The 61,918-nt window shown below is 50.2% G+C and overlaps 1 protein-coding gene and 1 long non-coding RNA gene across 3 annotated transcripts in view; one reads left to right on the top strand and one right to left on the bottom strand.

The window, feature by feature from the left end:
- The window catches only part of LOC116957849 (uncharacterized), a 17,799-nt gene extending 14,881 nt beyond the window's left edge, over window positions 1–2,918 (bottom strand). Inside the window, exons 1-2 of one of the 2 annotated variants that reach the window (XR_012930122.1) lie at window positions 1,406–2,918; window positions 1–905 (exon numbers count right to left, since the gene is read on the bottom strand). The exon at window positions 1–905 is cut by the window's left edge and continues 685 nt beyond it. This is a non-coding gene — a long non-coding RNA (uncharacterized LOC116957849). The other variant, XR_004405258.2, reaches the window with a different exon arrangement.
- A 22,574-nt stretch (window positions 2,919–25,492) lies between these two features.
- On the top strand, window positions 25,493–58,323 carry LOC116957847 (hyaluronan synthase 3-like). The gene is made up of 4 exons (XM_032980263.2): window positions 25,493–26,071; window positions 47,993–48,616; window positions 52,788–52,889; window positions 53,719–58,323. Exons 2-4 carry the CDS (start codon window positions 47,993–47,995, stop codon window positions 54,643–54,645), a joined length of 1,653 nt encoding a protein of 550 aa, XP_032836154.1. The 5' UTR covers window positions 25,493–26,071; the 3' UTR covers window positions 54,646–58,323.
- The last annotated feature ends 3,595 nt before the right edge of the window (window positions 58,324–61,918 follow it).

Here is a 61,918-nt window from a genome sequence, read left to right as displayed (position 1 = left end):
GGACACACACCCACACATATAAGAGCACACAACTGGAAAAAACATACTAAAATAGCAATTGGCACCACTGACCGTGCAGTGCAAAATGTCAATTTGTAACGAATTAGAGGTCCTCCAACTACCCGACAGAGCCAATTAAATCAAGTCGTCCTATCACGTGGGCTAATGTGCCCCCAAGTGATTCGGTTTATCAGTAAAAGCAGAGGAACAATGAAACGCCAGTCAATTTATTTTTTATGACCAACTATTATTTGTTTTCCATAATAGAGTTTTTGTTTGGGTTAGATCGCGTAAACATATATAAATGTTGTGTCGTTAAAACCCGCCACCACCCGACACAGCCCACTAGTAAGGGTTGTCACGTCAACAGAACGTGGCCAATTCGTCACTAGTACAGCACTAGTGTATAGTGTAGTGTATAGTAGTGTATAGTGTAGTGTATAGTAGTGTATAGTGTAGTATATAGTAGTAGTGTATAGTGTAGTGTATAGTAGTGTATAGTGTAGTGTATAGTGTAGTATATAGTAGTAGTGTATAGTGTAGTGTATAGTGTATAGTAGTGTATAGTGTAGTGTATAGTAGTGTATAGTAATGTATAGTGTAGTGTATAGTAGTGTATAGTGTATAGTGAAATGTATAGTGTAGTGTATAGTGTAGTGTATAGTAGTGTATAGTGTAGTGTATAGTGTAGTGTATAGTGTAGTGTATAGTGTAGTGTATAGTGTAGTATACTAGTACCGCACACCGGTGTGTTGGAGAGCCAAGCCACAACAGTTACAATCTGAGCACGACGTTTCGCCAGTAACAACAACCAGCTTCATCAGGCGACAGCCAGATTGTGGAGAAGTCCACCTGTTGTGTTCCTTATATAGAGGCGTAGATGTGGTGACCACGCTTCTGCGCTCCTGCGCAAAGTGGGAGGGGGCGGATTACTGAGTCGACGTACATGATGCATGCGCATTATGTGAGCCGTACCAATGGTAATCCCTACTGAAGTATGGTGCTCTTCATAGGCATTCATTTAAACAATGTATTATTTGATTATTCGCTTCCACGCAGCACTAAGGCGGTAGCTATCCGAACGGTTACAATTATTTTTATTTCTTTAAATTTCGATAGATTCTCTAATTAGTCTTGGTCAGTAGTAGAGAGTTTTACACAGAACTTCAACATTATCAAAATCAATGGAGTGTCCTTGTTGGCACGCGTGTTCTTCTACTGCTGACAGTTGCATTTGGGAGAATTTAATATTTATCTGATGTTATTTTAGTCTCGTGCTGATCATTCGTCCTGTTTGCCCAACATAACATTTAGCACACGTGCAGTTAATCCTGTACACAGCTTCTGTTGATAGCTTCGGTAATACATCTTTTGTACCAGACATTAATTTCTGAATTTTACGTACCGTGCCAAATCTGACTCGGATGTTTGTTTTTATTACTTGGGCAGTTTCAATGCTCGTGTTATAGCGACTACAACAACAACAACAACTGCAACCAGCACCATCATTGTCGGCGTGAGGCTCTCCTCTAAAAGAGCTTTTTCCCGATCTTCCGGGTCCTCGTGTGGGCGCTGTGACATCATCAGGACAGCCGTGCACGTCATAGTTCACAGTTCCCTTCATTAGGTACAGCCCTGTGAGCCATTCGGCTCTTGAATCGGGTGCAACCGCAACAAAACAAAAAAACATGAACAAGAAAACATCTTAAAGTGACTTTGTGACTGCAAACAGAAAATCCAGGAAAAAAACATAAAAATATTCCTGAAATAGCACCGTACACCAACGCTGTGTGCAAAAATCCCAGTGGGATGCAAGTCAAATAACAACAACAACCACAAGACAACTAAGATTTAGGCCATCAGTCTAACTCCGTACTACAATAAACACAAACATGGCCAAACCAAAAAAACGTTTTCGAAATCACCAAAATAAAAGCCATAAATGCAATGTAACAGTGATCATAGGGACTGTGACCGAATTTGTAACAATAAACTACATAAATAAATTATAACAACAAACCCTAGAGCCATATTTTAGGCCACTGAATAGCAGTGGCTGCTTTAACGATCGGAGTCCAATGGCCGTTTGATTGAATTGCTTTGCGATTGGCGTGGTGGATGAGCGTCGTAAGGCGATTTTAGTGCTCGGATATCATTGGCCATCCTTAATTATATTTCAGGCGCATCGTGGTAGTACTGAAGCTGCGTAGTTTGAATGCGGCTGCGATAGTAGCCGAGCGAACATCGGTCGATTGGGTTAATTTACGCGAGCATTGTGTGGATTAGAACCACCAGAAAGGAGTGATGCGGGTTGATTGAAGATATTGTTTGGCGTTACGTTATCGGATTATTTAAATAATCCACTAGTCCGACGATTATTGTTCATTGTTTATCGCTCGACTCATCAGAAATTACCAAAACAGGTTGGTGCAGAGCGGCGGGGCGGGGGGCGGTTAAGGTCTCACCTTTGTTGCCCACGTGTGCCGCTGGACGGGAGGTTACAGGCGATGTGCACGGTGAAATCGTCAGCATCGTCAGCCGCATGGCGCTGGGCGTGACTTATCTGGTGGTTTCCCTCCTTCGGCAGGGGGCGGGATTCTTAAACAGGATAGGCGCCACGGTGGCGGGATGTTGACTACCTTGCTTGGTACGCAGGAGGTCGTGGGTTCGATCCGGACCCCGACGCCCGCTGTATATTTAGAGTTTGCGTGTCTCTCTCCCCGTGGTCGTGTGGATTTTTCTCCAGGTGCTCCGGTTTTCCCCGCCACATTTTAGAAAGATCCGTTGGGGGTTTTGATTTAAAGCTTTCGTGACTGCAGTAATTCATATTCTTAGTTTTTTCGGTAAAGTCACGTTGAAGAGAAACAACAAAATAACAAAATATATATAAAACAATAAAAAATTCTCACGACGTTTCGACCATGAGAATTTTTTATTGTTTTATATATATTTTGTTATTTTGTTGTTTCTCTTCAACGTGACTTTACCGAAAAAACTAAGAATATCCGTTGGGGGTGTTTCGGCTGCTGTAAATTTCCACAAGACCATGAGCCACTTCGTCAAGCTATCATTCGCGATAGGCAGAGTCGCCTCTGAGAGAGATCGCTCAGTTGGGGGTCTCCTTACCTGGGTAGGGCAAGGACTCTACCACCAAAAACAAAGTATCCATAACAAAGGTTGCTGGGTTATATCGTCTAAGTATAAATGCGTCGTGAAAACCCGCCACCACCCGACGCAGGTTCGTCACGTAAACAAAACGTGCCGATGCGTTACCTGTACAGCACACCGCTTGCGTGTTGGAGAGTGCAACGCGAGACAACATTAGCGATTCGAGTAGCCGTGAACGTTTCGCCGGTGATCACAACAAACCCGGCATCAACCGCCAGATATTGGTGGAGAAATCCTCCCCCAAATGTGTCGGTCTTAAATCAGAGTGGTCGATTGAAAGTTCCCAGTCGAAGTAATCGGCCCAATGGACTCATCGCCACGCCAGCTTTACGCTGAGCGCGACCGAGCCCCCTACACCAACAGCTGCCGCTCCGCCTGGGACCGCGTCTTCAACACCACATCTGCAACCGCAGCTGCGGCCGAGGAGTGCGGTGGCGACGGTTGCTGTGGTGACGGTTACTCTGTTTTTGCAGCTTGCCGCAACGTTCATTGGGAGTCTTCTCCGAACGTTGAGCCGTGACCCAGCGGCTGCGCATCCAGACGCGGATTTATCACCACCACCGCCCCCACCACCACCGCCACCACCACCACCACCACCGCCGCCCCCACCACCGCCGCCGCCACCACCACCGCCGCCACCACCACCACCACCACCACCGCCACCGCCACCACCGCCACCACCACCACCACCACCGCCCCCGCCACCACCACCACCGCCACCACCGCCGCCACCACCACCACCACCACCGCCACCGCCACCACCGCCACCACCACCACCGCCCCCACCACCGCCCCCACCACCACCGCCACCGAGGACCACTCCCAGTCTCTCTTTCTCTCTGCGTCATGGGCTCTCGTGTCTCCTCCGCGGTGACGTCATCATCATCATTGCCTGCCGCGATCGATCCACTGCTGGATAAGAGAGCATACAGACGGAGGGTGAGAGAGGTGCAATTTGTTTGGCCGTTGGAGAAAGTGAAAGCTGCCACGCGTGATGAGAACAGGACAGGGCAGGGGGCGTCGCTCGAAGGATTTATGACAGCGTGTGGGCGAGACTGCACACTGAGTGGCAGCCAAAGGAGAAAACGAGAGACTGCCTAGGTATAATAATACGACTTCGAGTCGTAGTGTCAACTTAATAATACTAGTAGTCGGAGTGTCAATTTCATAATACTAGCGTAGTGTCAATTTAATAATACTGGTCGTAATGTCAATTTAATAATACTAGTGTAGTGCTGTAAACGGGCTACGTGTAAATTTTGATTTAAAGCTTTCGTGACTGCAGTAATTCATATTCTTAGTTTTTTCGGTAAAGTCACGTTGAAGAGAAACAACAAAATAACAAAATATATATAAAACAATAAAAAATTCTCACGACGTTTCGACCATAACTCAAACGGTCATCATCAGGTGTGTCGTTGCGCGTGACGCAAACGTTATTTTTATATATATAAATAAATATGCCGTTTTCAAAATAAATTTATGCAAACCGACACACCTGATGATGACCGTTTGAGTTATGGTCGAAACGTCGTGAGAATTTTTTTATTGTTTTATATATATTTTGTTATTTTGTTGTTTCTCTTCAACGTGACTTTACCGAAAAAACTAAGAATATGGGCTACGTGTAGTTACCGTGTAGCGCTGTGAATGGGCTGCGTGTACTTACCTGCAGTAGCAAACAGGGCCCACCAGGGGCAGTAACTTGGACCGGCATGAGGGTCGCTACATTCCCCAGCTCCAAAGCAGGGGGGGCTGCGGGGTGTTCTGGGATCCCCCGAGACCCCCCCCCCAATAGGAGGGGGGCTGCGGGGTGTTCTAGGATCCCCCGAGACCCCCCACTGGAACTCTCTGGAAGGGAGGCGTGGCCAGGGGCGGACACACCTGGGGAGGTGGATAAAAGCCGGACCTCTGGATGAGTCCGGCAGTCAGTCCGTAGACCGAAGCCTGAAGACCAGCTAGCCGAGGACCCTGGGAACCTCCAGACCCACTGACTTCTAAGGGCCTGGACCGAGAGGGCCAGTCGTGAGACCCTGGGAGCCCCGGGGTCCCAACGTCCTTGTAAGGGCCTGGACGGAGTGGGCCAGTGGTTGACACCCGTACCCTGGCTGGGTCGGATCAGTGTAGCCTCATCTAGGTAACCCTTAGCCGGAGAGTTGAGAGCCTGTTGTCTCATTGATAGGGCACGTTAGCCTGGAGACCGTACCTCCCCAGGTAAAGGGACCCTTACCCCTTTGTGTTAGGGACCGGTACTATTGCTGTTACCGTTATTGTAAATAAACATGTTGTCTCTACAAGCCGTCTCCAGTCTCATTGAACCCACTACACTAGTAGTCGTTGTGTCAATTTAATAATACTAGTAGTAGTGTCAACTTAATAATACTAGTAGTAGTAGTGTCAACTTAATAATACTCGTCGTAGTGTCAACTTAATAATAATACTAGTAGTAGTGTCAACTTAATAATAGTAGTAGTAGTAGTGTCAACTTAATAATACTCGTCGTAGTGTCCACTTAATAATAATACTAGTAGTAGTGTCAACTTAATAATACTCGTCGTAGTGTCAACTTAATAATAATACTAGTAGTAGTGTCAACTTAATAATACTAGTCGTAGTGTCAACTTAATAATACTAGTCGTATTGTCAACTTAATAATACTAGTAGTAGTAGTGTCAACTTAATAATACTAGTAGTAGTAGTGTCAACTTAATAATACTCGTCGTAGTGTCAACTTAATAATAATACTAGTAGTAGTGTAAACTTAATAATACTCGTAGTGTCAACTTAATAATAATACTAGTAGTAGTCGTAGTGTCAACTTAATAATAATACTAGTAGTAGTGTCAACTTAATAATAATAATACTAGTAGTAGTCGTAGTGTCAACTTAATAATAATACCAGTAGCAGTAGTGTCAACTTAATAATGATACTAGTAGTCGTAGTGTCAATTTAATAATACTAGTAGCAGTCGTAGTGTCAACTTAATAATACTCGTCGTAGTGTCAACTTAATAATAATACTAGTAGTAGTCGTAGTGCCAACTTAATAATAATACTAGTAGTAGTAGTGTCAACTTAATAATAATAATACTAGTAGTAGTAGTGTCAACTTAATAATACTAGTAGTAGTAGTGTCAACTTAATAATAATACTAGTAGTAGTAGTGTCAACTTAATAATAATACTAGTAGTAGTGTCAACTTAATAATAATACTAGTAGTAGTAGTGTCAACTTAATAATAATACTAGTAGTAGTGTCAACTTAATAATACTAGTAGTAGTAGTGTCAACTTAATAATAATACTAGTAGTAGTCGTAGTGTCAACTTAATAATACTCGTCGTAGTGTCAACTTAATAATAATACTAGTAGTAGCAGTAGTGTCAACTTAATAATAATACTAGTAGTAGTGTCAACTTAATAATAATACTACTAGTAGTAGTCGTAGTGTCAACTTAATTATACTAGTAGTAGTGTCAACTTAATAATAATACTAGTAGTAGTAGTGTCAACTTAACAATAATAATACTAGTAGTAGTCGTAGTGTCAACTTAATAATACTAGTAGTAGTAGTGTCAACTTAATAATAATACTAGTAGTAGTCGTAGTGTCAACTTAATAATAATACCAGTAGCAGTAGTGTCAACTTAATAATAATACTAGTAGTAGTGTCAACTTAATAATACTAGTAGTAGTAGTGTCAACTTAATAATAATACTAGTAGTAGTCGTAGTGTCAACTTAATAATACTAGTAGTAGTAGTGTCAACTTAATAATACTAGTAGTAGTAGTGTCAACTTAATAATAATACTAGTAGTAGTCGTAGTGTCAACTTAATAATAATACTAGTAGTAGTAGTGTCAACTTAATAATAATACTAGTAGTAGTAGTGTCAACTTAATAATAATACTAGTAGTAGTAGTGTCAACTTAATAATAATACTAGTAGTAGTAGTGTCAACTTAATAATAATAATACTAGTAGTAGTAGTGTCAACTTAATAATAATACTAGTAGTAGTAGTGTCAACTTAATAATAATACTAGTAGTAGAAGTGTCAACTTAATAATAATACCAGTAGCAGTAGTGTCAACGTAATAATAATACTAGTAGTAGTAGTGTCAACTTAATAATAATACCAGTAGCAGCAGTGTCAACTTAATAATAATACTAGTAGTAGTGTCAACTTAATAATAATACTAGTAGTAGTCATAGTGTCAACTTAATAATAATAATACTAGTAGTAGTGTCAACTTAATAATAATACTAGTAGTAGTGTCAACTTAATAATAATACTAGTAGTAGTAATGTCAACTTAATAATACTACTAGTAGTAGTAGTGTCAACTTAATAATAATACTAGTAGTAGTGTCAACTTAATAATAATACCAGTAGCAGTAGTGTCAACTTTATAATAATACTAGTAGTAGTAGTGTCAACTAAATAATAATACTAGTAGTAGTGTCAACTTAATAATAATACTAGTAGTAGTAGTGTCAACTTAATAATGATACTAGTAGTAGTGTCAACTTAATAATAATACTAGTAGTAGTCGCAGTGTCAACTTAATAATAATACCAGTAGCAGTAGTGTCAACTTAATAATAATACTAGTAGTGTCAACTTAATAATAATACTAGTAGTAGTGTTAACTTAATAATAATACTACTAGTAGTAGTGTCAACTTAATAATAATGCTAGTAGTAGTAGTGTCAACTTAATAATAATACTAGTAGTAGTAGTCGTAGTGTAGTTGTAAACTTGTAACGCTGCGCAGCCACTGCCATACCTTGTGCGCTCCTCGCTCTCTTTTTTTTTACGATCAGAAGAAACAAGAAGATGCTCGGTGTAGTCGGCACTTTGCTCCGTTCATCATTTCGTTTTTTTTATGCTTTGCTTTATGTAACCCCCCCCCCCCCCTTTTAAATGAAAGACCCAACAAAATATATTTTTTATTTTTTTGCTCTCCTTACCCCTTCCCTCTCTCTCTACCCCCCTCTCTGCCCCCCCTCTCTCTCTACCCCCCTCTCTGCCTCTCCTCTCTCTCTACCCCCTCTCCGCCCCCCCCCTATCTCTCTCTGCCCCCTCTATTCCTACTCCATTTGGCTCTCTCTCGCTCTCTCTTTTTTCTTTATATCTACGACAAGTGCTGCATCTGCACGCAGCCCTTCCCACAGTCAAACGGCCTCCGACGGGTAGCTTAGATCTGCATGCAGAGCTCTCCGTCATCTGCCACCGAGCACACGGCCTCCTCCAGCGCCCACTGTTCATTGAAGGCCGGCATGGCGTGGGTCAGCCGCGCGTGGCGGAACTCCAGCCACACCCTGGCTCCGACCAGAGCGCGGAAGATGCCCAGGCTGCTGGCTGGACGTTGCCCCTCCAGGGCCACCTTCCTCGCCCTGTATACGGCGAGCTTGGCGTAGCCGAAGAGCACGTTGACCAGGCCCTGTCGGTGAAGCGCGCCGGGGAGACGTTGGTGGTGATGGTACCGTGGGCGATGCTCCAGCTGAGGTCGCCGATGCGGTTGTACGTCGGGCTGGAGTGGAGTTGCCTCCAGCGAGGCCTCTCCGGAGAGACGCAGGGCAGGGCTTTCCTCCAGGCATGGTCCTTGTGGCTCCTCAGGGTGTCCTGTTGGTGGAACCGGACCATGTAGGAGTAGAGCACCTTCCTCTTTACATTTGCGAAGACCACCTCCGGTAGGTCTTCTAGCCGGCACAGGTTGTGATCCGCCTTCGTTTGTCGGCATTGGCGATGCAGTGGCACGACTCAGAGCTCCGGTGGAGGGGATTGAGAGGGGCCTCGTCATCCCCAACGCCGATGGGGGGCGTTCTCCCCGCTGCCGCTGAGAAGGCCCCCTTGGCTTCGGCCAGGATCCGGGCAGCCACCCGGAGCGACTGCAGCCCTCGCTCTCAGAGAGAGAGAGAGGGGACGACTCAGAGAGAGAGAGAGAGAGCGAGAGAGAGAGAGGACGACTCAGAGAGAGAGGACGACTCAGAGAGAGAAAGAGGGGACGACTCAGACAGAGAGAGAACGACTCAGAGAGAGAGAACGACTCAGAGAGAGAGAGAGGGGGGACGACTCAGAGAGAGAGAGGGGACGACTCAGAGAGAGAGAGGGGACGACTCAGAGAGAGAGAGGACGACTCAGAGAGAGAGAACGACTCAGAGAGAGACAGAGAGAGAGGACGACTCAGAGAGAGGACGACTCAGAGAGAGAGGGGACGACTCAGACAGAGAGAGAACGACTCAGAGAGAGAGAGAACGACTCAGAGAGAGAGAGGGGGGACGACTCAGAGAAAGAGAGAGAGGGGACGACTCAGACAGAGAGAGAACGACTCAGAGAGAGAGGACGACTCAGAGAGAGAGAGAGGGGACGACTCAGACAGAGAGAGAACGACTCAGAGAGAGAGAACGACTCAGAGAGAGAGAGAGAGAGAGGGGGGACGACTCAGAGAGAGGGGACGACTCAGAGAGAGAGAGAGGGGACGACTCAGAGAGAGAGAGGACGACTCAGAGAGAGTGAGGACGACTCAGAGAGAGAAGGGGGACGACTCAGAGAGGGGGGACGACTCAGAGAGAGAGAGGACGACTCAGAGAGAGAGGACGACTCAGAGAGAGAAGGGGAACGACTCAGAGAGGGGGGACGACTCAGAGAGAGAGAACGACTCAGAGAGAGACAGAGAGAGAGGACGACTCAGAGAGAGAGAGGGGACGACTCAGAGAGAGAGGACGACTCAGAGAGAGAAGGGGGACGACTCAGAGAGGGGGGGCGACTCAGAGAGAGAGAGGACGACTCAGAGAGAGAGAGGACGACTCAGAGAGAGAAGGGGGACGACTGAGAGAGGGGGGACGACTCAGAGAGAGAACGACTCAGAGGGAGACAGAGAGAGAGGACGACTCAGAGAGAGAGAGGGGACGACTCAGAGAGAGAGAGAGGACGACTCAGAGAGAGAAGGGAGACGACTCAGAGAGAGAGGGGACGACTCAGAGAGAGAGAGGACGACTCAGAGAGAGAAGGGGGACGACTCAGAGAGGGGGGACGACTCAGAGAGAGAGAACGACTCAGAGAGAGAGAGGACGACTCAGAGAGAGACAGAGAGAGAGGACGACTCAGAGAGAGAGAACGACTCAGAGAGAGAGAGGACCACTCAGACAGAGAGAGAGGACGACTCAGAGAGAGAGAGGACGACTCAGAGAGAGAGAGGACGACTCAGACAGAGAGAGGACGACTCAGAGAGAGAGAGAGAGAGAGAGGACGACTCAGAGAGAGAGAGGACGACTCAGAGGCGCCAGGAGGCGGAGGAATCACAGACGAGTGGCAGCAGCGGCAGCAGCAGCCACGCAGTGAGAAGCCGGCGCTACCAAGAATTCCCCAAGCTCTGCGGTCCTCCATATATGAGAAGTGGGCAAGACCAGTCACCTTGGGTTGTCTTTTTGTTTGTCGTGGGAGAAAACTGAAAAACCCGGAGGACATCCACGTGGAAGTGGGGGAGAGAGAAAGAGAGAGAAAGAGAGAACGCACAAACTTCACACGCAGATAGGCGCCCGAGTTGGGAATCGAACCCAGGCTGTTTTTGCTGCCAGGCGCGAGTGCTACCGACGACGCTGCCCAACCCCCCGAGTCATCGAGGCTCCGGGCGCGGGCGCTGGGTGGATCGGTACATCGCAGGAGCGTGACTGGCGGGGTTGGGAGGCCTTCATCCAGCAGTGGATAGATCGTTACTGATGATGATGATGATGACCATCGTGGTATGTAGTAGTATTGTTATTATTATTAACACGCCTTAGGTTTGGCGCCTTGACAAAATGCAAAATACGCTAGATGAGTCCAAACTATTAATAGTGTTACATTCTGGATAAGGGCCATTGTCTGAAACGTTAGCCGACTATTTTTTTTTGGGAAGGGGTGTTCTCCTCCATGAGACGAATGCGTGGGGCCCTAAATATATTTTAAAAAACACAAATATTAAAACACATTTTTAACTCGCATAGTAAAGTATTTGTCTTTTTTTCATTTGCTATATAGCCGGATAATACGACAAATCGCTAACCTTTAACACCCAGTCGTTCATATAAAGTTGAAGGCGGTGTAGTACTACAGTAATAGAGCAAGTGCAGAATCACTGAACCGGAATTGATAGCTTGAAAGCGTTTAGCGCGGGGGCCCTTGAAAGTGCGGGGCCCGTAGCTGCTACGTTTGTAGCCACTTTTGCTACAAAGATAATCCGGCACTGAAGCTAGCGGGGGGCGGAATTTGGGAGCTTCTCCGCGGCCTTCGACGAAGGCGAACACGGACACGCGGAAAAGTAAATAAATAGTCGTGCCCTTCACCGCAGCCAGCAAGCCGCGTGCAGTGTAGCCGTGGCGTGCACCGCAGCTGAATTGTCTGTGCACAGGGAAACTAAGCGTGTTAGTTTACCTTTCTCTCCCCTTCATCTTCTTGCAGACAATCTTGTGCCCTACACCCTCCCCTCCCCTCCAAGACAAAGATTCCCCGTATAGCTTGAATAAGACTTTTGGGGCAAGTGCTGTTATTATTAACGTCATGCAGTTGCTTGCAGTTCCATCTCTTTGTTTAACACGTGGGAGGATTGCGCGGACAATATCATCCATAATAGAGGTTTTTTTGTTTGGGATTAGATCGCGTGAAAATATAAATGTGTCGTTAAACCCGCCACCACCCGACACAGCCAATTGGTAAGGTTTAATAGAATATGCCAATTCGTTACTAATGTAGTGAGTGACTTCCCATGCACGTCGAGTAGAAGGCTTCTTGTTTATCAAGAGCTGACGGGGCGATGCGTTACGTAACGCAGCTACACATAGGCGGTCCTAACACACAGCCCATCTCCGGCATACGCTACGCCGGCTGTCCGACTAGCGCAGCGATGGCGAGGCTCTTGCAGGAGATCGGCCACATGGTGGGAGACGAAGAGATGACGGCGAGCAGCGACGCAGCCAGGACCCAGGACCATCAACGGCACCGGAACCTCTGGTTCGGGCCCCCTTAAATGCGCCCCGGCGTGGCCAAGCCCCGCCTCTGGCCACGCCTCCTTCCAGAACCTTCAAGCGGGTTCCCGGAGCCTCTGCACTAACTCCGCCTTTCACCTTTACCCCAGACACGCCCCCCTTGTAATAAGGCATTACGCAATACCCCCATAACCACAATTACCCCTTCGGGCCGACAGGTGTCACCCTGTCATTACACTAGCACAGCACTAGCGTTTAATGAAGTGTATAGTAGTGTTTGTGTATAGTGTAGTGTATAGTGTAGTATACTAGTACAGCAACGTCGGTATGTTGGAGAGCAAATCCACAACATTTACAATCTGAGTCCGACGTTTCGCCAGTAATTACAACCGGCATCATCAGGCGGACAGCCAGAAAGAAAATAAAAAAGAAACATGTATCATGGGTCCCATCTCTCTTCACAACACGCAACTACAAGGCAAAGCAGGGGCCCCGCGTGGCCTTAACAGACTGTCGGGGCCATCTCTGTGAGCGAGCAGCACCCGTGAAGGCCGGCACGGCACAATGCTGGAGGTGGGTGGCCGGCCGCCTCTGTATGCCGAGTGGCGATGTTTATTACACACCGCAGCAGCTACTCACTTGAGGCCGAGTCGACCTAGGGGAGGAGGCCCGGGACAGGTTCAGATATAATCGTCGCTGGTGTTGGCCGTGAGCGGAAATCGAACTCTGGACGCTGGGTTCGTTATGCAGTGCGCTAACCGCTACACTACCACTACCTGTACCCCCACACACACAAACACACAGGGAGAGACACACATAATGTCACGTGTACATGCAAAGCACCACATCTCATCTACTAGACCGTCACTGTTCGCGCACCAGTACAGGATTTGTACATGGGTGACGTACCCGTCATTCTAGAAATATTCTCAAATCTTTAGAACTGCGTTGTTGTTGTTTTTGTCGTATTTCGTTTGTTGTCCTTCCCCCGCTCCTCCGATTAGCACGGTTGGCTACGTACGGTGCGAAAGAAGTTCAACATACACACACAGACTCACATTGAGTCCTATAGACTCACACAGAGACCCATAGACTCAGACAGAGACCCATAAACTCACACAGAGACCCATAGACTCACAGACACCCATAGACTCACACAGAGACCCATAGACTCAGACAGAGACCCATAGACTCACACAGAGATCCACAGACTCACACAGAGACCCATAGACTCACCCAGAGACCCATAGACTAACATAGAGACCCATAGACTAACACAGAGACCCATGGACTCACACAGAGACCCATAGACTCACAGACACCCATTGACTCACACAGAGACCCATAGACTAACACAGAGACCCATGGACTCACACAGAGACCCATAGACTCATATAGTAGACACTCATAGACGCACAGAGACACATAGACTCACATAGCAGACTCACAGACGCACAAAGAGACTCATAGATTAACACAGAGACGCATAGACTCGCACAGAGACTCATAGACCCACACAGCGACCCATAGACTCACCCAGAGACCCATAGACTCACAAAGAGATCCACAGACTCACACAGAGACCCATAGACTCACCCAGAGACCCATAGACTAACACAGAGACCCATAGACTCACCCAGAGACCCATAGACTCACACAGAGATCCACAGACTCACACAGAGACCCATAGACTCACCCAGAGACCCATAGACTAACACAGAGACCCATAGACTCACACAGAGACCCATAGACTACCATAGAGATCCATGGACTCACACAGAGACACATAGACTCACAGAGAGACCCATGGACTCACACAGAGACCCAGAGAACCATAGACTAACACAGCGACCCATATACTCACACAGAGAACCATAGACTAACTCAGAGACTCATAGACTAAGACTAACATAGAGACCCATAGACTCACACAGAGACACAGACTCACAGAGAGACCATGGACTTACACAGAGACCCATAGACTCACACAGAGACCCATGGACTCACACAGAGACACATAGACTCACACAGAGACACATAGACTCACAGAGAGACCCATGGACTCACACAGAGGCCCATGGACTCACACAGAGACCCATAGGCTCAAACCGAGACCCATAGACTCAAACAGAAACCCATAGACTCACACAGAGACCCATAGACTAACACAGAGACCGATGGACTCACACAGAGACCCATGGGCTCACACAGATACCCATAGACTAACATAGAGACCCATGGACTCACACAGAGAAACATAGACTCGCACATAGACTCATAGACTCACGCATAGACCCATAGACTCACCCAGAGACCCATAGACTAACACAGAGACCCATGGACTCACACAGAGACACAGTTTGTTGTTATTCGCCTGTACCTACACTTAGCATGGTTGGCTAAGAAGTTCAACGATGTTCGCAAATCCGACCTTTGATTACATGCGGGTCTCGTACAAATATTCGCATACTCAATTTACAAACTCGGTGCTAGTTTTCAGTTTTTATTTGGAACTACCCGGCTTCTTTCGCGACTTGGATCCACCACGCGCGGCCGCCTTTGTCTCCCCAGTAGCGATGTTCACATAGCAGACCAGTTGCTCGTTTGAGGCTGAGTCGACCTAGGGGAGGCCCAGGAGCGGTTGAAATAATCGTCACCGGTGGTGGCCGTGAGCGGGAATCGAACTCGGGTCGCCGGGTTCGTAGCGCAGCGTAGCGCTAACCGCTACACCACCACTCCCTCCACACACACAGACACACACACAGACACACATACACACAGATATATATACACACACAGATACACACACAGACACACACACAGACACACACGGACACACACGGACACACACACAGACACACACACAGACACACACACACAGATACACACAGATACACAGATACACACAGATATACACACAGATACACACACACAGCGCGCTCACCACTACACTACAATGCGTTACGCTTCCACATGCGTGGGTCACGTGACAGATTCGACGTCACAGCTCACTTGCCGTGCAAAAAAAATGTTTTATTGAGCTCCCCCACCCCAAACTAAAGTGTATTTTTATTTTATAATGTTTGCATGGTGTACAGTCTGGTAAGTACCCACATGGCAAATTTCAAGTGTGTTGCATGTCGGCGCTAAACATTTTGAACAGACACACACAATCACAACTTTGCCTTTTATATATATGGAGATAACCCTGTGAGCCATTCGGCCAGCAACACATGACCGTTTTGTTTAGAATCTTAACTCGCATCGAGGGCCCACGGCATAAGGGCGTCTCGTATTCAACTCTTACCATCCAGTCGCTCTCTGCGCCGACCTCTCTCTATGTTTCGCGTCATGGAGGAGGCCCACTTTCCCGAAACGTCGCCCCTCATATATATTTTTTTTCCTTTGTAACGCCGCAAACAACAACAACAACCGCCATTCGCCACTAAGTGGCGGTGACGTCACCACGACGCTTGTGCCAGGCTATGTGCACCTTGAGGCCACGTTAAGTGTCGAACGCCCGCTGGCAGGGAGGTCACGGGGCAGACCCAGGTGCCACGGGTCGACTGACTGAGATGACTGGCTGATGCACCACCTGTGCCCCCTACTGTGTCAACTTGCTGTGCTTTAGCCACCCGGCGCTCCGCTCGTTGTTGTGAGCGTCGCTCCTCCGCCCTCCGTTGTTGTTGGAGGGCGACTGCCTCCAACTGCCCAGTAGCGTCCTTCACGAGCCTCCTCCACAGAGGCCGATCTTGACACCGCTGGTACCGGTCATCGGCAAGTCCACTCAGCTCCACGTCCTCCTGTTCCACATCACTCCATCTCTTCTCTAGCCCGTGCCGCGCCCGCTTAGCCCCAGCAAACAAAAACACACGCAGGGCACGGCGTTATTATTGACGAACGTTCTGCTCTGTTTGTGGTGGTTATTATCCTTTTGTTTTTCTTTCACAACGTGGCTACGTACGGTGCGATGGAAGTCCCAACATGCGTTTGACATGCATGCCGAACAGGGATCGTGCATGCCATTGGCCACTTAATAGGGATGCGGGGGTTTGTTGTTCAACAAATGAAGCACACATCGAGTGGTGGACAAATCGCAACAAATCTAAACAAGTTAACTTATTAAAATCGGAACTAAAGGGTCTATTGATTTGCTGGGAAATCGGCAGTTTTTTTCGGGTTCAACTGGCTTGGAACTTTCTGGCCACTCCACTGCCACCACCACCGTCATGGAAGGTTCTTCTAAATCCGGCCAAATGTTGGGATTGTCTTTCGTGATCTTGGGGGTCGGGGGTACGGACGCCGGACGAATTAATTAAATTAAATTCATCATATCTGCGATGAGCATTTTCTTGTTACGTACATTATTTTGTGTCTCTCTTTCTCGTTCATGATGTGTTAATCTTTTAGTATTTTTGTTTTATTCGCTAAGTGAGTGGGGTGTGGGGCGTTTGGGGTTGGTTTGTTTTTTTTGCGTCGTCTGCGTAAGGGACTGGCGAATTGACGTGGCAGCGTTGTGGGACGCCAATTGCGTGAATGACGCTCTCAAAAATTACATTTCCTCTATAGCATTAGTAGCATTATTATAATAATATCTCAATAGCCCCCCCCCCCCCCACGTGCCCCTATGCTACCGTATTCTCCCGATGTGTGGAGACCCTCCGGGAGAGTGACTGCCACGGCTCGAACGTGGCGCCCGTGGTTCACGACGAAGTGACTCAAATCTCATGGCACGCCGCGTGTGTTGCGCGCATGGCTCGCACGCGCGCGCCTCCCGGATTAACTTTTGTTTTAAAATACGGGGGGGGGGGGGGGTTGGGGGTGGGTGAGAGGGGGCTTATAATCGTGAGAATACGGTAAATGCGAGCTAGCAGGATTCAATTACAGCGTGGCTGAGTCACAGGCAGAGGGGGGGGGGGGGGTGGAGGTGTCGAGCCAGGGACGTGAACAGGGTTAGGGAGTCGAGAGCACGGACGACTGGGGGAAGGCCAGTTTCAGACTGTGGGAGCAGCAGAGGGCGATGAGCGACCGAACTCGCACCGAGCGAATGCTTGACTCGGTGATTGGACAGAAAGCCTCGGTTGCTGGAGCGGAGAGTGCAAGAGCAAATGAGAGGGCAGAGGTAGGAGAGTGCGTGGAGGGGAGTGGAGTGAGATGAGAGGGGAGAGGCAGGAGAGTGTGTGGAGGGGAGTGGAATGAGATGAGAGGGGAGAGGTAGGAGAGTGAGTGGGGGGAGTGGAGTGAGATGAGAAGGGAGAGGGAGGAGAGTGAGTGGGGGGAGTGGAGTGAGATGAGAAGGGAGAGGTAAGAAAATATTTCGTTGCCTTCAACGAGTACCTGGCGCAATGTGTAGTAAGCATCAGCACGGGGAAGACAAAAGTGGTCGGCTAAGGTCCTGGGCCACACCATCGCATCGTGCGCGCCGTGCTCGCTAACAGCATTTGCCCCTTTAGTCTGTGACAAGCTATACGGGGGTGGGGGGGGGGTGGGGAAGGGTGTTTGTCTTTGTATGAGACCCATAGGGGAAACCCCTCACCCAGGAAAACATCGTGGCACAAAGTGGGGATGACCGTGCTGAGGCTGCGGAGCCTCATATATTGTAAGAAGCCACCCCCTGTGAGTGGCTGGCTGAGGTGCCATCTGCTGAGGAAGTACTGAAGGCGATCCGGAGTCTGAGACCAGGAAAGGCACGAGGCAGAGATGATCTCCCAAGCGAAATGCTGAGGGAGGGTGGCGTTTGTGCACAGACTGCCCTATATGACATCATAACAACAGTCTGGACCACTGGACGGGTTCCGCAGGATTGGAAGGATGCCCTGGTGGTCCCCCTCTTTAAGAAGGGGGACCGCACAGACTGTAACAACTACAGGGGCATCTCACTCCTCAGTGTGCCGGGAAAGGTCCTGGCAAGGATTATTCAATATCGCCTTGCCAAGCACGCTGAGGAAAGGCTTGTGGAGCCCCAATGCGATTTCAGGAAAGGGCGGTCCTGCACAGATGCCATATTTTCTGTCCGTCTGCTACAGCAGAGGTGTAGGGAATTCCAACAAGACCTACATCTCTGCTTTATTGACCTGGTCAAGGCCTATGATACCATCAGTAGACCAGGGCTCTGGGTTGTTCTTCGTGCTTTTGGAGTCCCTGACCCTCTGCTCACGATCATTAAGGACCTTCATGATGGTGAGTCGGCCCGGGTAAAACTACGTGGCCGGGAGTCAGAGCCATTCCCTGTACACCTTGGGGTGCGACAGGGATGTCCTCTGGCTCCCACATCATTTAACATCTATTTTCACCACGTAGTTCGTGAAGCCTTCAATAGCTGTACCGGCGGAATCTCCATTTGGTACAGATATAATGGGAGGCTGATCGATGCCCGGGTGCGGTCAAGGGATGGCTCCCTATTGCTCAACCACGTTATGTATGCCGATGATTTGGTAATAGCTGCTCATTTAGAGGAGGAGTTGGAGACGCTGCTGCTGAGACTGGAGCGTGCCACTAAGAGATGGGGCCTTGCCATCAGCCCCACCAAAACTAAGCACCTGCCTGGGTATTTTGTACCATCGGACACTGCACCCCCACAACTTCCAATCGGTGATGGGGCAGTTGTGGAGAGAGTGGAGAGTTTTCCATACCTGGGCAGAGTGCTTATGACTGGCTCCAGTTTAACAGCAGAGGTCTCACTTCGAATCAGTCGAGCGGCAATATCTTTTCATCGGTTGCGTAACGCTGTGTGGAAACTACCTGGTCTGTCGCTCCGCATTAAGCTTCAGGTCTTCTCGGCCACGGTCATTCCCTCCCTTCTCTACGCTTGCGAAACGTGGACCCCCTTAATGGAATATCTTCGCCGGTTAGAAACATTTAGGCTAGCCTGCCTACGATCCATCCAGGGTTGAACCAGGCTGGATTGTGTGAGGAGCTCACAATTCCTTGAAAGATCTGGGCAAGGTCCCATCGGTGAGCTCTTCTGGCAGGCAAGGCTGCGTTGGCTGGGTCATGTAGCCCGCATGCCCAGCCACCGCATGCCGAAACAGCTTTTGTTCGGCCGGATCGAGGGGGCTAAACGGGCGCGGCACGAGCTAGATAAGAGATGGAGTGATGTGGTACAGGAGGACGTGGAGCAGAGTGGACTTGCCGATGACTGGTACCAGTGGTGTCAAGATCGGCCTCTGTGGAGGAGGCGCGTGAAGGACGCTACTGGGCAGTTGGAGGCAGTCGCCCTCCAACAACAACGGAGGGTGGAGGAGCGACGTTCACAACAACGAGCGGAGCGCCGGGTGGCTAAAGCACAGCAGATTGGCACAGTAGGGGGCACAGGTGGTGCATCAGCCAGTCATCTCAGTCAGTCGACCCGTGGCACTTTGATCTGCCCCGTGACCTCCTGCCAGCGGGCATTCGACACTTCACGTGGCGTCAAGATGCACATGGCCTGGCACAAGCGTCGTGGTGACGTCACCGCCACTTAGTGGCGAATGGCGGTAGTTGTATGAGTTTGCGTGTATGAGTGAGCGTGTGTATGAGTTTGTGTGTATGAGTTAGCTTGTGTATGAGTTTGTGTGTATGAGTGTGTGTGAGTTAGCGTGTGTATGACTTTGTGTGTGTATGAGTTTGCGTGTATGAGATAGCTTGTGTATGAGTTTGCGTGTATGAGTTAGCTTGTGTATGAGTTTGTGTATGAGTAAGCGTGTGTTTGAGTTTGTGTGTATGAGTTTGTGTGTATGAGTTAGCGTGTGTATGAGTTTGTGTGTGTATGAGTTTGTGTGTGTATGAGTTTGTGTGTATGAGTTAGCGTGTGTATGAGTTAACGTGCGTATGAGTTTGTTGTGTGTGAGTTAGCTTGTGTATGAGTTTGTGTGTATGAGTTTGTGTGTATGACTTAGCGTGTGTATGAGTTTGTGTGTGTATGAGTTTGTGTGTATGAGTTAGCGTGTTTATGAGTTTGTGTGTTTGAGTTAGCGTGTAAATGAGTTTGTGTGTTTGAGTTAGGTTGTGTATGAGTTAGCGTGTGTATGAGTTTGTGTGTATGAGTTTGTGTGTATGAGTTAGCTTGTGAATGAGTTTGTGTGTATGACTTAGCTTGTGTATGAGTCTGTGTGTATGAGTTTGTGTATGAGTTTGTGTGTGTATGAGTTTGTGTGTGTATGAGTTAGCGTGTGTATGAGTTAGTGTATGAGTTTATGTGTATGAGTTTGTGTGTATGAGTTAGGGTGTGTATGAGTTTGTGTGTATGAGTTAGCGTGTGTATGAGTTAAAGTGTATGAGTTTGTGTGTATGAGTTAGGGTGTGTATGAGTTTGTGTGTATGAGTTTGTGTGTATGAGTTAGCGTGTGTATGAGTTTGTGTGTGTATGAGTTTGTGTGTATGAGTTAGCGTGTGTATGAGTTTGTGTGTATGAGTTAGCGTGTATATGAGTTTGTGTGTTGAGTTAGCTTGTGTATGAGTTTGTGTGTATGAGTTTGTGTGTATGAGTTAGCGTGTGTATGAGTTTGTGTGTATGAGTTAGCGTGTATATGAGTTTGTGTGTTTGAGTTAGCTTGTGTATGATTAGCGTGTGTATGAGTTTGTGTGTATGAGTTTGTGTGTATGAGTTTGTGTGTATGAGTTTGTGTGTATGAGTTAGGGTGTGTATGAGTTTGTGTGTATGAGTTTGTGTGTATGAGTTAGCGTGTGTATGAGTTTGAGTGTATGAGTTAGCGTGTATATGAGTTTGTGTGTTTGAGTTAGCTTGTGTATGAGTTAGCGTGTGTATGAGTTTGTGTGTATGAGTTTGTGTGTATGAGTTTGTCTGTATGAGTTCGCTTGTGAATCAGTTTGTGTGTATGACTTTGCTTGTGTATGAGTTTGTGTGTATGAGTTTGTGTGTATGAATTTGTGTGTATGAGTTTGTGTGTGTATGAGTTAGCGTGTGTATGAGTTAGAGTGTATGAGTTAGAGTGTATGAGTTTGTGTGTATGAGTTAGCGTGTAAATGAGTTTGTATGTTTGAGGTAGTGTGTGTATAAGTTAGAGTGTATGAGTTTGTGTGTATGAGTTAGCGTGTGTATGAGTTTGTGTGTATGAGCTAGCTTGAGTATGAGTTTGTGTGTATGACTTAGCTTGTGTATGAGTTTGTGTGTATGAGTTAGCGTGTGTATGAGTGTGTGTGTATGAGTTTGTGTGTATGAGTTAACGTGTGTATGAGTTAGCGTGTGTATGAGTTTGTGTGTATGAGTTTGTGTGTATGACTTAGCTTGTGTATGAGTTTGTGTGTATGAGTTTGTGTGTATGAGTTAGGGTGTGTATGAGTTTGTGTGTATGAGTTAGCGTGTGTATGAGTTTGTGTGTATGATTTAGCGTGTGTATGAGTTAGAGTGTATGAGTTTGTGTGTATGAGTATGTGTATGAGTTTGTGTGTGTTTGAGTGTGTGTATGAGTTTGAGTGTGTATGAGTTATCGTGTATGAGTTTGTGTGTATGAGTTTGTGTGTATGAATTTGTGTGTATGAGTTTGTGTGTGTATGAGTTAGCGTGTGTATGAGTTAGAGTGTATGAGTTTATGTGTATGAGTTTGTGTGTATGAGTTAGGGTGTGTATGAGTTTGTGTGTATGAGTTAGCGTGTGTATGAGTTAGAGTGTATGAGTTTGTGTGTATGAGTTAGCGTGTGTATGAGTGTGTGTGTATGAGTTTGTGTGTATGAGTAAACTTATGTATGAGTAAGCGTGTGTATGAGTTTGTGTGTATGAGTTTGTGTGTATGACTTAGCTTGTGTATGAGTTTGTGTGTATGAGTTAGCTTGTGTTTGAGTTAGCGTGTGTATGAGTTTGTGTGTATGAGTTTGTGTGTATGACTTAGCTTGTGTATGAGTTTGTGTGTATGACTTAGCTTGTGTATGAGTTTGTGTGTATGAGTTAGCGTGTGTATGAGTGTGTGTGTATGAGTTAGAGTGTGTATGAGTTAGCGTGTATGAATTAGCTTGTGTACGAATTTGTGTGTATGAGTTTGTGTGTATGAATTTTTGCATGTGAGTTTGTGTGTATGAGTTTGTGTGTATGAGTTAGCGTGTGTATGAGTTAGAGTGTATGAGTTTGTGTGTATGAGTTAGCGTGTGTATGAGTTAGAGTGTATGAGTTTATGTGTATGAGTTAGCGTGTGTATGAGTTTGTGTGTATGAGTTAGCTTGTGTATGAGTTTGTGTATGAGTTTGTGTGTATGAATTTGTGTGTATGAGTTTGTGTGTATGAGTTAGCGTGTGTATGAGTTTGTGTGAATGAATTTGTGTGTTTGAGTTTGTATGTATGAGTTATCGTGTGTTTGAGTTTGTGCGTATAAGTTTGTGTGTATGAGTTTGTATGTATGAGTTTGTGTGTATGAGTTTGTGAGTATGAGTTTGTGTGTATGAGTTTGTGTGTATGAGTTAGCGTGTGTATGAGTTTGTGTGTATGAGTTAGCTTGTGTATGATTATGTGTGTATGAGTTAGCGTGTGTATGAGCGTGTGTGTATGAGTTTGTGTGTATGAGTTAGGTTGTGTATGAGTTTGTGTGTATGAGTTAGCATGTGTATGAGTGTGTGTTTGTGTATGAGTTAGAGTGTGTATAAGTTAGCGTGTATGAGTTTGTGTGTATGAGTTAGCTTGTGTATGAGTTTGTGTATGAGTTTGCGTGTATGAATTTGTGTGTATGAGTTTGTGTGTATGAGTTTGTGTGTATGAGTTAGCGTGTGTATCAGTTAGAGTGTATGAGTTTGTGTGTATGAGTTTGTATGTATGAGTTAGCTTGTGTATGAGTTAGCTTGTGTATGCGTTTGAGTGTATGACTTAGCTTGTGTATGAGTTTGTGTGTATGAGTTAGCGTGTGTATAAGTGTGTGTATGAGTTTGTTTGTATGAGTTAGCTTGTGTATGAGTTTGTGTGTATGACTTAGCTTGTGTATGAGCTTGTGTGAATGAGTTAGCGTGTGTATGAGTCAGCGTGTGTATGAGTTAGAGTGTGTATGAGTTTGTGTGTTTGAGTTTGTGTATGAGTTTGTGCGTATGAGTTTGTGTGTATGAGTTGTATATATGAGTTTGTGTGTATGGGTTAGCGTGTGTATGAGTTAGAGTGTATGAGTTTGCGTGTATAAGTTAGCGTGTGTATGAGTTTGTGTATAAGTTTGTGTGTATGAGTTAGCGTGTGTATGAGTTTGCGTATAAGTTAGTGTGTATGAGTTAGAGTGTGTATGAGTTTTTGTGTTTGAGTTTGTGTGTATGAGTTAGCGTGTGTATGAGTTTGTGTGTATGAGTTTGTGCGTATGAGTTTGTGTGTATGAGTTTGTATGTATGAGTTTGTGTGTATGAATTAGCATGTGTATGAGTTAGAGTGTATGAGTTTGCGTGTATAAGTTAGCGTGTGTATGAGTTTGTGTATAAGTTTGTGTGTATGAGTTAGCGTGTGTATGAGTTTGCGTATAAGTTTGTGTGTATGAGTTAGAGTGTGTATGAGTTTGTTTGTTTGAGTTTGTGTGTATGAGTTAGCGTGTGTATGAGTTTTGTGTATGAGTTTGTGCGTATGAGTTTGTGTGTATGAGTTTGTACGTATGAGTTTGTTTGTATGAGTTAGCGTGTGTATGAGTTAGAGTGTATGAGTTTGCGTGTATAAATTGGCGTGTGTATGAGTTTGTGTATAAGTTTGTGTGTATGAGTTAGCATGTGTATGAGTTTGCATATAAGTTTGTGTGTGAGTTTGTGTGTGTATGAGTTTGTGTGTGTATGAGTTCGTTTGCGCATGAGTAAACGCGTGTTTAGTGTGAAAGAGTTAGAATAATTATTAGATATTTACTCAGGAAATCCACACCGATTCAGAAGAAATGTTTTCACGAGGATCCTGCTACATTGGGGTGTTAGGGCAACCCCGGACACACCGTGTGTTGCTTCTAAGGTAGGTCGACTCAGCCTCAAATGAGTACGTGGTGCGGTGTGTAGTAAACATCGCCACTGGGAAGACAAAGGCGGCCGGGCGTGGTGCTGGCCACCCACCCCCTCATGTGCCGTGCCGGCCTTCATAGGTGCTGCTCGCCAACAGCACTTGCCCCAACAGTCTGTTAAGGCTACACGGAGGATCTTTGTCTTTGTAGGGTAACCCCGACCACACTGAGTGTGCATTTTTATTCGCTATGGGAGGGAACCCCACGCAGGACACGGGGGAGAACATGCAAACTACAAAGACAAAGATCACCCGTATAGCCTTAAGAGACTGTTGGGGCAAGTGCTGTTAGCGAGTAGCACCTATGAAGACCTGGACGGTGCACGAAGTGGTCGGTTGGGTGGCCAGCACCATGCCCGGCCGCCTTTGTTTCCACCGCGACGACGTTTACACATCGCACCAAATGCTCATTTGAGGCTGAGTCGACCTACGAACACTAAAGACTCATTCACTCACGCTCTAGCGAACATAGGGGTGGACATACAAACTCCTCTGACACACTCTGCAGAATAAGGCGGGAGGGGAGGGGAGTGTAACATACAAACCCCGCACGTAAAATGTGCCCGGGTCCGGAATCGAACCGAGGTTGTTCTTCCTAACAGGCGCGTTCTGGGCACTGCGCTGTCAAGCCCGATCGCGATGGGTGACACCCACGTGGTGCGAGACTCTGTCAAAGGGCACTGGGATAGGGAGCAAACTCCCCGTGCATGCATCGCGTTACAGGGGCTCACCCCTCCCCACCTCCTCCCCCCTCACACACACACACACCCACACACACCCACACACCCACAACCACACACACACCCACACACCCACACACACCTACACACACACACACACAGACACCCACACACAGACACCCACACACAGACACCCACACAGACACACACACAGACACACACCCACACACACACAAAGTGTTAACAGGCATCGCATTCGGGAACAATCCAGCAACGGAGTCTACGAGCAGAGTGATGAACGGGCAACGGCCACCCCGAGAATCGTCTCTCCGCAATTTCCTCCGAAGCCCCGGGATCTCCTCTACCCCCTGCATCTCCTCCCTCCCTCCCTCTGAACTTCCCACTCTCCTCCTCCTCGTGGGCTCTCCCTTCTCACCAGCACCAGCACCACCCCGCCTCCATCACGAGCATCAAGGCGACTCACCTCCCCCGGCTCGCACCGCGACTACGACCGCCCAACCCGCTCGAAGTAAAGGGGAAGGTCCCCCGCGTAGCCTCGGCACGCTTCTGGGGGCAAGTGCAGTCCCGCGAGCGGCGCCTCACGAAGGGGGCAGGGACGGCGCGTCGAGGCGGTGGGGGGTTGGGTGGACAAGGGCCACCCGTTCGCTCACTCACTCGCATCTCCACCACCCACACCACCACCACCCAAATCCATCCCCAGCACCCCACCCCTTCACCACCCCCCCCTCTCTCTACCCCCCCTTTCCCCCAACCATTAAGGTCGCGAATACCGTGACTACTTAAAGCCCGATCATTGCACACCGCGGATGCCACTCGCTGCAAGGAGCTCAACGCAGCGGCGCTCACTCACGCAAGCGACTTGGAGCAGCAACAGCAGTAGCAGCAGCAGCAGGAGGAGGTTGCAGCAAGAGTCGGCCACGTCCCCGGCTAACGAGGTTGGGTGGGGGGGAACGCTTGCTCGCTTTTTCCCGTGCTCCCCGAGAGAGCGAGAGAGAGCGAGAGAGGAGAGAAGAGAGGGCTTCAGAACGCCGGCCGGGGAAGCTGCCGCAAGGCACGAGTTGTCAGCCCCGGGATTTAACTCGCGGCCAACTCGAGTGACCTCGTGAAACAACTAACCAGCAACCGGCATTAACAAACAACAACAACAAGCGTCATCATCATCAGCAGCAGAAGTGCCATCAGCAGGGACATCAGCAGCAGCATCATCATCAGCAGCATCATCATCAGAAGTGCCATCAGCAGCAGCAACATCAGCAGCAGCATCATCAGCAGCAGCAGCATTGCGTAGCTTGATCTCCAGGCGAAGGTGAGTGATGTGCGCCAGGCGCGTGGACCCGGCGTTTTGTGCGGGTTGGTCGAAAAACGAGAGGCGTGAGTGAGTGGGAGTGTGTGAGTGAGTGTGTTAATGTGTGAGTGTGAGTGAGTGTGTGTGAGTGAGTGTGTGAGTGAGTGAGTGGGAGTGTGTGAGTGTGTGAGTGTGTGTGAGTGAGTGTGTGAGTGAGTGGGAGTGTGTGAGTGAGTAAGTGTGTGAGAGTGTGAGTGTGTGTGAGTGTGTGTGAGTGTGTGAGTGAGTGTGTTAGTGTGTGAGTGAGTGTGAGTGTGTGTGAGTGTGTGTGAGTGTGTTAATGTGTGTGAGTGTGTGAGTGAGTGTGTGAGTGAGCGAGTGACTGAGTGAGCGAGTGACTGAGTGAGTGTGTGAGCGAGTGAGTGTGTGAGTGTGTGTGTAAGTGTGTGAGTGAGTGATTGTGTGAGTGTGACTGTGTGAGCGAGTGACTGAGTGAGTGAGTGTGGGAGTGAGTGAGTGACTGAGTGACTGAGTGTGTGAGTGAGTGTGAGTAAGTGGGAGTGTGTGTGTGTATGTCAGTGAGTGAATGGGAGTGAGTGTGAGTGTGTGAGAGAGTGTGTGTGAGTGAGTGAGTCTGTGATAATGTGTGTGAGTGAGTGTGTGAGTGAGTGTGTGAGTGAGTGTGAGTGAGTGAGTGAGTGTGAGTTGAGCGAGTGTGGGAGTGTGAGTTGAGTGTGTATGTGTGAGTGTGAGTTGAGTGAGTGTTGGGGAGAGAGTGAGTGTGAGTGTGACTTGAATATGTGTGAGTGTGTGAGTGAGTGAGTGGGAGTATGTCAGTGAGTGAATGGGAGTGAGTGTGAGTGAGTGTGTGAGTGAGTGGGAGTGAGTGGGAGTGTGTGAGTGTGTCTTAATGTGTGTGAGTGAAGGTGGGAGTGAGTGTGAGTGAGTTTTTTGAGTGTTAGTGTGAATGAATGTGTGGGAGTGAGTGTGGGTGTGAGTGTGTGAGTGCGGGTGTGATTGAGTGTGAGTGAGTGTCCGGGGAGCGGTAGTGTAGTGGTTAGTGCGCTGCGCTACGAACCCGACGCCCCGAGTTCGATTCCCGCTCATGGCCAATACCAGTAACAATTATCTGTACCCATCCTGGACCTCCCCTATGTCTACTAGTCCTCAGATTAGTACCTGGTCCGGTGTCTAAACATCGCAAATGGGGAGAAAGAGGCGACCGGGGATGGTGCTGAACCAACTACCCCCTCGTGTGCCGTGCCGGCCATCGTGAGTGCTCGCTAACAGCACTTGCCCCGACTCTCTGTTTACCGTCATGCGGCTGGCTGGCCTGAGAAAGTGGTCAAAGTTCCACGGTCTCGCGGCAGAGAGAGGTCGGTTCCATTGTGCGCGCAAAAAAACACCGCGTGGGTGATTTGGCTGGGCTGTACGGCAGCGTTGCCTTCGGGATAAGGAGGGGTGAGTGTTGATTGTGAATTTTTAACACCGATTATGCCGGCAGCTTGAAAGATGCAGTGGGCCGAGCGGCTCAGAGAGGTCAGAAGACGCGAAGCCGGCAACGCTGAGGGCCTGGGTTCGAATCCGGGCATCTCAGACACTGCCCGTGCTGAAACCGAGTTCTGGAGCGGAGTGAATTTATTGGCTCAGCCCGGTCATTGATGACTCTCAAGACTCGCATAGAGATCCGTAGACTCACACAGAGACCCATAGACACACACAGAGACACATAGACTCACACAGAGACCCATAGACACACACAGAGACACATAGACTCACACAGAGACCCATAGACTCGCACAGAGACCCATAGACTCACATAGAGACCCATAGACTCACACAGAGACCCATAGACTCACACAGAGACCCATAGACACACACAGAGACACATAGACGCACACAGAGACCCATAGACTCGCACAGAGGCACATAGACTCACATAGAGACCCGTAGATTCACGCAGACATCTATAGAATCACATAGAGACCCATAAACTCACACAGAGACCCATAAACACACACAGAGACCCATAGACACACACAGAGACCCATAGACACACAGAGACCCGTAGACTCACGCAGACATCTATAGAATCACACAGAGACCCATAGACTCACACAGAGACCCATAGACACACACAGAGACCTGTAGACTCACGCAGACATCTATAGAATCACACAGAGACCCATAGACTCACACAGAGACCCATAGACACACACAGAGACCCGTAGACTCACGCAGACATCTATAGACACACACAAAGACCCATAGACTCACATAAACTGAGCTGTGAGTAGAGCAGCTTCTTCAGTGTCGGTGGCTTTATCCCCAGCCACCAATGATGGAGCATTAAAACATCAAATAAAAGGTTCACGTCTTCACACAGCTTGGCAACACCGTCAGCTGTGAGGCTCACAGCTGACGGTTTGGTTGACGTGCGGGGCGAGCAGGCAACAGGCGGCGTGTTGCCTGCTCGCGTGAACAACAGAGGCCGCTGCAACGCGACTTCGGCGCGAGCTCCGTGACATTGTCTTCCGCGGCCGTTTTAAACACGCGTTCGAGTGCACTGCTGGCTGTAGAAAACTGAAAATGTTTTTTTTTTAAAATGACTTATAGGCTCGCGTTGTCACAGGACATGAGCCCTGGCGGAGGAAGTTTGAATGAAAATTGAGGAGGCGCTGCAGTTTGCCGGAGCTGAGTTCGATTCCCCACCACGGCTAACATCAGTGGCGGCGAAGTGATATCGGAAATTTACTCTGGGACCACCCACCATCATCTATGCCATAGGTTCAACCAACCCGTACTGACCAGCGTGGTGAAGTATGGTCAAAGGACCTCTCACCACCCCCCACCCCCTTCCTACCTCCATGACCGGCACAAACTTTGGATCGACAGTGTTGTACATAATAATAATTATTAATGATGCATTGATATGAAACTGCGTGTCGAATCAACGCTGTTCCCGTGATATCCGTGAGCACGTGTGCTTGCTGTGGGGGTGGGGGGAGGCTGTTCACGGCCCCAAGCGCCTGGCCACGGATAGCGCCCACCCCCTCGTGTGCTGTCCCGGCCTTCATAGCTGCTCGCTAACAGCGCTTGCCCCAACAGTCTGTTAAGACTTTACGGGGGATCTTTGTCTTTTATGAGTTAGCGTGTGTATGAGTTTGTGTGTGTGTATAAGTTAGAGTGCGTATGAGTTAGCGTGTGTATGAGTTTGTGTGTATGAGTTTGTGTGTATGAGTTTGTGTGTATGAGTTAGCGTGTGTATGAGTTTGTGTGTATGAGTTTGTGTGTATGAGTTTGTGTGTATGAGTTTGTGTGTGTATTAGTTTGTATGTATGAGTTTGTGTATGTATGAGTTAGCGTGTGTATGAGTTACAGTGTGTATGAGTTTGTGTGTATGAGTTTGTGTGTATGAGTTAGCGTGTGTATGAGTTTGTGTGTATGAGTTAGCGTGTGTATGAGTTTGTGTGTATGAGTTAGCGTGTGTATGAGTTAGTGTGTGTATGAGTTTTGTGTGTATAAGTTAACGCGTGTTTAGAGTGAACGAGTTAGAATAATAATTAGATATTTACTCAGGAAATCCACACTGATTCTGTATAAATATTTTCACGAGGATCCTGCTACATTGGGGTGTTAGGGAAACCCCGGCCACACTGAGTGTGTGCTACGGTAGGTCGACTCAGCCTCAAATGAGTACCTGGTGCGGTGTGTAGTAAACATCGCCACTGGGGGAGACAAAGGCGGCCGGGCGTGGTGTTGGCCACCCATCCCCTCGTGTGCCGTGCCGGCCTGCACAGGTGCTGCTCGCTAACAGCACTTGCCCCTACAGTCTGTTAAGGCTACACGGAGCACTTTTATCTTGCAACCGCATGGCATTAAGAATGATCAATGAGACGAGTGGTCGGCCTTTGCTCGATCCACTGCTGCATGAAGGTCTCCTGCCCACGCCGTCTCAGTCAGGGGGTTTGGCCCAGGGGGGTTGTTCCAGGGGGGTTTGTTCCAGGAGGTTTGTTCCTAGGGGGTTTGTTCCAGGGAGGTTGTTCCAGGGGGGTTGTTCCAGGGGGTTTGTTCAAGGGGGTTTGTTCCAGGAGGTTTGCTCCTAGGGGGTTTGTTCCAGGAGGTTTGTTCCTAGGGGGTTTGTTCCAGGGAGGTTGTTCCAGGGGGGTTGTTCAAGAGGGGTTGTTCCAGAGGGGTTGTTCAAGAGGGGTTGTTCCAGGGGGTTTGGTCCAGGGGGTTTGTTCCAGGGGGGGTTGTTCCAGGGGAGTTGTTCCAGGGGGTTTGTTCCAGGGGGGTTGTTCCAGGGGGTTTGTTCAAGGGGGTTTGTTCCTAGGGGGGTTGTTCCTAGGGGGTTGTTCCTAGGGGGTTGTTCCTAGGGGGTTGTTCCTAGGGGGTTGTTCCAGGGGGTTGTTCCTAGGAGGTTTGTTCCAGGGGGGGTTGTTCCTAGGGGGGTTGTTCCTAGGGGGTTTGTTCCAGGGGGTTGTTCCAGGGTGTTTGTTCCAGGGGGGGTTGTTCCAGGGGGGTTGTTCCAGGGGGGTTTTGCCCCCTAGACACCAGAACAAGATCCCTCGACCCGAGCTGCCCCCTAGATACCAGAACAAGACCCCTAGACCCGAGCGATAGTGAGAGGGGTAGTGACGGGGATAGTGATAGTGGTAGTGATAGGGGTAAGGGTAGTGATAGCTGACCAGAGTGGTGAAGTATGGCGCGAGTGAAAAGACCCGCCACGTCATTGTTTATTTACGCGTGCGCGTTGTGGATGTCCCATATGGCTTTGATTGTAAGCACACACGCACACACAAAGACAAAGATCCCCCGTATAGCTACAACCGACTTTGGGGGCAAGTCCTGTTAGCGAGCAGCATCCGCGAAGGCCGGCACGGCACTCGAGCGGGTGTGTGGCCAACGCCACACCCGGCCGCCTTTGTCTCTCCCTAGTACTGGGTTTTCTTTACCTCACCAGGTACTTGCTTGACTAAGAGAGACCCAGGACCGGTTTAAATAATCGTCACTGGCGTTGGCCGTGAGCGGGAATCGAACTCGGGCCGCCGGGTTCGTAGTGCAGCGTAGCGCTAACCGCTACACTACCGCACACACACACAACAACAGCAACCCCCATTCGCCACTAAGTGGCGGTGACATCACCACGGCGCTTGTGCCAGGCTAGGTGCACCATGTTAAGGCCACGTGAAGTGTCGAACGCCCGCTGGCAGGAGGTCACGGGGCAGACCCAGCAGGTGCCACGGGTCGACTGACATTGAGTGGCCGATGCACCACCTGTGCCCCCCCTACAGTGCCAACTTGCTGTGCTTTAGCCGCCCGGCGCTCCGCTCGTTGTTGTGAGTCGTCGCTCCTCCACACACACACACGTGGCACACGCACGTGATTCCTGACGCCCGTAATGTCGCTTGCAGCTGTAACGTCCACAGATTGTCAGAAATTGCTAACAAAGTGTGGGGTGTGGGCCATATCTGCAGTGCGTGTGTGTGCGCACGTGCTACGGGGAGCGGTAGTGTAGTGGTTCGCCTCACTACCGACCTGCCTCAACCCGAGTTCGATTCCCGCTCGCGGCCAACAATCGGTGACGAATTTCTGATCCGGCCCTGGGCCTCCCCTAGGTCGACTCAGGCTTAAAAAATAAAGTAGCACTGTGCTGTACCCGGTGCGTAAAAATCAGCACTGGGGAGAGACAAAGGCGGCCGGGCGTGGTTTCTGGTCAGCCACATCAACCCCCTCTATGTGCGCCGTGCCAACACCACAATAGGCGCTCGCTAACAACGCTTGCCCCAAAACTCTATCCAGCCGATAGCACACAAGGTGAGTCTTGTGTGTGAGTGATCGCTATTGATGTTACTCCGACTCGGTACTGTGGGAAGACAAAGGCGGCCGGGCGTGGCGTTGGCCACCCACGAAGCCCTCTCGTGCGCCGTGCCGCCCTATCAAAGGCGCTGCGCGCTGACAGCCCTTGGCCCCCAAAAGAGGAGTCTGTTACAGGCTACAACGGAGGTGGTGTTGGATCTTTGTCTTTTGATGATGTTACCGATTGCCTCCGCGATGGGCCACGTGACTACCCGTGCGCCCCCCCCCCCTCGCTCAGAGCGGGTGCCCCCTCCGAATCTCCCAAGGCCACGGGCAAGGAGGAGACCCCGAGACAAGACATTTGTCCGCCCTCCCACCTCCTCCCCCATCTGAATCTTAATCCCATCCACAACCGCCGCCGATACTAACTCGAAACAGAGCGTCTCGGGAACAGCTGATCGGCATGACGACAGACCCGCCCGCCACACGCACTCCGCTTACAAGAGACATCCTCGGAAGCCCCCCCCACCCTCCCCAAACTCCTTCACTCTGTACTCCCTCTTTCACTCTGTACTCCCTCCTTCACTCTGCACTGCCTCCTTCACTCTGCACTGCCTCCTTCACTCTACACTGCCTCCTTCACTCTGCACTCCTTCCCTCCTTCACTCTGCACTGCCTCCTTCACTCTGTACTCCCTCCTTCACTCTGTACTCCCTCTTTCACTCTGTACTCCCTCCTTCACTCTGCACTGCCTCCTTCACTCTGCACTGCCTCCTTCACTCTGCACTGCCTCCTTCACTCTGCATTCCTTCCCTCCTTCACTCTGCACTGCCTCCTTCACTCTGCACTGCCTCCTTCACTCTACACTGCCTCCTTCACTCTGTACTCCCTCCTTCACTCTGTACTCCCTCTTTCACTCTGTACTCCCTCCTTCACTCTGCACTGCCTCCTTCACTCTGCACTGCCTCCTTCACTCTACACTGCCTCCTTCACTCTGCACTGCCTCCTTCACTCTGTACTCCCTCCTTCACTCTGTACTCCCTCTTTCACTCTGTACTCCCTCCTTCACTCTGCACTGCCTCCTTCACTCTGCACTGCCTCCTTCACTCTGCACTGCCTCCTTCACTCTGCACTGCCTCCTTCACTCTGCACTGCCTCCTTCACTCTGCACTGCCTCCTTCACTCTGCACTGCCTCCCTATAGCGAGGTGGTCACGTGTTTTGCTCACATCGATGTCAACGGTCACCTCGAGACGGGGAGGAACACCGCGGTGGCATTTTGTCTCTGTAACCCCCCACACACCACAACAACAACACACCACAACAACAACACACCACAACAACAACACACCACAACAACAACACACACACACCACAACAACAACAACACACCCACACACCACAACAACACACCACAACAACAACACACCCACACACCACAACAACACACCCACACACCACCACAACAACAACAACAACACACCCACACACCACAACAACAACACACCCACACACAACAACAACAACACACCCACACACCACAACAACACACCACAACAACAACAACAACACACCCACACACCACAACAACACACCCACACACCACAACAACACACCCATACACCACAACAACAACAACACACCCACACACCACAACAACACAACACACCCACACACCACAACAACACACCCACATACCACAACAACAACACACCCACACAGCACAACAACAACACACCCACACACCCACACACCACAACAACAACACACCACAACAACAACAACACACCCACACACCACAACAACACACCCACACACCACACCCACACACCACAAAAACAAGACACCACAACAACAACAAACCCACACACCACAACAACACACCCACACACCACAACAACACACCCACACACCACAACAACACACCCACACACCACAACAACACACCCACACACCACAACAACACAACAACACACCCACACACCACAACAACACGACAACAACACACCCACACACCACAACAACACAACAACACACCCACACACCACAACAACACACCAACACACCCACAGACCACAACAACACAACACAACAACAACACAACAACAACACACCACAACAACACAGCAACACACCCACACACCGCAACAACAACACACCACAGCAACACACCCATACACCACAACAACACAACAACACACCCACACACCACAACAACAACACACCACAACAACAACAACACAACAACAACAACAACACACCCACACACCACAACAACAACACACCCATACACCACAACAACACAACAACACACCCACACACCACAACAACAACACACCACAACAACAACAACACAACAACAACACACCCACACACCACAACAACACAACAACAACACACCCACACACAACAACAACACACCCACACACCACAACAACACAACAACACACCCACACACCACAACAACATACCACAACAACAACAACACAACGCTTGCGCGTGTCCGTGCGTTGTTAGAAGCGCGTGGGTGCACCCCGACTCCCACCCATGATGCTGTGGGGGGAGATCGGGGGGGGGGGGTCTCGTCACCCACAGCTCCCACTCTGGGCCCCCTCTCGCAACCCCCAGCGCCCACGCTCCCCAAGAGCGGAGCCCCAATGCACACACCGCCTGCCGAGTCCTGCGTCGTTCCAAACGAGACCCCCCCCCCCCAATCCATCCACCGCCTCTTCCACAGCCCCCACCACTCCAAGTACCCCCCCCCCCTTCCCACCCCCACCCGCCATCCCTCTGTCGTGGGTACCCATTCCCCATCTCGATCATGTCTTCCGTTTTTTTATTTTTAAAGTTATGTTAAGGGCTTTGATCGAAGGTGATTTATAAATATAAAATGTACATACTGTACTATATATATGATCTCTTGTCTTCCTCGTGAAGTTGGCCGAGAACCTCCTCGATTTGCCGATGTGCCCCGTCGAGTGATTTGCTTTCCACCCTCCACCCCACGTCTCGGTTACCGTCTCTCGGTCTTCGTACGCGCGTCTCTTCACTTTCTCACGGTCCGAGTTGCTCGCGACGTGCCCACCACTCCGTCACCTCGGGGCCGCCGGGCCAAAGGCACTGCCACCACCACCAATAACACTTCTACCATCACCACCACCACTACACCACCACCACCACTACACCACCACCACCACCACGAATAACACTTCTACCATCACCACCACCACCACTACATCACCACCACCACCAATAACACTTCTACCATCACCACCACCACTAACCACCACCACCAATAACACTTCTACCATCACCACCACCACTACACCACCACCACCAACACTTCTACCATCACCACCACCACTACATCACCACCACCACCAATAACACTTCTACCACCACCACCAATAACACTTCTACCATCACCACCACCACCACTACTATTGCCCCGACCACCACCACTACATCATCACCACCAATAACACTTCTACCTTCACCACTACCACCACTAGATCACCACCACCACCAATAACACTTCTACCATCACCACCACCACCACCACTACATCACCATCACCACCACCACCAATAACACTTCTACCATCACCACCACCACCAATAACACTAAAACCATCACCACCACCACCAATAACACTTCTACCATCACCACCACCACATCACCACCACCAATAACACTTCTACCATCACCACCACCACCACCAATAACACTAAACCCATCACCACCACCACCACTACTATTGCCCCGACCACCACCACCACTATCGGTGGAGGTGGGCGGTGTGTGGCCGAGTGGTGTTCAAGGCTCCGATGCTGGTGGGAGGTAAGGGCCAAGGGCTTTGAAGGGTGACACGTGGAGGATTTAGAAGCGGCAGTCGGTGATTGTTTTGCTTGGCTTCAGTGGAAAAGAAAGAGAGAGGAAGGGGGGGGGGGGGCAGGAAGCGGCGGGGGGTGAGGTGTGTAAGTAAATAAATAAGACTTCACTCCCCCCCCCGTACCCCCCACGGTCACAGCTCGCTCACTCGGCTCACCGCGAGACGAGGAGCTGCTACCCACGCGTCACCGCGTGTCGTCACGCCGCACGCGGTGACGCGTAGACACGTGTCCCCCCGTGTGTCGTCACGCCGCACGCGGTGACGCGTAGGCACGTGTCCCCCCGTGTGTCGTCACGCCGCACGCGGTGACGCGTAGACACGTGTCCCCCCGTGTGTCGTCACGCCGCACGCGGTGACGCGTAGGCACGTGTCCCCCCGCGTGTCGTCACGCCGCACGCGGTGACGCGTAGGCACGTGATGAGTGCGTGTGGAGGAAAGGGCCCTCGTCCAGCAGTGGATTGGACACAAGAGCAAGTGCCTTCTTGATACCCGATGTCAACTAAACGCATTGGCCCAGAGTGGTGAAGTATGGTCACATATGAGCTACACGGGGAAGTTCCTAGTATCCAGCGGTGGATGGACAAAAGGGAATAATACTGTATACGTGAGTGTGTGGTTGTGTATGTGGGGAGCGGTGGTGTAGCGGTTAGCGTGCTGCGCTACGAACCCGGCGACCTGTGTTCGATTCCCGTTCACGTCCAACACCGGTGACGATTATCTGAACCGGTCGTGGGAATCCCCTAGGTCGACTCGGCCTCCAAATGAGTACCTGGTACCGTGTGTCAGCATCGGCACCAGGGAGACAAAGGTGCCGTGCCGGCCTTCATAGGTGCTCGCTAACAGCACTTGCCCCAACAGTCTGTTGAGGCTATCCGGGGTATCTTTGTCTTTGTCATAGTCGGTGAAGGTAAAGATGGTTCCCACGACACGTCAGATCTTAGCCTTGGCTCGGAATTAGTCAAACATCTTTCCGATAAGTAAGACTCTCTCGTATAAACAAAGGAAGCTGTTGTTAATTGTTATATATATTGCATGCGAACTTACTCGAAAGTGCAGGACACAGCCTCCACGGATTTCTAAGGACACGCGCTCGCCCCTTTCAGGACACAGCTGCCACGGATTTCTATAGACGTACGCTCGCCCCTTTCAGGACACAGCTTCCACGGATTTCTATAGACGCACGCTCGCCCCTTTCAGGAAACAGCTTCCACGGATTTCTATAGACGCACGCTCGCCACTTTCAGGACACAGCTTCCGCGGATTTCTATAGGCGCACGCTCGTCCCTTTCAGGACAGCTTCCACGGATTTCTATAGACGCACGCTCGCCCCTTTCAGGACACAGCTTCCGCGGATTTCTATAGACGCACGCTCGCCCCTTTCAGGAAACAGCTTCCACGGATTTCTATAGACGCACGCTGGCCACTTTCAGGAGACAGCTTCCACGGATTTCTATAGACGCACCCTCGCCCCTTTCAGGACACAGCTTCCACGGATTTCTATAGACGCACGCTCGCCACTTTCAGGACACAGCTTCCACGGATTTCTATAGACGCACGCTCGCCACTTTCAGGAAACAGCTTCCATGGATTTCTATAGACGCACGTTCGCCACTTTCAGGACACAGCTTCCACGGATTTCTATAGACACACGCTCACCCCTTTCAGGAAACAGCTTCCACGGATTTCTATAGACGCACGCTCGCCCCTTTCAGGAAACAGCTTCCACGGATCTCGACAGACACACTCGCTCGCCACTTTCAGGACGCAGCTTCCACGGATGTCCACGGACACCCGCTCGCACCCTTGTTAAGGGGAACGCAGCTTCCACGGATTTCGACAGACGCACTCGCTCGCACCCCGAGGCTATACTTGACGACTGGTCCAGGCGCTACCAATCGCTATAGACTCGGCTCAACATTTTGGATGAAGGAAGGGTGGGGAGGGGTGTGGGAGGCGATATTTGACAATGCTCAGACACAAAACGCCAACTTCTGGATCTTTTCCCGACGCGGTCATTCCCAGCTCGGCCCGATATGCGTCCCGTGTGACTCGTGGAACGTCTCCCCAGCAGCCTTGCGGCACCTATCGCGGCTGGTGCTGTTAGCGAGCACCTATTGGAGCTGGCGTGGCATGCTATGGGGGGGGGGGGGGGTGCGTGGCACGAGCAACTTCATCTCATCGATCACTGATCTCGCCCACGCTCCCGGCAGCAACTCATTTATGGCTGAGTCGACCTAGGGGTGAGGCACAACCGTGAACCCCGCTCAGCAGGGTTGTTCGTGTGCCGGTGCACGAAGCACACGCTGCACCAGCCGTGCCCCCCCCCCCTGCTGTGCCCACTTCTGCTGCACTTAGTCGGCGGCGAGGCGACCTACCTCGGTAGTCCGCCTGGGAACGTCGATTGAGCGGCCCTCGACGCGAATGGATGATGGTAGCCGAGGCGCTCTGTCACTGCAACAGCGGCAGCGGCGGCGCCTTTGGCTATCACAGGAAGGCGCGTGGGGTCCACTCTACTCGCCCACCCTCCAAGAAACAAGACCTCTACACGTAACACGGCCCTACAGAGGACGTTATTGAGATATATAATAGGCGACGTTTCTTAATTGATCTTCCTCCTCCTCCTTCACAACTTTGTTGTATTCTCTCGTAGCAGGGAGAGAGGTCGAGTGATAGGAATGTCCACGTGAGAACGTGGTTGTTCAGCAGCGAGCCCTACAAGAGGCTGTCCGTGCAAGTACAACCTGGACGAGGTTCCATTATCATCACCCCCTCCACTGGTTCCCTTCCCATCATCGGCAGCAGCAGCAGCAACGAACTAACAAAAAAACGTTCTAATGGATAATGTTGGTCGCGAAAGCCTTCGTGTTAAAGTACGTGTGTGTGTGTTGAACTTCTTTTGCGCCGTACGTAGCCAACCGTGCTAATCGGAGGTTGCGGGGAAGGACAACAAACGATGGGTCTCTGCGTGAGTCTATGGGTCTCTGTTGTGAGTCTATGGGTCACTGTGTGAGTCTATGGGTCTCTGTGTGAGTCTATGGGTCTCTGTGTGAGTCTATGGGTCTCTGCGTGAGTCTATGGGTCTCTGTGTGAGTCTATGGGTCTCTGTGTGAGTCTATGGGTGTCTGTGTGAGTCTATGGGTCTCTATGTGAGTCTATGGGTCTCTGCGTGAGTATATGGGTCTCTGTGTGAGTCTATGGGTCTCTGTGTGAGTCTATTGGTGTCTGCGTGAGTCTATGGGTCTCTGTGTGAGTCTATGGGCGTCTCTGTGAGTATATGTATGTATGTGTGAGTCTATGGGTGTCTGTGTGAGTCTATGGGTCTCTGTGTGAGTCTATGGGCCTCTATGTGAGTGTATGTATGTATGTGTGAGTCTATGTGTCTCTGTGTGACTCTATAGGCCTCTATGTGAGTCTATGGCCCTCTATGTGAGTATATGTATGTATGTGTGAGTCTATGGGTCTCTGTGTGAGTCTATAGGCCTCTATGTGAGTATATGTATGTATGTGTAAGTCTATGTGTCTCTATGCGAGTATATGTATGTGTGTGTATGTGTGAGTATATGTATGTGTGAGTGTGTGTGAGTGTGTGTGTATGTATGTGTGTGAGTCTATGTATGTGTGTATAGGGGGAGCGATAGTGTAGCGGTTAGCGCGCTGCGCTATGAACCTGGCGACCCGGGTTCGATTCCCGCTCACGGCCAACACCGGTGACGATTATCTGAACCGGTCCCGGGCCTGCCCTAGGTTGACTCAGCCTCAAATGAGTACCTGGTGCGGTGTGTAAACATTGCCACTAGGGAGACAAAGGCGGTCGGGCGTGGTGCTGCCCACCCACCCCCTCGTGTACCGTTCCGGCCTTCATAGGTGCTCGCTAACAGCACTTGCCCCTACAGTCTGTTAAGGCTATACGGGGGATCTTTGTCTTTGTACGTGTGTATGAGTCTATGTCTACGCTTGCGAAACGTGGGCCCCCCTAATGGAACATCTTCGCCGGTTAGAAACATTTAGGCTAGCCTACGATCCATCCTGGGTTTAACCAGGCTGGATTGTGTGAGGAGCTCACAAATCTTTGAAAGATCTGTGCAAGGTCCCATCGGTGAGCTCCTCCGGCAGGCAAGGCTGCGTTGGCTGGGTCATGTAGCCTGCATGCCCAGCCACCGCATGCCGATACAGCTTTTGTTCGGCCGGATCGATGGGGCTAAATGGGCGCGGCATGGGCTAGAGAAGAGATGGAGTGATGTGGTACAGGAGGACGTGGAGCTGAGTGGACTTGCCGATGACTGGTACCAGCGGTGTCAAGATCGGCCTCTGTGGAGGAGGCTCGTGAAGGACGCTGCTGGACAGTTGGAGGCAGTCGCCCTCCAACAACAACGGAGGGCGGAGGAGCGACGCTCACAACAACGAGCGTAGCGTCGGGTGGCTAAAGCACAGCAGGTTGGCACAGTAGGGGGCACAGGTGGTGCATCAGCCAGTCATCTCAGTCATCTTAGTCAGTCGACCCGTGGCACTTGGGTCTGCCCCGTGACCTCCTGCCAGCGGGCGTTCGACACTTCACGTGGCCTCAAGGTGCACATGGCCTGGCACAAGCGTCGTGGTGACGTCACCGCCACTTAGTGGCGAATGGCTGTTGTTGTTGTGTATATGTGTATGTACGTCATGTGTATGTGTGTGTATGTATGAGTCTATGTGTGTATGTGTGTGTATGAGTACGTGTGTGTATGTGTGTGTATGTGTGTGTATGTGAGTGTGTGTGGGGAGCGATAGTGTAGCGGTTAGCGCGCTGCGCTAGGAGCCTGACGACCCGGGTTCGATTCCCGCTACTAGGGAGACAAAGGCGGACGGGCGTGATGCTGGCCACCCACCCCCTCGTGTACCGTTCCGGCCTTCATAGGTGCTTGCTAACAGCACTTGCCCCTACAGTCTGTTAAGGCTATATAGGGGATCTTTATCTTTGTGTATGTGAGTGTATGTATGTTGAACTTCTTTTGCACCGGACGTAGCCAATTGTGCCAATCGGAGGTGCGGGGGAAGGACAACAAACTCAACACACAAAAACAAAGAGGGTTACCTCACCGCCTCCTCCTCCTCCTCCTCCTCCTCCACCACCTCCACCACCTCCTCATGGCCACAATGAAGTGACAGGCCGAGGCTGTCACCCGCTCGGCAGTGCAGGGGCGAAGCGGCGCTGTCCACGGTGCTAGGCTGGCCGCGTCGGACACAGAGGGCGCTGTCCGCGGTGCTGAAATCCCTAACTCTTTCGGGCACGGTATCCAACTGGTCCATTTGGGGGTGGAAGTAGGTTGGGGGAGGGGATAAAAGGCAGTAAGTACCCACTTCTAAATGTGACAAAGTACCACAAAATTAACAATAGTACTGTGGTGATTTCGTTTATTTAATGTAAAAAAATCCAAGAAAGTCTCACTGAGTTATCCAACTTTTTAAATATGTAATTAAATATGGTCCTGCATTGAAATAATTTGGCCGATTCCATTTAAAGGTGGGAGGTGGGTGGAGGTGGGTGGAGGTGGGTGGAGGTGGGTGGAGGTGGGTGGAGGTGGGTGGAGGTGGGTGGAGGTGAGAGTGTGCGGGCGGGGGGGGGCTGGATAAAACCGAACCTGCACCACGCGAAGGGGTTGACAACTCACAGCTCCACACAGACACAGTCAAGAATCCACAACTCCGCCGTATCCATCGTCGTAATTTGTTGCGTGTCACGTGGCGATGTTCCTGCGCGAAGTGTAAGGGCCAGGGTGGCGCGCCGTGCACACAGCAGTTCCCCGACAGCTCCCCTCGTCATTGTGATCAGGCTCGCAGCTCAGCCGCTGTCACCGCACAGCGGCAGGAATTAATGCTCTCGTCGCACAATTTGCAGTTAGGTACAGTACTTGATTTATTTTTCATGCATTTTTGTTTTTAGTGTCTCGATTACCTTCACTCTGCACTCGCGATTGTGTTTGCACTCCCCTCCTCCCTCGCCTCTCCCCCCCTGTCTTACCAATGTAACCTCTTACCCTCCCTCGCCTCTCCCCCCTGTCTTACCAATGTAACCTCTTACCCTCCCTCGCCTCTCCCCCCCTGTCTTACCAATGTAACCTCTTACCCTCCCTCGCCTCTCCCCCCCTGTCTTACCAATGTAACCTCTTACCCTCCCTCGCCTCTCCCCCCCTGTCTTACCAATGTAACCTCTTACCCTCCCTCGCCTCTCCCCCCCCTGTCTTACCAATGTAACCTCTTACCACGGCATCTCTTTCTCTCCCACTTCAAGAAAAAAGCAAGAAAATATTTTTTTCTTGCTGTGGTTTTCCCCACCTGATGATGATTGCTTATGTTGCAATCGAAACGTCGTGATTTATTTATTTTATACCTACGTTACTTTACCGAAAGAACCAAAGAGTATACACCGTATGGGTTGACAAGCTATATGACATATTTTTGGTTCTTTCGGTAAAGTCACGTAGAAGGGAAACAATAAAAGAATAAAAATGTAAAAATATTGTAATATTTTATTTATTATTTTTATTATTTTATTGTTTCCCTTCTACGTGACTTTACCGAAAGAACCAAGAATATGAATCCCTGCAGTCACGAAAGCTTTAAATCAAAATTTTACCAAAGAGTAATAAGAATAGCGTGTTACCCTTTCAAACACCGAATATAAACCTTTCGCGAGGAATAAAGTTATTGCATTCACCACGCACGGCACGTGTGGTGAACATGCAAACAAAACTTGCTCTGATAATTATAATAAGCGGGCATTGTCTTTGTAAACGACTGACCTCCACCAAAGACAGCCTTGTGCATCGCCTCGTCTCGTCCAGTGTCAGCGTCGATTCCCTGCACGAGGTCTTTATTTGGTGTTTGAACATTAACATAGCTCCTTAATTTTGATTTAAAGCTTTCGTGACTGCAGGGATTCATATTCTTGGTTCTTTCGGTAAAGTCACGTGGAAGGGAAACAATAAAATTCTCACGACGTTTCGACTGCAACACAAGCAGTCGAAACGTCGTGAGAATTTTATTATTTTATATTTTTATGATTTTATTGTTTCCCTTCTACGTGACTTTACCGAAAGAACCAAGAACATAGCTCCTGTTTCTTTTTATTGCCAGAAAGGGTTACAACCTGCTCTTATTTTTCACAAATGTTTGCCCCCTACTGGCAGAGCGATGCCCACAGAGCAGGCGCCTCTCAGTCGTCCACCCCCCCCCCCCTCTCTGAGTCGTCCTTCTGAAAAAAAGTCGTCCTCTCTCTCTCTAAGTCATTCTCTCTCTGAGTCGTCCTCTCTCTCTCTCTGAGTCGTCCTCTCTCTCTGAGTCGTCCTCTCTCTCTGAGTCGTCCTCTCTCTCTGAGTCGTCCTCTCTCTCTGAGTCGTCCTCTCTCTGTGAGTCGTCCTCTCTCTCTCTGAGTCGTCCTCTCTCTCTGAGTCGTCCTCTCCCTCTCTCCGAATAGTTCTCTCTCTCTGAGTCGTCCTCTCTCTGAGTCGTCCTCTCTCTCTCTGAGTCGTCCTCTCTCTGAGTCGTTCTCTCTCTCTTTCTGAGTCGTCCTCTCTCTCTGAGTCGTCCTCTATCTCTCTGAGTCGTCCTCTCTCTCTTTCTGAGTCGTCTTCTCTCTCTGAGTCGTCCTCTCTCTCTTTCTGAGTCGTCCTCTCTCTCTGAGTCGTCCTCTCTCTATGAGTCGTCTTCTCTCTCTGAGTCGTCCTCTCTCTCTGAGTCGTCCTCTCTCTCTGAGTCGTCCTCTCTCTCTGAGTCGTCCTCTCTCTGAGTCGTCCTCTTTCTCTCTGACTCGCCCTCTCTCTCTCTGAGTCGTCCTCTCTCTCTCTCTGAGTCGTCCTCTCTCTCTGAGTCGTCCTCTCCCTCTCTCTGAATAGTTCCCTCTCTGAGTCGTCCCCTCTCTCTCTCTGAGTCGTCCCCTCTCTCTCTGAGTCGTCCTCTCTCTCTGAGTCGTCCTCTCTCTCTCTGAGTCGTCCTCTCTCTCTGAGTCGTCCTCTCTCTCTGAGTCGTCCTCTCTCTCTCTGAGTCGTCCTCTCTCTCTGAGTCGTCCTCTCTCTCTCTGAGTCGTCTCTCTCTCTGAGTCGTCCTCTCTCTCTGAGTCGTCCTCTCTCTCTCTGAGTCGTCCTCTCTCTCTGAGTCGTCCTCTCTCTGAGTCGTCCTCTCTCTCTCTCTGAGTTGTTATCAAAAAGAACAAGACAATGCGACGCTTTAACCTTTACATTTCTTACCCTTGACAATCGTCAGTCGCGACCCAAACGGCCGGAGATTCCCACCCCCTCGGGTTCGATCTTCCACGGGCTTCGTGGTTCCACCCCCTTCAACCAAACCCGCCTCCTGGTGCCAAAGGAACCGCTGGACGTGACCACGGCGACGTTCTGCGAAACGCCGCGCTGAACGCATCGATCACCATCGCTGTAGCATGGTCAACGTCGCCGCTACGCTGGCGAGAGGAAGGAGAGAGGGAGAGAGAGAGGGAGAGAGACAGAGGAGACCTTTGTGTTATTTGCGTGCACAATGAAGCGAGGTCACGATCAACAGCAGCAGCAACAACAACTTCTCCCGTGATAGTGTTGGCTTCGTATGGTGCGAAACAAGTTCAAAGTGACCTTCAACGAGACCGGCTAAGCCCCCGTTTAACCGCTCCGCTCCCATCGCGCAATACAACGCTGCACGCGCCTGATGATGATTAAAAACACACACAAACCCATTCCCGCGCCCACGCAGATTGGGTCGATTCCAATTCAGCTCCTCTCTGTTAATTGTGCTGGGCGGTGGAGCGGTGGCGCAGCGGTTAGCGCACTTCCTAAACGCTGGCCGGTAACCCGAGTTCGATTACAGGCCACGGCTAACATCAGTGGCGAGTGACTTCTCAACCCGGTCGGGCTACCACACCACCACCATTCACCAATCCGCACTGCGATCAGTTCGGTGAAGTATGGCCAAACAACCCACGTGACCGACACGGATTTGACAACTGCTGTGATTGTTCATACAGTGCACGACGCATGCCCGGCCGCCTTTGTCTTCTCAGGTCCAAACCGATAGGACGCGCGCACTGGAGCTTTGGGGATAATGGATTCCCTGTGTGTGTGTGAGCCAGAATTCGTGTCGTTACACAAAGATAAAGACAAAGATCCCCCATATAGCCTTAACAGACTGTAGGGGCAAGTGCTGTTAGCGTGTACCTATGATGGCCGGAACGGCACACGAGGGGGTGGGTGGCCAGCACCACGCCCGACCGCCTTTGTCTCCCCAGTGGCGATGTTTACACACCGCACCAGGTACTCATTTGAGGCTGCGTCCACTTAGGGGAGGCCCAGGACCTGTTCAGATAATCGTCACCGGTGTTGGCCGTGAGCGGGAATCGAACCCGGGTCGCCGGGTTCATAGCGCAGCGTAGCGCTACCGCTGCACCACCTCTCCCTACGTTTACACGCACATTGTTATGCAGGCATTGCGCGCCACGGTGGCTAGGAGATGTTAACTACCTCGACGGGTATGCAGGAGGTCGTGGGTTCGATCCCGATCCAGAAGCCTGCTGCTGTATATTTGGAGTTTGCGTGTCCCTCCCTCTCTCTCCGTGATCGCGTGGATTTTTCTCCAGAGTCCACCGATTTCCCCCCTCCACATTTAGAATGAACATCGCGCAATCAGAGTCTCTGCTGTTGTAAACGTTCACGTGATGATGACGACGACGACGATGATGATGAGCCCGCTTCGTTGAGCCATCAATTGTGATCGCCAGGTCTTCTTCTGAGCTACACAGCTCAGTGGGCCTCGCCCGGTCAAATAAAACAAAGTGTTTTAGTTGATCACAATCGACAACGTGGCCAATGCATTGATCCAACTGTGGCCGACGAAGCTCCTTCCTTTTCATTGCTCGGCGGTGGCGGCGCCTCGAGGTTTCTCGTCACTCGAATTCAACATCGGCACATGATGGAGTTTAGCCACCAACTGCGCTCCTTCCACGCAGGAGCAGCAGGAGGAAGAGCGACACTCTCTCTCTGTCTCTGTTGGAACTCTCTCGTCGTGGCCAGCAGCAGCAGCAACAGCAGCGGCCCTCGACATTTTTGAAATGGAACTCTTCGTCAACATATTGCCGTGCTCGCCCAGAGGGATCGTGACCTTGCAAAGCTAGGTTTTCAGTAAGTCAAGGGGTTTTTTTTATCATGATTTCAATTTCATAGAGCGTCAATCGTGCAATTATTGCCGCAACGTGAATCTAGCCCGTCCCTTACGCAGATGACACAAAAACAAAACCCGCCAACTTAGCATATATTAAAAAACGAATTAATTATTAAATAACGAGGAAATCCCCCCCTAGTTAGGAAAGCTAAGAGGTAGTAGTACCACTACTACCCCCGTGTGTGTTCACGTGTGTGTTCACGTGTGTGTTCACGTGTGTGTTCACGTGTGTGTTCACGGATACCCTCTCCGACAAGGCCCACGCGGTCCCCAAGTCCGTGACGCGTGCGGATATCGCCCCCGCGTGGACAGACTCCAGAATAGTTGACCACGTAGTAGGAGGCTTTCGCGACCAATATGATTCATAATGAAGGTTTTTGGGTTAGATCGCGTTATTTATAAATGTGTCGTAACCATCCACCACCCGACACGGCCAATCAGCAAAAAAAAGTGTCACGTTGACAAAAGACAAAATAGTTCACTACTTTAGCCCACCGGTGTGTTGAAGAATGAATCCACAACATTTCCAATTTTTGAGTACGACGTTTCGCTAGTAATTACATCCAGCAGCATCGGGCAATTTGCCAGAATGGTGAAGTCCTCACTTGCTCCCGGTCTTAAATAGGGCGGCAGCAGGGTGACGTCATCATTTAACCCGACTCTGCCACCACCACCACAACCCACCTAAGACTGAGGGTAGTTGTGGAGATTAGGCTCGTCTAAGAGCCCAAGAGAGATCAGAGGCTGACGATGTGACGTAGTAACAATAATGCCTCGCTCTCGCAGAGAGAGGAAGACTCAGAGGAGTGGGAAAGCAGCAGCAGCCAACGCCGCGATGAGCCGCCGGCCAAGCCCTGCGGCCCTCTGTATATTGAAGGCGTTTCAGCCAATTGACGAGCAACTGTGCACGGTTTGGCCACGTACGGTGCGAAAAAAAAGTTCAACATACGCGCGGGGCATACATAGGAATCGAGAAAACCCCACGCATGCATGGGGGCAACACGCTATGCGTGTATGTATGTATGTGGAACTTATTTCGCACCGCACGTAGCCAGCCGTCCACGTGTTTTCTGTGCTTGCTGAGAATAACCCTGGCCTCCTCCGCTACTGATACAACATCGTCATCAGCATCAACACCATGCTGGTTGGGATTCCTGGGCAGACTCCAGCTTGTTGAGAATGCAGCTGCTACAGTGCTTACACTACGTGCACCATTCTCTGAGCACGTTACACCCAGGTCCTCTTATCCCTTCATTGACTACCGGTCAAATTCCGAGTGAATTTTAAGATACTGGCTGTTAGACTATGAGGCTTTGAAAGGACTCACCGCACATTACTTGCAGGAGCTAATACATTTATATATTCCATCAAGGTCCTGAAGATCTTCTGATCTCCAACTGCTCAGCACTCCCGGGTCTACAGGTTGTGCTCTTTTGGTGATCGGTGGCTTTTGTCAGCGTGGCACCCACAAGCCACGGAACGCTTTGCCACTTGAAATCAGGGCAATCGGAGTCGGTGGATAGATATAAGTCCGCTTTGAAAACTCCATCTCTTTAACGTGGCCTTGCCTCTGAATGAATATGGAATGATGACAGTAAATGATGGCAGTAAAATTGATGACAGTAAATGATGATGAAAGGAATGAATGAATGGGGTTAATGAATGACAGCCAGATAATGAGAATGTGCAGAGGGAACAATAACGGTGGCGGTGGTTATGGGGGTGAGGGGGGGTGGGAGGGATGAGGGGGTCGCGTGGTGGTGAGGGAGGGGTACCAGGGAGTGAGTTTTTGAGTGCGGAGCGGAAACTTGGTGAGCGAAGGGTGTGACCGCTTTATGTGAAGAGGGGCAAATTTGTTCCAGTGAAGGGGTCGAGAAGAGAGAAGAGCGAGAGAGCGGAAGCGTGGATTGAGCGCAAAGAGACGGCAACGATCATTTTTGTCAGACCCTAACCACTAAGCCCCCCACTCCCCTCCCTCTCTTTTTTTACGATCAGAGGAAACAAGAAGATGCTCGGTGTAGTCGGCACTTTGCTTCGTTCATCATTTCTTACCCCCTCCCTCTCACGCCCTCGCAGATGCTGTGCCGCAAGGTGACCTCGGCGCTGCGTCTGGTAGGCACCACGATGTTCGCCCTGGCGGTGCTGGGCGCCATCGTGGCCGCGTACATCACGGGCTACCAGTTCATCTCGACCGACAACTACTATCTCTCGTTCGGCCTCTACGGCGCCATCCTGTCGCTCCACCTGCTCATCCAGAGCCTCTTCGCGCTGCTCGAGCACCGCAAGATGCGCCGCGCGGGCACCTCGCTCAAGCCGACGCGCCGCAGCGTGGCGCTGTGCGTGGCCGCCTACCAGGAGGACCCCGACTACCTGCGCAAGTGCCTGCGGTCGGTCAAGCGCCTCGCGTACCCGGGCGTGCGCGTCGTGATGGTCGTGGACGGCAACTCGGACGAGGACGCGTACATGATGGACATCTTCCGCGAGGTGATGGGTCGCGCCGCCGTCACCTACCGGTGGCGGAGCAACTACCACGAGCTGGGCGACGGCGAGAGCGAGCGGTCGTACGCCGAAGGGGAGGCGCGCGTCCGCGAGGCGACGCTCGGCCACCGCCACGTGTGCCTCATGCAGCGCTGGGGCGGCAAGCGCGAGGTCATGTACACCGCCTTCAAGGCGCTCGGCATGGCCGTCGACTACATGCAGGTACGCGCGGCGTCGTCGTCGTCGCCGTCATCATCGTCGTCGTCATCATCATCATTGTCGCCGTCGTCATCATCATCGTCGTCGTCGTCGCCGTCATCATCGTCGTCATCGTCGTCGCCGTCGTCATCATCATCGCCGTCATCATCGTCGTTATCGTCGTCGTCGCTGTCATCATCATCATCGTCGTCATGTCGTCATCATCATCGTCATCATCGTCGCCATCGTCGTCGTTATCGTCGTCATCGTCGTCATTATCATCGTCATTATCATCGTCGTCATCATAATCATCGTCACCGTCATCATCATCATCATCGTCACCGTCATCATCATCATCATCGTCGTCATCATCATCATCATCGTCACCGTCATCATCATCATCGTCACCGTCATCATCATCGTCGTCATCATCATCATCGTCGCCGTTGTCATCATCATCATAATCATCGTCACCATCATCGTCGTCGTCATGGTTTTTAATGGTTTTTAATGGAGTATGGTTTTTAATGGAGTAAGCACGGATACTACACTGTAACATGATAACAAATGTATGCTAATGGCTTCACTTCTTCGCCATCGTTGCCAATACGCGCCTGGAATATTCTCCAGGTGGTTTTTCCACAGACACATTTCTTGCGGTGTTATTGGCAACGTCTCCGAAGTGTTAACATTTTTTTGAAGCATACTGTACTATTCTTGCTCGTTACTCTCGTAGCGAGAGAGAGACACTCAGAGGCGCGTGCATGAGCCCACAGGCGAGCGGGGAAGGGCGCTACCTGTAACTTCCCAAGCTCTGCGGTCCTCTGCGCATTAAGATGTTTTGGATCAATTCGTGATTTGATGAGCAAGCCCCTCTAAAACGTACAGAGGGAAAAAAGTATTTCATCCCCTGCTGATTTTGTACGTTTGCCCACTGACAAAGAAATTATAATCTATATTTTTAATGGTAGGTGTATTTGAACAGTGAGAGACAGAATAACGACAAAAAATCCAGAAAAACACATGTCAAAAATGTTCTAAATTGATTTGCTTTTTAATGAGGGATATAAGTATTTGACCCCCTCTCAATCAGAAAGATTTCTGGTTCCCAGGTGTCTTTTATACAGGTAACGAGCTGAGATTAGGAGCACACTCTTAAAGGGAGTGCTCCTAATCTCAGCTTGTTACCTGTATAAAGACACCTGTCCACAGAAGCAATCAATCAATCAGATTCCAAACTCTCCACCATGGCCAAGATCAAAGAGCTCTCCAAGGATGTCAGGGACAAGATTGAAGACCTACACAAGGCTGGAATGGGCTACAAGACCATTGCCAAGCAGCTTAGTGAGAAGGTGACAACAGTTGGTGCGATTATTCGCAAATGGAAGAAACACAAAAGAACTGTCAATCTCCCTCGGCCTGGGGCTCCATGCAAGATCTCACCTCGTGGAGTAGCAATGATCATGAGAACAGTGAGGAATCAGCCCAGAACCACACGGGAGGATCTTGACAATGATCTCAAGGCAGATGGGACCATAGTCACCAAGAAAATAATTGGTAACACTACGCCGTGAAGGACTGATATCGTGCAGCGCCCGCAAGGTCCGCCTGCTCAAGAAAGCACATATACATGTCCGTCTGAAGTTTGCCAATGAACATCTGAATGATTCAGAGGACAACTGGGTGAAAGTGTTGTGGTCAGATGAGAACAAAATGGAACTCTTTGGCATCAACTCAACTCGCCGTGTGTGGAGGAGGAATACTGCCTATGACCCCGAGAACACCATCCCCACCGTCAAACATGGAGGTGGAAACATTATGCTTTTGGGGTGTTTTTCTGCTAAGGGGACAGGACAACTTCACCGCATCAAAGGGACGATGGACGGGGCCATGTACCGTCAAATGTTTGGTGAGAACCTCCTTCCCTCAGCCAGGGCATTGAAAATGGGTCGTAGATGGATATTCCAGCATGACAATGACCCAAAACACACGGCCAAGGCAACAAAGGAGTGGCTCAAGAAGAAGCACATTAAGGTCCTGGAGTGGCCTAGCCAGTCTCCAGACCTTAATCCCATAGAAAATCTGTGGAGGGAGCTGAAGGTTCGAGTTGCCAAACGTCAGTCTCGAAACCTTAATGACTTGGGGAAGATCTGCAAAGAGGAGTGGGACAAAATCCCTCCTGAGATGTGTGCAAACCTGGTGGCCAACTACAAGAAACGTCTGACCTCTGTGATTGCCAACAAGGGTTTTGCCACCAAGTACTAAGTCATGTTTTGCAGAGGGGTCAAATACTTATTTCCCTCATTAAAATGCAAATTGATTTATAACATTTTTGACATGCGTTATTGTTATTCGGTCACTCACTGTTCAAATAAACCTACCATTAAAATTATAGACTAGATTTGTCAGTGGGCAAACGTACAAAATCAGCAGGGGATGAAATACTTTTTTCCCTCACTGTACGTGTGTGCGTTTGGAGTGTGGGGAGCGGTGGTGTAGCGGTTAGCGCCCTGCGCTACGAACCCGGCGACCCGGGTTCAATTCCCGTTCACGAACCGGTCCCGGGCCTCCCCTAGGTCGACTCAGCCTCAAATTAGTACCCGGTGCGGTGTGCAAACATTGCCACTGGGGAGACAAAGGCGGTCGGGCGTGGTGTGTACCGTTACGGCCTTTATAGGTGCTGCTCGCTAACAGCACTTGCCCCTACAGTCTGTTAAGGCTACACGGCGGGATCTTTGTCTTTGTTTGGAGCGGTGGCGCGGTGGTTAGCGCACTTAGTTGCGTTCCTTCTACCGGTACCGCGCCTCTCTCGGTCTCGAACGAGTGCCCGGTCGAACATCAACGCTGGGGAGACAAAGGCGGTCGGGCGTGGTGTGTTGGCCACCCAACTCCCATTTTAATGTTTTGGTCCACGCCGACCTTTGAGAGTGCCCGCTTACAGCACTTTCCCCAACAGCCTGGTGCAGGCGATACGGGGGTATGTCGGGGGTGTGTCGGGGGGGGGGGTGTAGTGCAATTGCACGGCCTTATTGTCGAATGTGCATGGCAAATTAGAATAGGTTTAGAACTCTTTATGGCTGAGTCCATCAACTCACTACCCTTGAAACTTGGTTGTAATCACGGGCAGGGCCTGGGAACCTGGACTCGAACCCAGACCCCCCCTTAAGGCAAGTCCGCTGAAGACTTCCGTGCCTCAAGCGTCGTTGGGCAGTTCCATTTTCACGAGAGGGCCTGATGTTACTCTACAAAATGAGAGACGACTGTCATCATCATCATCATCATCCATTCACTCGTAAATAAATAAACATAATTAAATATCTATACACTTGCACGTATTAAGCGTGTAGCGAATTAAACTAATGGCGCTTTCTATTTGTGATGGTTGCTGTTTCTTCGTGTTCAGTTTTATGACTGTGCTGTATGGCGCTTTACACGTAAGAGTCGTCATTAGTATTACGATGATTTTATTTCCAGCTGTGTAACTTTTTTATGCCAATTTGACTGTCAAGCGACGGAGATGTATCTTTATGCATTCACTCACTCAACCATCCATCCAGCCACTCGACCACTCACTTACTCAGCCACTCAGTCATTAATTCACCAATTCACTCACTAACTCAACCGTCCATCCAGCCACTCGACCACCCATTCACTCACTCACCCATCCATACAGCCACTCAACCACTCAGTAATTCACTCACTCAACCATCCATCCAGCCACTCAACCAACCATTCAAACACCCACTCACCCGTTCACTCATTCAACCATATATCCAGCCACTCAACCACCCACTCGCCCATTCGCTCAACCATCCATCCAGCCACTCAACCAACCATTCAAACACCTACTCACCTGTTCACTCACTCAACCATCTTTCCAGCCACTCAACCACCCACTCGCCCATTCGCTCATCCATCCATCCAGCCACTCAACCAACCATTTAAACACCCACTCACCTGTTCACTCACTCAACCATCTTTCCAGCCACTCAATCACCCACTCGCCCATTCGCTCAACCACCCACTCGTCTCTTGACTTCTCAACCGGGCTAAACAAAACACGCAACGTGAAACTTTATTTTTTAACAACTATCACAGATAAGTGTCCAGAAATGTTTTCGATCAGCTGGTCAGTCCGATTCGTCAAAGTTATCTTCTCCATTCCCACCACCACTACCACCACCATCCCCCACAGGTGTGCGACTCCGACACGGTGCTGGACCCCGCCTGCACCGTGGAGATGGTGAAGGTACTCGAAGAGGATGAGAAGGTCGGAGGCGTTGGAGGCGACGTGCAGGTGCGTGCGGTGACATTGGACGAGGAGTTATCCGGTTTACCGATGACTCCGCGATGGACAAGTAACGTGTCCTCCTGGTTCTCGGGTTTGCACCCATAGCTTAAAAAAAAACATCGAACGTAACGCAGGCATTGGGTCAGACAACGTAGCAATATTTAACACGTTGCAGGCTTTTGTGATCAATATCATCCATAGCAGAGGTGTTTTTGGGTTAGATCGCGTAAATGTACAAACGCGTCGTTAAACCCACATCTGGCTGGCGCCTGATGAAGCCGGTTGTAATTAGTGGCGAAACGTCGTACTCAGTTTGTAAATGTTGTGGCTTGGCTCTCCAACACACCGGTGTGCTGTACTAGTATACTACACTATACACTACACTATACACTACACTATACACTACTATACACTACACTATACACTACTATACACTACTACTATACACTACTATACACTACACTACATACTATACACTACACTATACACTACTATACACTACATTATACACTACTATACACTACTATACACTACACTATACACTACTATACACTACACTATACACTACACTATACACTACTATACACTACACTATACACTACTATACACTACACTATACACTAGTGCTGTACTAGTGACGAATTGGCCACGTTCTGTTTACGTGACAACCCTTACTAGTTGGCTGTGTCGGGTGGTGGCGGGTTTAACGTCACATTTATATGTTTATGAGATCTCAATCCCAACAAAAAACCTCTACTAACATCGCAATGCTGACAAAATCACAACCGCAAGTTACTCACCCCCCCTCCTCCACCACCACCTCTCCCGCACCCAGATCCTCAACAAGTACGACTCCTGGATCTCGTTCTTGAGCAGCGTGCGCTACTGGATGGCCTTCAACGTGGAGCGCGCCTGCCAGTCCTACTTCGGATGCGTGCAGTGCATCAGCGGCCCGCTGGGCATGTACCGCAACTCGCTGCTGCAGCGTTTCCTCGAGGACTGGTACGAGCAGCGCTTCCTCGGCTCCAAGTGCAGCTTCGGAGACGACCGCCACCTCACGAACCGCGTGCTCAGCTTGGGCTACTCCACAAAGTACACAGCGCGTGCGCGCTGCCTCACCGAGACGCCCACAGGGTACCTGCGTTGGCTCAACCAGCAGACGCGCTGGAGCAAGTCCTACTTCAGGGAGTGGCTCTACAACTCGCTGTGGTTCCACAAGCACCACCTGTGGATGACGTACGAGGCGGTGATCACGGGCTTTTTTCCATTCTTCCTCGTCGCCACGGTGGTGCAGCTCTTCTATCGGGGCCGCATCTGGAACATCCTCCTCTTCCTGCTCACCGTCCAGTTCGTGGGGATGCTCAAGGCGGCGTTCGCGTGCTTCCTGCGCGGCAACGTCGTCATGATCTTCATGTCGCTCTACTCGCTACTCTACATGAGCAGCCTCCTGCCCGCCAAGATGTTCGCCATCGCCACCATCACCAAGGCGGGCTGGGGCACGTCCGGCCGCAAGACGATCGTCACCAACTTCATCGGCCTGGTGCCCATCTCGCTGTGGTTCGCCGTGCTGCTGGGCGGCATCGCCTACACGGTGTACCGCGAGGTGAGCAACCCCTTCGACACCACGGAGCAGACCTTCCTCATCGTGGGCGCGGCGCTCTACGCCTGCTACTGGGTCGTGCTGCTCTCGCTCTACGTCGCCCTCGTCATGCGCCGGTGCAATCGCAAGAACGACCGCTACACCCTGGCCGTGGACGTATGACCCCCTCCACCCCCTCCACCCCCCACCCCCCCCGCCGACTTGACCCGTGGCGGTGGCTGTGGGTGGTGGTGCGCGCGACCCCCCCAATCTCAACGGCTGAGATTGGGGGTTGCGATGCAATCGGTGGTGGGGTTGGTGGATCGCGCGCGGACGGGGCGCGTGCACCGATGTTGTGTTGTGTTCGCTCTCGCTTTCCTCCAGTCCGCCACCTCGTAGAGGATGGGAGGGAGGGTGTCGGGGTTTTTTGTTAGTATAGTTGCCGTACCCTCTGCATGCGGGCGGAGTTCCTCTGAGAATTCCGCCGGTTAAATCCCACAAGCAACAGCAGCAGCAGAAAATACTCCACACGGAAATGGACGAAGGTTCGCGATGCGGGACCGACCCTTACTTCAAAAGTACTGCCAAATATATACGTATCAGAATCTTTATTTATCCTGGAGAAATCCGATGAGCTATGAAGCTCTTTTTCACAGACGTCAATGTATATTGTGACCCGAGTTGAATACTTTCTCGGCTGAAAAAAAAATGACTTTTTTATAACATTGTTATAATTTTCTTTTTCTTCGGGTTATACAAAATAATTATATTGTGCCTTCACTGTCATTATAGTGAGCTCCAGCGTGCAAGCTCACGCATTACGTCTTGCGCTCCAAAGCCAAAGAGATTTACACGCGGGCCCATCGTTAGGGGAGGCGAGGCGGCGGCGGTGGTGGTGGCAGTGGTCACCACCGCGTGGAACTTTACCACCCACACGGGCGAAACGGTGCCCAACACACACAACACACGCAACACGCGCTCCCGCTCTCACACAGCGGGACCTTCCTCGCTCTGCCACGGTCTCGGGGAAGCAGCATGGGCTCGACAGAGGAACGTTTTGTTCATTTTTAACAATCGACACACCGCGCCATTAAGCACGGCGACGTGCGAGCGTCGCCCGCATATTGGGAGACGCTGCGCAGGAGCCAGCGGAGTGTTATTTATTTCACGAGAGGGGAGAAAGAGTTTGAGACAAGAGAGACGGACGCAGGTCTTGGCGTAGCAACAGCGTCGTTGGTGGTGCGTGGGGGTGTACGTGTGTGTGCGCGCTACGACTTGTATATGAGTGGCACGCCGAGGAATTGACACAAGTTTCCGAATCGTGGGAACCTGCTTCCACCCGCCCCCCTCCGAGACTCGTGTGACTGTGAGAATAACTTCTTCCCTAGCAACGTGACGAGATGCGCTCCGATAAAATAAAAAACAAACGCACACACGCGCACACACACACGCGCACACACACGCACGCGCACACACACACACGCGCACACACACACGCGCGCACACACACGCACGCGCGCGCGCGTCGAAAAGAAACCTGCAACCTGGAGTTCCGACTTGGAAGGATCGACTCTCCAGGTCCGCTGCGTCGAGTTGCGACGACCTGCACACGTTCGCCACCAAAGAGGAGCCCCGTGCCTTTGGGAGTTCAACTTGGACCGATCAACTCTCAAGGGGTCGCAATGTCAATTTGTGCCAATCGGGACGCGTTCGCTACCAAAGGTCACCCAGCTCGCTTGGTCACTTGTTCTTGACCTCGCGGTGGAATGAATTATACGATGCATCCCAGACTCCCGTTACTGCTGCTAGCGCAGATGTTACGTACAAAAAAAACGTACTATTATATATTTAAAGGCAACGATTTTCACTCTCCCGAGATCCCAAGTCAACTTCGTTTGCGAAGCAAACCCCCCCCCCCCAAAAAAACGGTGACGACAAAACTATTCCAAGTGCATTATGGGAAAGCGTCTGCCTTCAATGATGCCCCCCTCTAATTTTCTGGGGGGGGCAGCGGTCAGATTTTTTTGTTGATGATTTTTTTTTATTGCGGAATGTTGTAAAGTGTCGAAATGAACGTTGTGGGTTACACGTTGAAAAATGTGTACTCGCAATCGTGTCCGTTAACAGTTTACGTATTTCACACACACATATATGTATACAAATGTAAACGTTTGACCTAATTGTTTCAATATCGATGCAGGGCTGCGAACACGATGTTGCGTGTGCTGCGATGTGCGGAAGACGTGTAGCAGCGGCGAAGGGGTTGGTGAATTTTAAAGTAACATTTTTTATATTAAGAATCAAAGAAGACTAAAAGATCGTGGGTTTGTCTGTAATTTATATTCACTGCGTCGTATGCATTTCAAGTGCCATCAGTATTATCCGTATTATTATGGTGCGTCTGGTCCGAGTCTGGCTCCTGTTTCTCTCGACTGTCGAGTCTCCGGTACTATCTCCAAATGAATTCCCCGAGGCGTGATGAACAACGGGACGAGGCGTGATGAACAACGGGACGAGGCGTGATGAACAACGGGACGAGGCGTATCTTTAGCGACCGACAGACCGGCCGACCGACCGGCCAGCCGACTGACTAGCAGTAGCAACCGACTGACCGACCGACCACCCAGAAGGGCTTCAGTGGGCCACGTTCTCACTGTCCAATCACTCGTGCACAGCGTTCAGGAGAAGCTCGGCCCCTGCTGCGGAACATCAGCAGCAGCAGGAGGAGGCAAGCGTCCAGGGAAATGCAAACAGCGCGCAGTATTTATTTTATGTCGTATCGCCCCTTTAACGATTGAACAAATCCTCCAAAATCTCTACTTCCATCCGAAAGACAAAGATCTCCTCGTCTAGCCTGTAACAGACTGTTGGGGCAAGTGCTGTTAACGAGCAGCACCTACGAAGGCCGGCACGGCACACGAGGGGGTGGATGGCCAGCACCACGCTCGGCCGCTTTTGTCTCCTCAGTGGCGATGTTTAGTACACACCGCACCAGGTACTCAGTTGAGGTTGAGTCTACCTAGGGGAGGCCCACGACCGGCTCAGATAATCGTCACCGGTGTTTTGGTGGCCGCGAGCGGGAGTCGAACCCGGATCGCCGGGTTCGTAGTGCAGCGTAGCGCTAACCGCTAGACCACCGCTCCCCACCTGAAAGAATACAGCAGTTGGACAAACTCCAGGGCTGCTTGCAAAAAGGTGGCCATCAGTATAGGGACTCCTCTACTTACGAACGAGTTGGTTCCAGAGGTTCTGTTCGTAAGTCGATTTCTTCATAAGTCCCAACTTCACTGCTGTCGATTCCACCAAACAATTGTACACCGTGTACACTAAACAGGGGCGAATGGCTTTAAAAGTTGCATAATCTCCTGCAGACGTAGATGCCACTTAGTATTCACGTTCTGTAGATGTAGATACCACTGGTTCTTCTTTTTCTGCAGCTGTAGATGCCACTGGTTCTTCACGTTCTGCAGCTGTAGATGCCACTGGTCCTTCACGTTCTGCAGATGTAGCTGCCACTGGTTCTTCACGTTCTGCAGATGTAGATGCCACTGGTTCTTCACGTTCTGCAGATGTAGATGCCACTGGTTTTCACGTTCTGCAGCTGTAGATGCCACTGGTTCTTCACGTTCTGTAGATATCGATGCCACTGGTTCTTCGTGTTCTGCAGATGTAGATGCCACTGGTTCTTCGCGTTCTGCAGATGTAGATGCCACTGGTTCTTCGCGTTCTGCAGCTGTAGATGCCACTGGTTCTTCACGTTCTGTAGATGTCGATGCCACTGGTTCTTCGTGTTCTGTAGATGTAAATGCCACCACCGCCATCTATTGCACGGCGGTTGAACTTAAGACTCTCGGTTCCGAACAGCTGCAATTGGACATACGGACCAAGTTTGTTCGTATCTCTGAAAGTTCGTAAGTCGAATGTTCATAAGTAGAGAAGACCCTGCAGTGATTTTTTACGCAATTCTCTTTGCAGTGCTCTCGCCCAAAACTCCCCTGGGCCCATCTCCTCTGACCCAATTACATCGGTAAATGGCCAGAAACACCCCCCCCCCACCAGCCCACAGCCAAATGGCGCAGATAAGGAGGTCAACTCTTTTGAGACCACAGTTTCCAGCGAACGAGCAGAGCCTAACGGGCAGAACCTGGTCGTTGCGAACGGATAATTGGTTTTTTACCCTTTTATCTGGCAACAAAACTGACACCTTTTTTACAAGGAGTCATGTTTACATTGACCACAATACCTGCGGTCGGAACGCAAACAAAACATTACTCTGATAATAATATGCACTGTCCTTGAAATTGATTGGTCCACACCCGAGACAGCTTTCTTTAGAGCCTCGTCTCTCATGGTGTTGGACCAGAAGACGCCAAAAGGCGCACAACTCAAAGACAATGCACCATCAGAGTATGAGAGCTCGGGTTAAGCATTTACACCATTGGAAACCTCATTTGCCAGTAACAAATGAGGTTTCCAATGGTGTAAATCCTTGCGAACGGGTTTGCTGGAAATGCAAATTCATCGTTACATTTAATGTGGTGGTGGGGGGAGCGGGGGGGGATTATTGATCGTAAAGTTGTTGATTGTTGTGGCTCAAGATCATAGAGCAGAGCACAGAACCGAAATCACCAGACGGCAAAATCACCAGACGCTGGCTCGCAAAGATTTTCAATGTCGCGTCAGCCAAGTTAAGGCGTAGTAGCGGGAGTCTTTCGCGACCAATATTATTCACAATAAAGGTTTGTTGTTGTTGTTGGGTCAGATGGCGTTAATATAAATGCGTCGTTAGCACGCCACCACCCGACACGGCCAAACGAAACGTGCCAATTGGTGACTCGTTCAGCACTCACCGGTTTGCGTGTCCGGAGAGTAAACCCACAACATTCGCCAATTCAGCACCATGACATTTCACCGGCAATTGCCAGAATTGTGGCAACAACAAAAAACCTCGATTATGAACCGCGTACATCCCGCCGGACTTCGCCACGTCCGCATGGAGCTAGGGCACGCGGGAGCGGGCGGCGAGAGGGGTCGAGTTGGCGACAGGCGCCTCGCACAGTGCCCTCTACCCAGTTTCTCTATGCCGCCGATGGTCGACGTCTGAGATGTCACGGCAGACCCCCCCCCGCCCCTGTCAGAGGAGCGTGGGAACACGCGTTGCCGATATGAAACGGGGGTCAAGCACCTGTTTTTCGTAACCGGTTTGGCTTATGTTGACGCTGTGTGCGTGTGTGTGCGTAACGATGCGATGTATCGGACCCGCACAGAGCCTCAATCAAAAAAAAATATAACAAAAACTAAATGGGTCAAGCTACGGAGCGACGCTTCTCAACAGTTTTGGCCCCGTCATCAACAGGTTCTTATTTGAGTTTCTTAGCGGACCGCCTTGCAGTAAAACAACAAAAGAAAAGTCCTGTGTTTAGGTGAAAACACAAATCGCATCTCTGCTACAGTTCCGCGGATCCGACTCCCAGGGGCCTAGCGGAGCCAGCGGGGACCCCTCCGTGTAACCTGGGGTGGGGTGGGAGTCTGGGGTGGGGGTCTGGGGTGGGGTGGGGGGTCTGGGGTAGGAGTCTGGGGTGGGGTGGGAGTCTGGGGTGGGAGTCTGGGGTGGGAGTCTGGGGTGGGGGTCTGGGGTGGGGTGGGGGTCTGGGGTGGGGTGGGGGGTCTGGGGTAGGAGTCTGGGGTGGGGTGGGAGTCTGGGGTGGGAGTCTGGGGTGGGGTGGGAGTCTAGGGTGGGAGTCTGGGGTGGGAGTCTAGGGTGGGGCGAGGGTCTGGGGTGGGGGTCTGGGGTGGGGTGGGAGTCTGGGGTGGGATCCTGAGGTGGGGTGGGAGTCTGGGGTGGGGCGAGGGTCTGGGGTGGGAGTCTGGGGTGGGGTGGGAGCCTGGGGTGGGAGTCTGGGGTGGGAGTCTGGGGTGGGAGTCTGGGGTGGGGTGAGGGTCTGGGGTGAGGGTCTTGGGTTTGGTGAGGGTCTGGGGTGGGAGTCTGGGGTGGGGTGGGAGTCTGGGGTGGGGTGAGGGTCTGAGGGTGGGAGTCTGGGGGTGGGGAGCCACTGCAATAGCGGGGAGACGAGCGAGTGACCGGACCCCTCCGTGTTGGGACAGCAGCAGTTCAGAGTTGGTTTACTCTGTGCATTATTTAAATTGCATGTCAGTGTAACCTACGTGGTTTTTTGTTGTTGTAAGATGAAATAAGCTATGCATTTTTCGTTCCAAAAAATATATATATTTATTAACGTGTAATATCATTTAAATTGTTTTGGGTTTTTTTTATATACGAATAAATGTACCGATGTATTTTAAAATTTGTTCGGGTTGTGTTTTGTGCGCGTTTGGAATGCTGGGTGGGGAGACGAGTGTCGTTTTTATTCTCGCAAACCTAACACACGTGGGTAGAAGTCGCCTTTCGCGACCCATGTCAAAAGATGTATAACTAAACAATGTATTGTATTTTACCTTGTCAAGGCATACTGAGCTGCCATACAACTCTTGTTCTCAGAAGCCAACGAAGTGGCTCGTCATCATCATCATCACCACGTGGAAATTCACAGCAGCCAAATAACTCGAAGTTACTCGAAATTACGACTTGCTCGAAATTACGATTCACAATTGACGTTTCGGTCAGATCGCCACGTAAGTATAAGGTCCTGTCAAGTGATGGGCAAAGTGTAATATTATATATTGACATATTTGCCCATGACTTGACAGCTTGATTTGATTGGCTGTCACTGAGTGGTGGGAGGGTTATAATTATTGACATTACAGGGACTCCTCTAATTACGAACGAGTTATGTTCCAGAAGTCTGTTCCTAAGTCCAACTTTACTCCTGTCAATTCCAAACGTGGTGTACGGTATGCACACTAAACACGGGGAGTGGCTTTAAACATTGTATCATCTCCCGTAGATGTCCACTGGTTCTTCACGTTCTGCAGATGTAGATGCCACTGGTTCTTCACGTTCTACAGATATAGATGCCACTGGTTCTTCACGTTTTGCAGCTGTAGATGCCACTGATTCTTCACGTTCTGCAGCTGTAGATGCCACTTGTTCTTCACGTTCTGCAGCTGTAGATGCCACTGGTTCTTCACGTTCTGCAGATGTAGATGCCACTGGTTCTTCATGTTCTGTAGATGTAGATGCCACTGGTTCTTCACGTTCTGCAGATGTAGATGCCACTGGTTCTTCACGTTCTACAGATATAGATGCCACTGGTTCTTCACGTTTTGCAGCTGTAGATGCCACTGATTCTTCACGTTCTGCAGCTGTAGATGCCACTTGTTCTTCACGTTCTGCAGCTGTAGATGCCACTGGTTCTTCACGTTCTGCAGATGTAGATGCCACTGGTTCTTCATGTTCTGTAGATGTAGACGCCACTGGTTCTTCACGTTCTGCAGATGTAGATGCCACTGGTTCTTCACGTTCTGCAGATGTAGATGCCACTGGTGCTTCACGTTC

This window comes from Petromyzon marinus, chromosome 63 (genome assembly GCF_048934315.1).
Source record: "Petromyzon marinus isolate PM22_M1 ecotype Great Lakes invasive population chromosome 63, UKy_Petmar_22M1.pri1.0, whole genome shotgun sequence".
Lineage (NCBI taxonomy): Eukaryota > Metazoa > Chordata > Hyperoartia > Petromyzontiformes > Petromyzontidae > Petromyzon > Petromyzon marinus.
Note: the sequence above shows the minus strand (reverse complement) of the source record. Positions and strands in the feature narration are given on the sequence as shown.

Excerpts from the sequence above, each read along its gene's own strand:
- LOC116957847 (XM_032980263.2), top strand. The coding sequence starts at position 47,993 with ATGCTGTGCCGCAAGGTGACCTCGGCGCTGCGTCTGGTAGGCACCACG. Across the intron at positions 48,617-52,787 it reads TGGCCGTCGACTACATGCAG|GTGTGCGACTCCGACACGGT; the intron begins GTACGCGCGGCG and ends CATCCCCCACAG. Across the intron at positions 52,890-53,718 it reads GCGTTGGAGGCGACGTGCAG|ATCCTCAACAAGTACGACTC; the intron begins GTGCGTGCGGTG and ends TCCCGCACCCAG.